Genomic DNA, 72,089 nt, shown 5'->3' on the forward strand with positions numbered 1-72,089 from the left:
GTGTTTGCATATGTGTTGTACACATGCAATGATGTGTACATGTGTGTTGTACACATGCATAGTGGTATTTGCATGTGTATCAGACTACTGCTCCAAACTTAAAAATATCATCGACGATAACAATATCAAAATCGAGATAAATCACACAATTGATTAACACAAGATTCGAGATTGTTTGTCGAACCGGTGCCGAAATCGACCCAATTATTTTTCAATTATCAATAATCTAGAATTGAAAAATGAGAAGAGTGTTTGTCATAAGAGAATAAGATGTTTTCTTATAGCTTAAATCACTAATCACAACACACAAATCAACTAACTTAAAGATGGAAACAACTAGATCTCAAAAAAATTTACAAGTTTCTAGTTGGAGTTTTTTTTTGTTAGATGGAGAAGAAAATAAATGTTTTCTCATATCTTAAATCACTAATCACAAGTTCACAACACACAAATCAACTAGCTCAAAGATGGAAACAATTAGATCTCAAAAGTATTTGACAAGTTTGTAGTTTAGGTTTTTTTTGCTAAATAGAGAAGAAGGTTATAATTGGTATTAACAAAAAATAACTTGCTGACGTCAGCCCGAAAATGTTCTTATAGCGAAATTTTTAGTGATAGATGTTGATGTTAGCCCTTTTTTGTCCTAAAACCGTAATTATTGGTCAACCATACCTAAAACCGAAATTATTGGTCAATTTATGTGTTTGGGCTTAAATTTGTGTTTTGAGTTTTAATTTGGCAAGGACAGTTTTTGTTCAATGACATTTTTGCCCTCCACTTGATGATTTTGGGTAAAAACATGTCTCCACTTTGTTTGACCATTTTTTTTTCTTTCTTTCTTTATTCATCTCCCTCCACCAATTTTTGGGAATCAGATTTAATTACAGAGAATGGACGATTCATATTTTAGCAACGAATTTACATGTAGAGAGGTGTATGCATGTTTTAATACACATGCATAATATTATTTGCATGTATATTACACACATGCATAATGGTGTGTGCATGGGTGATATACGTATGTATAGTAGTGTTTTCATGCGCGGTTATACATATGCGTAATAATGTTTGCATGTCTGTTATACAAATGCATAATGGTGTGTGCATGTTGGTATATACATGCATAGTGGTGTTTGCATGTGTATTGGACTACTACTCTCAAGTCCCAACTTAAAAATATCATCGATGACAACAATATTGAAATCGAGATAAATCACACGATTGATTAACATAAGATTCGAACATTTGAAGAGGAAATTCAATTGCTTGTTGAACTAGTGTCGAAATCGACCCAATTATTCTTCAATCAACAATAACCTAGAATTAAAAAGTGAAAAAAGTAGATTGCAAACTGAGAAAAGTGTTTGTCATGAGAGAATAAGGTGTTTTCTCACATCTTAAATCACTAATCACAACACACAAATCAACTAGCTTAAACATGGAAACAACTAGATCTCAAAAAACATTCCAAGTTTATAGTTGAAGTTTTTTTTTTTGAAGTGGAAATTTTATTGATAATAATAACCAATTTGACAAATGATTAGGACAAGAGTGCAACAAGTTGCGCTGCGAGTTCTTTCTAAATGGCAAATCCTATCCTCCTAAAGACAAACTTGTTAGAACCAACTGTCATTACATTACTGTCCTTAACTTTCTGCAACCTCTTAAGGAGTTCAACATACTGTTATGCCAAGAAACCAAAAGTGTCGAAATTGAACGGAATGAAACAATGATGGTTAGCCTTACAAGCAACCTCGAGTTTCTCAATCTTCCCTGCCACTGCTCTATTAGCTGTTTCTCCCACCTCAAAGACTCAATTCCTAAGCCCTACCAACGGAGAGGCTCTAGTTATATCAACACATGCATGTTTTCCTTCATACCAACTATAGATTAATACATCTGCAAGATGAAGTGGCAATCTTCCCTCATTCAGATCAGGGAGAAAATTAACAGGAGCCTCCTTCTTCACTTGCACCCCAGCCCTCCAAAATGTATCGCATAATATGTCTCTAACATGATCATGTCGATATTTGAAACCTGGAAAATGTCGACAATGTGCTGCATGGTCCCCGAAGACATCCAATCTATTTATTTTTAGATAGGGAAGAAGGTAGATGTTTGTCATGAGATAATACATAATTGATCGATAGAAGTGGAATGGAGATTTGGGGAATAAGAGTTTGCTCACATGAAAATTAGGTTGAGTCCAAAAATTTTCAATTTCTATTAGGTTAGGAGGATAAGGTTATTACCGGATAAAAATAGAAATTTTTGTCCTCCTGGAACCATAATTACTAACACGGGCCCCGTTGATTTGTCTCGAAACCATAAATAAAAGTAACCCGTAACTACAACCATAATTATTCTTCAATTTGTAGGATTGGGCCTAATTTTGTGGTCCTAAATATACAGAAAAGCCTTTAAAATAGTTTTTTTTTCTAACAACAAGCCCCTGAAAACAATTTACCTTTACACAAAAGTCCCTCACATCCAATTTCTATACAAAACTCCGAAAAACCTGTTTTACACAATATATTTTAGCGCAACTCCACACACTAACCGAAAAGAAATTTAAACATTGTAAAACTCAATTAAATGGCACAATAGTATTTAAGAACATTCTCATAGTTCATATCAACAATCGTTTAAACTACTCAATATCATGGGAACAATGTCCAACAAAGAAAAACAAATCAAACAAAATTCTTAAATAAATGCAACAAAAAATAAAAATAAATAGAGTTATAAAAGTGAGAGGTGTTACACTCTGGAACCTCCCATTCACTACACTAAATTGACGATAACTAACTTTTGTTTTTCACTGATAAAGAAACCTTCAATACACTATGAAACTGCCATTCAAATAATTTCTCTAACCTTTTTTTTTTTCAAAAGTTTAGAGGTTTTGGCAGACCTCAACCTGTACTAGAAAAAACTTTCAAGTACATAGTTCCTTTCCTATCTTCTTCCACTATGTTATGTAACTTAAGATCAAGGGGTGGGAGAAAGGAAAAACTAAGATCCTCTAGTGATATGTACAACTTTGAAAGGTAATCAATTGCCTGATTACCCTCTCTATCGATATGCTTAAAACTGCATTTAACAAAGTGTCTTTTGAGAGATGAAATTAAGGCCACAATGTTAGCGCAATACCAAGGACTTTGGCCTGGGTCCTTAATGATGTTGATAGCTCTGTTGGAATTTGAGTTGACCTCAAGTTTGGCAATTCCTTGTTATTTTGCTTGTTGAAGGCCTTTTGCTATTGCAAAGAGTTCTTGATATATAACCGGGGTTTAGATGAAGTGCCTGAATACGCCAGAGTAACATTTCCCAGTGCATCTCTGATGATTCCCCCAAAGCCATTTCCATTTTGTTGGACTAAGCTGTTTGTGTTAAGCATATATGAATCGTCAGCTACTGGTTCCCATTTGATCCAGTGGGCTACTAATTCTTTTAAGTTTAGATATAGTCCTAATCTAGCTGCCAATATCCTCAGAGAAGCAGATTCCTTGACATATGTTAAATTCTTTTGGAAGTATATCTGCATATAACCCATAATCTTTGAACTCAACTGCTGAAAAGCTTTAGATTATTTTTCTTCCATCTATTTCTCTCACACCAAATTTCATGAATAGTAGCTCTAATACATGCTTTATAGATATCAACACTGGTAGAGTTAGTTCTACGAAGTCTGAAAATATCGTACCATTCTTTAGTGGATCCCTTCACACTCCCTCCTATCCCAAGTCTATTCTTTATCTGTTCCCAAACTTGTTTGGTATAAAGGCAATCAAAGAATAAATGCTTGGAATGTTCAGACGAAGCATGGCATAAGATGCAATCAAATTGTTGCAAAACCTTTTTTTGTATCAGCCTATCTTGCATGGGGAGACAGTTGGAGAGTAATTGCCACAAAGTGAATGACTGTTTTGGTACAGAGAGTTTTCCCCAAACCACTCTATACCACTTTACCTTTGTTCTCACTTTTCTCAGCACTACATAAGCCGATTTCACTGTGAAGCCACCAAAAGTACTAGGGACCCATACCACTTCATCCTTCTCAAGATATCCATTGACTTCAGTCCCCAAAAAATAACTTTTGATATGGCCTTCTGGGAGAGAAGTACTCACGGACGACCAAACTCCTTGTACCAGTACATCACTGACTTTCGCTACCTCATTAAGATTGAAAAGATTTCTTGCTTCAGATATCTCCCACAGTGGTTTGCTTGAGCACCATGGATCATGCTAGAACAAAGTATTGGAGCCATCTAAATTAATATATTTGATATGATTTCTGGCTATATTCCTATGCTTTAAGATCCCTCTCCAAACCGAAGAGCAGCTAGATGGAATTTTCATAGTCCAAAAATAGTGTTTTTTTATCTGCTGACTCCATGTCTAGTTGGCCCACAATGAGTCCTTTTTCACTGCAATTCTATACACCAATCCACAATATGCATCCTTATTCCACATTCGTGCATCAGTCATGCCCAAACCACCCTGTTCCTTTGAATATCTTAGTACCTCGTGGCTTGCATGATGCATTTTGTTAGCCATGCTAGGACCAGACCAAAGGAATCTATTGAAAATCTTGGAAACCTTATCAAGGATTTTCTTAGGAAGGACAAAGGTTTTGGACCAGTACACTTGAAAGAAAGCAAGTACAGATTGAATGAGTTCAAGTACACCCGCTATTGACAGAGTTTTGTTCTTCCAGTCTGAAATTCTGGATGTTAATCTTTTCACCAAAGGGAGACAATCTCTTATTCCTAGTCTTGATGATGTCAGGGGAAGACCTAGATATGAGATAGGAGGTGAGATGAGAGAGATGCCTATTGCATTATCTAAGTCTTCTCCTGCAGCTTGAGACATACAACCAGTTAGTAGTGTGGAATTACTGAGTTAATATTCAGACCTATAACTTGAGAGAATTTCTAGGGTATCTCCTTCACAGCTAGAATAGATTCCATGTCTCCTTTGCAAATTAATAGGGCATCATCCACAAAAAACAAATGAGAGATACTTAGTTTTTTGCATTTTGTGTGGGGATGGATATGCCCAAAGTTGAGAGCTTGGTTAAGAAGTCCTGATAGAATCTCCATGACAAGGACAAGAAGATATGGTGAAATAGGGTCACCTTGTCGCAAACCTTTTTCCCTTTCAAAGAATCCTTCAGAAGTGCCATTTAAGATAATGTAGTAAGATGAAGAGCAAGAACACATTGTAAGCCATTCTATGAAGAGTAGAGGGAATCCAAATCTATGTAGGATCATTTCCATTGCCTTCCAGTTGACTGAATCAAAGGCTTTCATGATATCAATCTTGATAGCACAATTTCTAGAGCCATGTTTCCTTGAGTAACCTCTAATGAGCTGATGGGCAAGAATGATATTATCTTAAATGTTTCTGCCTAGTACAAAGGCAGACTGAGCTCAAGAGATTAAAAAGGTGATACATTCCTTCATCCTACTTGTGAGAATCTTAGTAACATATTTATAGATAGTATTACAACAAGCAATAGGTTTGAATTCATTAACCTTGTTAGGGGCAAGATTTTTAGGTATTAAGCATAAAAGGGTAGAGTTTGTACCTCTCTGTTTGGATTTACGAGAGAACATATGCTTAATTGCAAGAATGAAATCATTGCCCACCATATCCCAAGACTTCTTGAAGAAAAATGAATTAAACTCATCAGGTCCTGGGGTTTTATTATCATCCACAGAGAAAACTGCTTCCTTGATCTCCAAGTCAGTAATATCTATCCTTTATCAGATTATTGGCCATTTCTGGAGATAACACATTCAAATTTAGATGTGCTAAGAACTGAGGAGAGCATGTAGATGGAGAGGCTTCACCCAAGAGGTCAGAGTAAGAATAGATAAAAGCTTGAGCTACCTTGTCTTGCCCTTCTTGCATAACTCCTTGAGAATCAATAATAGACGAAATGTTATTTCTTGACTTCTTTTCTTTTACAAATTTGTGAAAGAAAGCAATTGCATTTGTCCCCAAATGAGAGCCAATCAGTGTGAGTTCTTTGCAAGAGATCATATTCTTCCATGAGCATAAAAGAGCATAACTCCAATCTCTTTTCCTTTCAAGATTGCATAGATGAATGTCAAGAGGTTTCATGTGAATTTGCTTCTGAATATCCTCAAGACGTGCTTTAGCTGTGTCCACCAAATTCTGAATATCAGTGGTGTTGAGTCTAGGCCATCCTTTGAGAGAAGCCTTTAAGAGTTTAAGCTTCTTAGAGAGCATGTTGGAAAGATTGCCTTGAGTAGGAGTAGACCAACATTTGCTAAGTTCTTCCTTGAATAAAGGATTCACCAACCAGTAGTTGCAAAATCTAAATGGAGGTATGTAGTTATTCTTGTTAGAGAGAGTTAACACAAACGGGGTATGATCAGATAGTCTTTGTGGTAAGACCTCAACACCAGAAGAAGGGAACATAGATACCCACATAGGGTTGATCAGGCACCTATCTATCTTGGACCACTTTCTAAAAATGTCATCTCCATTGTTAGTCCAAGTATGCAAACAACCACTAGAATTGTGATCATAAAGACTTACAGTGTTGAGGCAGTGGGCAAAGGGAGTAGTTTCCCTAGGATGTACCAATTCTGAGTTGATCCTTTCATGAGAATAAAAGACATTATTGAAGTCGCCCATCACATACCGAGGACCAGTGACTGAGCCTTTGATTTATGAAACCTTGGTTTCACTACCGGTTTCACTGGTTCAATTTGCTATTCTTTTTTTTTTCAAAAGTTTAGAGGTTTTGGCTGACCTCAACCTGTATAAGAAGAAATTCTCAAGTACATAGTTCATTTTCTATCCTTTTCCACTATGTTATGCAACGTAAAATCAAGCGGAGGATAAAAAGAAATGTCAAGATCAACTTGTGATCTGTACAACTTGGAGAGGTAATCAGCTGCCTAATTTCCCTCCCTATATACATGATTAAAACTACATTTGACAAACTGGTTTCTAAGAGCTTCAATATGGGCCACTAAATTAGAACAGTGCCATGGGCTTTTTCTTGGGCCCCGAATGATGTTTATGGCCATTGATAAGTCTGAGTTGACCTCCAGTTCGGTGATTCCTATCTCCTTCGCATACTGCATACCTTTCGCGATAGCTAGAAGCTCCTGATAGAGGATCGAAGGCTTGGCCGAACTTCCTACAGATGCCAGTGTAACATTCCCCATAGCATCTCTAATGATCCCTCCAAAGCCATTTCCTGTATCTTGGACAAAACTATATGTATTTAACATGTAAGTTCCCTCAGCTGTCGATGCCCATTTGACCTAGTTGGGCGTTGGTTCTTTGAATTTTAGCTTAAGCCCCAATCTCGCTGCCAAAATTCTCAGGGATACCAATTCTTTGACATCTGATAGATTCCTTTGGAGGTATAACTGCATATCCGACAGAATCTTGTTGCTTAGCTACTGCGCTGGGACCTTTTGATTCTCCTTCTTCCTTTAGTTCCTTTCACACCAAATTTCGTGAATTATAGCACCAACGCATGCCTTATATATATCAACACTCGAATAGTTGATTCTACATAGTCTGAATATCTTATACTATTTTTCTGTAGAGCCCTGCACATTCCTACCTATCCCAAGTTTTCTCTTGACTTGCTCCCATACTTTCTTTGAATATTGATAGTAAAAAAATAAGTGTTTAGAGTGTTCTGTTAAGACATTGCAGAGACTGCATACAGAGTGCTGCAGAACATTCTTTTGAATCAATTTGTCTTGAGTAGGAAGGCAATTTGAGAGTAACTGCCATAAAGTGAAAGAATGCTTAGGGACAGAGAGCTTCCCCCCAGACCACTCTATACCATTTCACCTTTGAGCGCACTTTCCTTAGAACAGCATACGCAGATTTCACTGTAAACTCACCTGTGGTACTAGGAGCCCATACCACCTCATCCTTCTCAAGATATCTATTTACTTCAGTCCTCAGAATGGAATTCTTGATATTTCCATTTGGGAGGGAAGTGAAAGCTGAAGACCATTCACCTTGTTCCAATACTTCACTAACTTTAGCAGCCTCATTGAGATTGATAAGATTCCTTGCTTCAGGTATCTCCCACAAAGGTTTGCTTGTGCACCATAGGTCATGCCAGAACCAAGTATTCTTGCTGTCTGTAATGATATACTTAATATGATTCTGAGCTATATCTATGTGCTGTAAAATTCCTCTCCATACCCAGGAACAGCTAGAAGGAATTTTCATAGTCCAGAAAAACTGCATTTTGATCTGCTGGCTCCAGGTCCAGTTAGCCCACAAAGAGTCATCTTTCACTGCAATTCTATATACTAACCTACAATATGCAGCCTTATTCCATGTTCGTGCATCAGTCATGCCCAAACTACCCTGCTCCTTTTAGTATCTGAGAACCTCATGACTTGCATGGTGCATCTTGTTTATCATGCTAGGCCCAGACGAAAGAAAACAATTGCAAATCTTGGAGACCTTGTCAAGAACTTTCTTAGGAAGCACAAAAGTTTTGGACCAATAAACTTGAAAGGAAGACAGCACTGACTGTATGAGTTCAAGTCTACTTACTCTGGACAAAGATATATTCTTCCAGTTAGAGATTCTCAAAGTTAATCTTTCCACTAATGGGAGATAATCTATTATGCCAAGCCTTGTAGTAGTCAAGGGAAGACCAAGATAAGAGATAGGAGGTGATATGAGAGAGATGCCCATAGTAGAAGCTAAATCCTCCCCAGCTGCATGAGACATACAACCAACTAGAAGAGTAGATTTGGCCGAGTTTATATTCAGTCCTGTTGCTAGTGAAAATTTCAGGAGTATCTCCTTCACAGCTAGCATGGAGGCCATGTCACCTTTGTAGAATAATAAGGCATTGTCCGCAAAAAATATATGAGAAATATTTAATTTTTTGCACTTAGAGTGAGGATGAATCTGCCCAGAGAGGAGTGCTTACCGTAGAAGCCCATATAGAATCTCCATAACAAGGACAAACAGATATGGCGAGATAGAGTCACCTTGTCGCAATCCTTTTCCTCCTTCAAAGAATCCTTCCGAAGTGCCATTAATAATAATGGAGTATGTAAGAGAGCCATAACACATAGTAAGTCAGTCAATGAAGAGAAGGGGAAACCCAAAACTGTGCAAAATCATTTCCATAGCATTCTTGTCGACAGAATCGAATGCTTTCCTGATATCAATCTTGATAGCACAATTTCTTGTTCCATGTTTCCTTGAGTATCCTCAAATAAGTTTATGGGCCAGAATGAGATTATTTTGGATGTTTCTGCCCGAGAGAAAAGCAAACTGAGCTCCAGAGATTAAGAAAGTGATACACTCCTTCATCCTTCTTGTAAGAATCTTAGTAACACATTTATATATAGTATTACAACAAGCAATGGGTCAGAATTCATCAACCTTTGAAGGTGCAAGAGTTTTAGGAACTAAGCATAAAAGAGTAGAGTTTGTACCTCTCTGGATAGATTTATGTGAAAACATATACTTAATAACAAGAATGAAATCCTTACCCATAATATCCCAAGACTTCTTGAAAAAGAAAGAGTTAAACCCAAGTCACAATTCACTGTTCTTTGTTTTTTGTTTCAATTGGTTCGATATTCATGACTTCAGAACAAGAAATGAACTAATTTTTGAAACACATAAAGTAATAGAAAGTAATCTACTAGTTCGTAAACAACATTTCATCAGTCAAATCAAGTAATGAAACTTGAAACGTTAATTATTTTTTATTTTTTTATTAAATTGATTTTTGATTCAATGATTTGTTTTGTTTACCAAAGTATTGATATTTTGTTTACTAAAATTTTGGAATATTGTGATGAGTTGTCTTTGTGAAATATTAGGCAGAGCTGCAGAGGCCACCTCACCGATTTAAAAGCTGCCACATAAGCAAAACAAATTTGGGGAAATTTTTAACAGTCCATCCAATTAATTGGGCAGTTTGTCTAAATTGAAACTTTTTGAAAGTATAATGTTTATTTGAATAAAAATAAAGTACGTTGTGTTAGAATTAAATAGTCTTAGAGAGAACACCACACTAACCAAAGTAGATTGAATAATGGAGAGAACGAGAGAGAGAAATCTTATTGATAGAAGTATGCATGAATAGGAGTTGGTTACCTTTATATATAACTAGGTAACCTCCTTTCCAAGATACAAGGATTACCATAATGGAAACATATGAGGTGCTCCATATGGGCTCAATGATGGGCATCTATATAGGCCCACGAATTTCATAACACTCCCCCTTGGATGTCCACCACTCTTGTGGAAATTCTGGTGGATGCATCTTTTGTAGCATTCTTCTGGATGCTCTATGACTATCCAATGATAGTTGCCTCATTAAAACCTTGCTAAGGAAAACCCAGTGAGAAAAACCAAAGCGAAGGAAAAACAGTACAACATTACTCAGAATCATTGTAACTTGCTTAATACTACCTCATTAAAACATTTACTAGGAAAACCCAGTGGGAGAAAACCTAGATAAAGGAAAAGAGTATAGTGCATATGTCCTGGGACACATTCTTCAGGATGCTCCCCCTGTTCTATTACTCCCCCTAATAAAAACAAGTATTTATATGGCTTGCTGGTGAACTCTGCGCATGCCGATCCCATATACAAGCTTTTGAAATGTATGCTTCGGTAGTGATTTAGTGAAGAGATCAGCAAGGTTGTCGCTGGAACGAACTTACTCGACCTTAATCTGCTTCTTCTTCTGAAGCTGGTGAGTGTAAAAGAATTTTGGCGCAATGTGTTTTGTCATGTCTCCTTTTATAAATCCTTCTTGAATCTAGGCTATACAAGATGCATTATTCTCATAAATAATGATGGGAACACCTGTTATAGAAGGTAATTGACAAGAACTACGAATATACCCAATTAATAACCTTCGCCATACACATTCACGACTAGCTTCATGAAGAGCTAAAATTTCAGTGGTTAGAGGAAGTTGCCACTATAGTTTGTTTAGTGGAACGCCAAAAAATGGCATCATTACCACTAAGAAATGCATAACTTGTTTGGGAGCGACACTTGTAATGATCTGACAGAAATCCTGAATCTGCATATCCCACAAACTTGGAACCTTTAGAATCCTTTAAGTAAAACAAACCTAAATCCGTGGTTCCACGTAGATATCTTAAGACATGTTTTAAGAAGTTCCAGTGTCTTTTAGTAGGCGCTGAGCTGTACCTGGCTAACAATTTTATAGAAAAAGAAATATCCGGTCTAGTGCATTATGCTAGATACATTAATGCACCAATTGCACTCAAGTATGGTACTTCAGGACCTAATACTTCTTCATTTTCTTCTTTGGGGCGATATGGGTCTTTCTCTGTGTTCAGTGACTAGACGACCATTAGGGTACTTAATGGATGTGCCTTGTCCATATGGAAATGTTTCAAAACATTCTTGGTGTAATTAGTCTGGTGGACTAATACACCACTAGAACTTCTCTCGATCTGCAAGCCGAGACAAAGTCTTGTTTCCCCAAGGTCTTTCATTTCAAATTCCTTCTTTAGATATTGAGCAGTTATCTCGAGCTCTTCCGGAGTTCCAATCAAATTTATGTCATCCACATAAACGGCTAGTATTGCAAATCCATTTAAGGATTTCTTTATAAAGACACATGGGCAAATTTCATTATTTTCCATACCCTTCCTTAGACAAATATTCACTAAGACGATTGTACCACAATCTTCCGGATTGATTCAAACCATATAATGAACGTCTTAGTTTGATTAAGTATGTACTCCTTGATTTTGCTTTAGGCAAACCAAATCCTTCAGGGATTTTCATGTAAATATCTTTGTCTATGTCCCCATACAAGTAGGCATTCACTACATCCATGAGTCTCATATCTAAGCTTTTGGAAACTGCTAAACTAATTAGATATCTAAAAGTTGTAGCATCCATAACAGGAGAGTATGTTTCTTCATAATCAATCTTAGGTTTCTGCAGAAAACCTTGTGCCACAAGACATGCCTTATATCGAGAAATTTTATTTTTGTCGTTTCGTTTTTGAACAAACACCCATTTGTAACCTACAGGGTTAACACCTTCTAGAGTTTGTACTATAGGTCCAAATACACCACATTTATTGAGAGACTCTAATTCTGCCTTGATAGCAACTTCCCATTTTGGCCAATCAGATCTTTGTCGACATTCTTTTATACTACGTGGTTCAGTTTCGTCATTGCCCTTAGATATTTCTGTAGATACTGTATATGCAAATATGTCATCGATGGTCATATCCTTTCTGCCCCACACTTCTCCCAAATACGCATGGAATATTGAGATCTCATCATTTTATGGTACCAGTTCCTCTTCAGGGGTTCCCATAGTTAATTCGTTCATAACTTTTACCGGGGTTTTAGAGGAAATGGGTGTTTCGTGCATAACCTATTCTTGAATGTTTTGCACAACTTCTTCTAGAGTATTATTGGGGCATATTTTTTCAGTGGACCTCCTTTTTTGGGGAGCCGAGTCTTTGGAGCCTATAGGCTTGCCACGCTTCTAGTGTGCAATAGATTCACTTGCAGCTATATTCAAATTTTGTCCAATGGGGACATTAATCTTAGTAGGTGTATTCATAGCTGGAACATGTGAGCTAGTCACTTTTTTTGCATCATTGAATGCATCAAGCAATTTATTTGCAATTTCTTGTAGATGCAATATTCTCCTAACCTTATATTCACACTGAAGAGTTCTGGGATCTAGATGAGATAGAGTGGGAGTATTCTACTTCAATTCTTGTTGTTCTTCTGGAATGGGTTGTCCTTCTAGGACAATGTGTTGTTCAAGAACTTTCTTATCTTCCCCTAATGATGGGAATACTATCTCATCAAAATGGCAATCTACAAAGCATGCAGTAAACACATCTCCGGTCATTGGTTATAGATACCAAATAATAGAGGGCGAATCAAAACTAACATAAATGCCCAACCTTCGTTGAAAAATCTTAGTCTTGGCTACTTGGTGGTGGGATGGGGACTTGAACCGCACATCCAAACTTGCGCAAGTGTGAGATGTTCGGTGGATTACCTATGACAAGTTGTGAAGGAGAAAGTTTGTGATAGGCTGTAGGCTTAATCCTTACTAACATTGAAGCATGCAAGATAACATGTCCCCAAGCACTACCTAATAATCTAAATTGCATAAGTAAGGGCCTTGCTATAAGTTGAAGGCGCTTAATGGGAGATTCAGCCAAACCATTATGTGTGCGCACATATGGAACGGGATGCTCAACATCTATCCCTATGGAGGAACAATAGTTATCAAAAACTTGAGAAGTAAACTCAACAACATTATCAAGCCTTATAGACTTAATAGATTGGTTAGGAAAATGAGCTCTAAGTTTAATGATTTGGGATAATAGACGAGAAAAAACCATATTTCTAGAAGAAAGTAGGCTAACATATCTCCAACGTGTGGAAGCATCAATTAGGACCATGAAATACCGAAAAGGTCCTGATAATCGTAAAATGAACAGTTCTACTTACGAATAAATGATATAATTCTAACGCAAGTAAAACTAAAACTAATTTTGTGTGTGTTATCAAAGATTTCTACTCTCGAATCTATCGAAATAGAGTGGAGTAAAAGATTCGTTCCACTCCTAGTTCTTTAGTATTCAATGTTTTCTATGATTGCGAGTCTATCCAAAGTTTAATGAGAGTTTTACGAAGGGAATTATACTTCGATGTGAATTCAAATAACAAGATACGCTAATTCAAACTACGGAATTTCTAAATTGACTATATGATAAAGAATTAGGGGGGATTGATTCCACTTTAACTCGACTTAATCAACTAACAAAGATTCGTCGTGATCCAAATTTCAATACTTTCGCATATCAAAATGGTATTTCTAATCCCTAATTATAAATGGCAATCTCTACCAATTAATAACTAGCATGCGAAGCAACCAAATCCATTATCATGGTGAACTAATTACTTTCTAGAATTGAATAGATTATCACGACGATTTCTAAGTTAACAAAGATCAAGCTTCATCAAGGCTTCTTCAACCCCCGCTAATGAAGGTTTAGCTTAGAATCATTAAACTATCATTTCCAATCAAATTCAAACAAGACATAATATAAAGATTCTAACTTTACTAATATAAAGATTCTAATTAGTAATTCAAAACTAAACTAACAACTATGAAATGATTAACAACTAAGATCAAAATTAATTCTAATGAATTTAATAATTAAACTAGATTATGATTAACTAATTATGAAATAAAGACAACTAATTTATGAATTTGAAACAACTAAAACTTAATAAGAATTTAATTAATAAACTAAATTGAGATGAAAATGAATACTTTATTATAAACTATTATTTGATTCTAAAATAACAATCAACTTGTTCTAACTAATCTATTGGAATTGAAAAACTAATTAACTCAATGAAATAAATCTAGATCTAGAACTATGCTCTAATGGCTACTTGCTACCTAACCTAATTAATGTTTAAGAGTTAGGTCTTATGTGTGGAAATGGAGGAGACCAGATCCACATTTTCGTGCATGGGCTGAGGAGCCATGTTTTAGGCCAGAAAATCGAGCCCAAAGCCCGATTTCTTCAGTCCACAGAGCCCTTTTCAGCTAGCTTTGACTTCAATAGACTTTTCGTCCACTTCTGCTCATCTGATTGGGTCAAAGCTTTGAGCATTGGAAAGCTCTTTCCGAGTTGGTCATTTTGACATAAGGTAGGCCCAATTTCGAGGCTTGAGTCCAAAGATACGGTCTTCGGAAGTTCTAGTGACTTTTGTGTGCTGTTTCTGCCCACGTTGACTTTGACTTTTCAGCTTTTGACCGGACTTTACAAAGGCTTTTTCTCCTTGAATCTTGGTCTTTAATCACAGAACTTCTTAGCAACCAACCCTTGCTCCTTTATCTCGCCAAAGTGGCACATTTCTGCACATAATTGACTTCAATGCCTGAAATACATAAAAGTACGTAATCAGCATTAACTATTATTTATTACTTGCATAATTGGTCTAAAAGTATTATTGTTAAGGGGTTAAAACTACAGTTTTGGGCAATTATCAAACCACCCCCAAATAGCATTTTGCTTGTCCTCAAGCAAATATGAGAAATTAGAATAAGTGACCAAAAATAGAGTTCTAACTACTCTCATTTTGCCGAGTGCGATTGTATTGACCATATGCAACAAGGTCTTAAACCACTAGGAATTCCCTAGTGGACGACTTATAGCCTCGTGAGAGTTTTCCAGTTAAGGTACTTACAAACTTCATCTATACTACAACGACTAAGAAATAAAACTATTGTTTCCTTATTTATGCTCCCAATTATCTATGCATCTCACTAGCAATTAATACAGAATAATCAAGTCGAAACCTAAGCTAATATATGCATAATAATCAATCATCTACGAATAAACATATATACAATGAGTAATATTATGAAATGTACTAACAGGTTCGTTTATGAAACCTTGGAATAGCGTCCTTAAGTAGGTCCTCACATAAATGTCAAGATAAAAACCCTCTGATTTTTCCGCTCAAGTTTCACTACTCCAGTGTGCAGTGTGCACACTTTACCTTACAATCTCAGTAACACACAAGGAAATCGGAGTCAATCAAACACATCTGCCACTTACTATCATACTAACCTATTCCTAATTGAGCTAGAGGTCTTTATTAGGTGTTGCAGGGATTAGGAGATGGTTTAAGAAGGAAAGAAATGGATATTCAAAAAGGACAAGTCTAAGATAATAGAGTCTTCATAATATGTAAATAGAGAAAACATTATTCTTTACTTTTGCTTCTACACTTTGTTATATATATATATATTATCTTTGGTTTTTGACTCATTTGATTCTATTTTTTGGGAGTTCTAACTCTTTAATTTTTTTTTTTTTTTTTTTTTTTTTTTTTTTAATTTAGATGGAAACTTTCTTTTCTTATCTGAAGCGACTAACAAATTCTTGATTTCAAAGGTCTTTCTCTTTTCTATTCTTCATCTATATTCTCATACTCATTCTACAATGGGTAGGTTGATTTTTATTTTTTTTATTTTTATTTTGTTTTGTTTTTGTAACAGGATAAAGGATTTGCGGTTTATGAAAGGCTAAAGAAAGGCTCAGAAGGGCGACTAGTGGAAATTAATTCATAGGTTTGAATTTCTAGCTATATCTATCCAAAGAGGGCCTAAATTCTCGCTTAGGATATGGTATAATGATCAAGCAAGTGGACGTGTGATTTCTCTATCCGGATTTTACTTCTCCCCTATGTCATTTCTCAAATATTTCACTCATATAAGGCTTTAGGCTATATTCTCACAGGATTTGTAGAATAATTACTCTAGCCTAGATTTCACAAACTTACTGCCAAACAATCATAGATACTCATGTAATATACTTATAGATAGATGCAAAGATTATTACCTACATATTAACCTAAGTTTCTAAAAATTATTCTAATGCAAAAGCTACGTGAGACTTTTAGATTATTCAGAGCATATAGAAAGAAAACCTAAGTGTATAGCATAAAATTTTTACTAGAAAACAAGTGCATACTGTACATATCTATATCCTAACAGATGCCTTAATTACACTTGTTTCTATGCCCCCCCCCCCCCCCAAACAAGAAACATGCTTTGTCCTCAAAGTATTTAAATAAATAGGGTAGAGAAATACCATGAAAACGCGTGAAATTCTGGAACATCTGCAAAACAAGATTAAAACATACTAATATAGAAAAAAAAAACTGACGCAACTCTATAGGAGTTCCACCCGTTATGGGGTTAATAAGAATTAGATTGCTAGGGACATAAGCAGACACTAACTGAAACTAAAAACTTACCTTAACTCCCGTTTAATCCTCATCCTCCTCATCTTCCTCTCCAAAGAGATGAGGTTCCTTCGCATCCTGCCATGCCATAATACTTGCCAAGCCCGCTGTCGTGTGTCATCAACTTGTGCTAACATGTCGAGTGTTACTATGTCTGATGGGGTGTAAGGAGCAACCAAATGAGGTTGCACCTGCCATCCCGGCTAAGTCATTACTCGAAATGAGCAAACCACCCAATTGGTGGGTCTCATGACTTCAACCCTTTTCCAATCCGTGAACCGGGTATAGAATTCAGGTAGGCAACTGAGCATGATGCGACACACCAAAATAGGCATAAGAAGATACTTATGCCTCATGCTTTGGGCTCTCTTAAGGCTAGCCACTAATACTCGGGGAATGTCATATCGGCGACGTTCCTCCGCTAAAGCAAGGAAAACGTCACCAGCGGTACTATTTGCAGAAGTAAGCTGCCAATCCCCTAAAATATTCATCAGGATGAATAACATGGTGGTGCTTACATTGAGGGATAGGCTACCTAGGGCTATGTTATAACGCCCTTGGTCCATTATACGAAACACCCCTCCTCCATAATACTCATGGAAATATGTATAGTCATAGAGGTATGCATTATCAGTCATATATCCCCATGTGTTAATAGGATCAGGTATTGGTATTCCCGAAACTAAAGCTACCACATACTTATTGAATTCTAGTGGCGTGTCATCAACCATGACGGAGAATTCTTGTTCTCCATCCTGGTTACAATAGAACCTAACATTATTGTAAAAATATTCACTACACCAGAATTTAAGAAAAAGGACGCACTCTTAGGACTATTTTCCCCGTCTCCAATAAAGTACGAGCAATACCGTCTTAAATCGTTTTGTGCCCGTCGTATTTGTTCATTATGTTGGCAAAAAGACTTTCCTTTCTGTCCCATATTAAGGACGAGACAAGGTGTCTGTTAACTTTTCACAGACCGTCGTAGTTGGTTTCCCCCCTCTTTCTCACAAGCCCGCCCAATATTTGCACTAAGCCTGCCCAATATTTTGTTCATGCACTAAACCCAAAAGGCCAAAACTAAAACAAAACGGCAAGAATGAAGCTTTAGGTGGGGACGGTGGGAGTGCTCGATAGTTACGGTAGTGAAGGCCTCGGTCCGGCGTGCAAGAGCTTTACCTCTCTCTCTCTCAAGATCCGCAAAAGAGCTAGAGCTGCATCTCTCAAGCTTTGGTAACAATCTCTATCTCTTTCAACAAGTTTCAATTTTGTTTAATGTCGTAATTGTTTAACCCCAATTTCTGATGGTTTCATAATTGTTTTCTTTTTTATAATTTGCTCAATTTCTTATGTTAGTAAGATTGCCTACACGGTTGCTTCATTATTTAAAATGTAGAAACCAATCTCTTTGTTCTAATATTTACCATTGTTGTCTATTATTTTATTTTCTCGGCCGGATTGAATTGTGTGTGTGTTTTGTAAGTATACTACCCAGTTCTTAACACAAATGAACTTTGTTTTTTTTTTCCCCGAAAATACAAAATGGATGAAACAAGCTTATAAGTACAATGTTTTTCTGGTTGCATAGATTCCAAAGTTTGAAACTTTGTTGAAGCCTCATTAGTAAGTGGGCTAGTTCAATGGTAATATCGCTTAGGGGTTGTATCTAGAGTTGGATCAGCCTTTATGGAAATTTACTCGATTTTAGCCAAGAAATGACAATTGACAAATGTTGTCTAGAATAATGAAAAACATTTGTGCAAAAGTATCTCCCAAGTATCAACTATCAACTGCCTAAAGGCGAGGTCTGAGAACCTACAGTACGGCCTATATATGCCAATTTAAGGAAGAAATAAACAGATAAAAGGTGAAAAGGAAAGGGAAAAGAAAAATGTGAAGTTGAGAATTCGTGTGTTATACACTTAATTATATTGTTGCTTAAAGTGGAAACTCTATTGTTAAAACAACGCGTGATATCCTTTTGTCATTCAGAACTCTTCTCTTCTCAAGGCCTTCTTAAACCAATTGAGTTTAAAGAGAACCTTGCTTAGCCTGCAATACAAGTAAAATATTATGTATTATCAGATGATTGTTTTTCATCTGAAACCAAATAGCGAAGGATGAAAAAACTTGCCATTGAATCATCGAGTTTCCATCCTTTTAATTAGTATTTATCCTTTTCTTAGATCCCTTCAACCAATGATTTTAAACAACTCTGCATAACGATATAGGTAACATAGAATATGAAGTAGCCTCAACTAGGTATCAGGCCTACGTAATTCCATAGTGACATACACTTCTCCTCCATGACATACACTCTCTGTAACTTGTTCCATCTGAAAATATTTTTCTGCTTCTCTTCTTCATCTATTTTTCTAGTCAACATACCCGTTTAGAGTCATAACAGAAAAGTTTCAAGCTAACAGTGAGTGATAAACTGTTCTTTGTGATAGGTTGCAATTGTCTTGATTGAGCATCAACATCATCAAAATCACCTTAATGATGAGATGATAATAAACCAAAGACTAAGGTCACAGATCAAACATTACAACTTATGCTACTAGACAAATGAAGCTAAGAGAGTTCCTCTTTGAATAGAAACCAACAAATTTGTTGGGGGATAAAGAAAGAAAGAGGCTTGGAGATGAGATATACGTTGGAGACGAGAGTCTGGATGGATGTTAACTATGAACAACTCTATAGCTTGGGAAGTGATTAGACTAAATCAGATCCACTCATCCACCACTTTTATTTTCAGAAATCTCCTTCTTCAAACACTTGAATTTAAACAGATCTGCTTAACTATCTTTCTTTCAAAAATAACAGAGGATACAAAGTAGTCTCATCTATGATATATTCTCAGAACTGCCATAATAATGAAAAAAAACAACTTAGCAAACCTTCCAGGTCTCTTTAAAGTAATTGAAAATCATATATAGAAATATGAAAGAGAGGGTAAACCATATAGAAATCGGAAAGAAAAGGGAAACCCTGTAGAACTAAGGAAGAACGATAGGTCGAGGAAATGTTTTGAAGATAGAAGGTGGCTTATCCATGAGTGGCATGTCATATGACTGAGAAAGAGTGTATCATTAAAGTAAACGATCAAGAACATATTATCACCCTTTTTGTTTAGAAGTTGGTAGGCTGCAGATGAAAATGAGGAACTTAATGGTACTTCGTAACTCGGAAGACAACCCAATTGTGCGCAACAAATTGGTAACTGAAAAAACTTCTAAGAAAAACTCAAATCTTGATCGAGTCCATGATCCACTTCGTTTTGTTAGACCATGACCACCACACAGTCCCAGTTATATATGCTAATATGTTGCAAAAACCAAACAACGACATATTTGGTTTCTATTTTCTTTATGTTTAAAGTTTGTTTGCTTTACAAAAAAATCCCTTGAAAATGTATGGACTCCCCAATGTATGTAGTACATTATGTTATCTGGAAATTATGGTCACATCTTTGTAAGTTATATATTAGGTTATTTGGAAATTATGATCACTTCTTTGTAAGTACGTTCTCACTCAACTAAAAAAAAAATCTTTGTAAGTTCTGCATGCCATAACCTTAACTGTATATGTTCTCATGAAGAATCATTGGCAGTAGATTGAAGACGAGCAAAACATCTTCTTTCTTTCTTTTTTACATTTTTTATCTTGAATAATTTAACTCTTGAAGCGGCAAGGTAAGAATGTTTAAATGCTAAAAAAGATGCAAAATAATTATATTTGTTAAGAATTTAGCACCTTTACCAATACCAGCTTAGATACTTAAGTGCCAAGTCAAGCAGTTAGCACCTTTAACAATACCATCGTGTTAAGTTAGCTTTGACTCTTAATAAAAAAAAAAGTTTCATTATTAGTTGTTGGAAGAAATAGAAGTTAAAAAGGAAGGATAACATACACTTAGAAATGGCAGTTGAGGACTTAGGGTCGAAGCCAATGATCAGTGTGAGCAGAGGGACAAAGATGCCACCACCACCAACTCTTACACTCCCCAAAACTGCACCTAAGAATCCTATTATGGAAAGGGGGGGTCAGATATCAGTGAGTGCTTTTAGTACCAGTGGGTAGTTATTTTGTGTAAAAGAACACAGTTGAGAAGAAAGAGTTTGAGCATCCCCCTGGTAGCCTGACCACTTCACAAGAAGGCAGGGAAGTCGCCTTCTTATCATCCGGCCTCTCCTCCCAAATTATCCTTATTTCTTACCATCCGGTTTCTCTGAGTCAGCGAGAGAAATCTCTCTCATACCACCCGAGCTCCACACCTAGACATGTTGAATCTTCAGGATCATTGGTAATTAGTTCTGTGGTTGTCGGGCTATCGGATACCGGCTTGGCCCAGGGGGGCGGCGAAGATGAGCTCGGATGACCACTCCGAGTGCTTATCAGTGTGCTCATCTCCTAGAGTGTAAGTCAAGGATGTCCATATCTTCTGAAGAGGATCCGTAGAGCTTGCTGGATCCGTTCAACATCCTTCCAGATATGTGGCCCGATCTTTTGGTTTACTAGTTAAATAGCTATGTTAGCCCAGTGGTCCATTGGTTTCAAAGATGTCCACAAGTGGGGTTGCAACAATGCCTTCAATTATGACTGACGCAAACGATGGGAATTACGATTGTCTCCTGGGTAATTCTTCTTGGATAGCCCGGTCAGTCTGGCTGACCATTGAGATGCATCCTTGATGAGGATTGTCATTCTGCTACAGTTGTTCATCCGGCTGATCGATTGCTCGGACGGATTAGGCGATAAGCGCTTGCGCGTCGGCTCGATTGTCGTCGGTGTTGCCTTCACACTAGCGATTCTTTGTTTCTCCAAGCGGATGGCTTGTGGGAAAACTTGCTTGCTTGGTCTTGAGACAAAACCAGAGTGATAAACATAATTAAGGAGTGACATGGTACTCCCTGTCACAAAGCCATCTGTCTCTAATCTCTTTCCATTGTCCTTCAGAGTAGTATTTCAACCACTCTTCTCGTTGAGGATCTGCCTCTTACTTCTTTCTAGAATTCTTCTTGCATGTCTGAGCTACTGACTAGCTCTCGTCGTAGAGCCTCCATGTTAAGGCCACGAAGATTGGACGGTCGCACAAAAGGCTTCCTAACTTTCTGCAGTCTTTAGAATTTTATGAGGCTTGCCAATCCTCTGGATAAGAGCATAGAGACGGAAGGTCTAGCTAAGGCTGGGAAAGGACCACGTATAGGAGCAGAATACGAATTAGAAAACTAGTCGACTGAGACCTTGGCTTGGGAAGAAAGCAAGGGTTATTTAATCATTGTCCTCTTGGCTATCCTGAATGGAGAAGCGAGGCTTTTCTACAGCTGCAGGGAGTGAAGTCCATTTGTAAGATAGGTTCCACTACCCAGGGTATGAGATCTTATCCGGTGAGATGCCTTGGGACAATTCGGTGGCCGTCAAAGTCGGCTGAAGGAGGGGGGCATCCCATGCGATAAGTCGGGGCTCCCTCGTGCCTTCCTTATTAAGCGTAAAGAGTCGAGTTCTTCCTTTCCTTCCATCCTTCAAGTAAGTCCCGGGTAAGTCGGGGGATCAATCAGTGCCGGATCGCACTAGAGTACATCCTCAAACATTTACTCATGCGCAAATAATACATTATAGATTGTGTCCGACAACATCATAATTTTATTCTTGAAGAGTTGACATCACCTATAAAATACCCAAGCCATGACAAAATTGTGATTTTATTCCTCCATGATGCTATTGCGATATTATGAAAAATGCAGACTTGTTGCATTTTAAAGTGTAAGTCGATATCATATAACAATTTTGTTATGTTTCTTAATGCTTGCGAAAATGAATACTTGCTACATATGAAAAAGATGTACGAATGTTACTTGTTTGTTATTGTTTTATGAGATGCTACTTACATTTCATTGCTTGCAGTCCATTTATTTTTTATTTATTTTTTCGGGGGGTGTTAAAACTAAACAACTTATGTCACATGATCAGCTCTTGAAATGTTGAAATGTTAAAGGTGGTTATCTGTTTTTCGCTAGTGTGATGCATGCATCTTAATTTGAGCTTGTTTATTTTCTAGCTTATACATATACTTTCTTTTATCATTAAGGCATATTTTTTTTTTTTGAGTTCTTATTTCATCTTATTTGTTATTTATTAGTTTTCACTTGTCTTTTTGTAATAGAAGTAGTAGGTGGTATTCAAATACTTGTGAGTTAAATGACTTCTATTCCTCCAAGCAAGGCATGGATGAAAGAAAGAAGTCCCTGCCCTAAGTATCTGGAAGGTGTCGAATCATTTATGAAATTTGCCAAAGACCATTCAGGGAATGTAGATTGGTATCTTTGTCCATGTATAAATTGTCGTAATGTTGGTGGTGGAAGAACTTATAAGGTGGTCAAGGAACATTTAATTTGTGATGGTATAATGACATCCTACACCACATGGTATTGTCATGGCGAACCCATTATTGATGTTGAGCCAAACCAGGAGCGTTGTAGTGCATCTTCTAGTGGCAAGACTCATGAAGAGCAGCCTCGAATGTTGGATTTGGTGAATGATGCTTTTAGGCGTGTTCTGCCCGAAAGCCTCGATGCGTGCATGAATGAATTGGGTTCATATGGGGATGCTCATGCTGAACGTGGAGAAGATAATAATTCTGAAAACAATTCACTTGAGGACATAAAAGCTAAAAAGTTATGGGATGATGCAACTCAACCTCTGTATCCCTCATGTGGAGTTGAGGAAAAAAAATTGTCTGTTATAGTTGGGCTGGTAGGCTTGAAGTCTACGCATAATTGGTCCAATAACAGTTTTGATGAGTTGCGTAAGACACTCAAAAGAGTTCTCCCCAGTGGTAACACCTTGGCAGAGAGCACAACTGATTGTTTGGAAATGATCAAGTCTCTGGGTATGAATTACATATCTATCCATGCATGCCCCAACGATTGTATGTTATATTGGAAAGATAATAAAGCTCTTAAACATTGTACTACATGTGGAGAAGGCAGGTACAGGGCTGAGTTTAATAATAAGTCCTCGCTTGTACCAAAAAAAGTACTGAGATACTTTCCTTTAACCCCAAGGTTGTGTAGGCTTTACAGGTTAGCCATCTTGTTTGTGGGTAATATTCATTTATGCTGTTTCCATATAAAAAAAGTTGATATATTTTTTCGTACATATACTCTTGTAGCATTCCGTGGATAGCTGAGATGATGACATGGCATTCAAAATCAGCTTCCCCACCAGGATATATGCGCCATCCATCAGATTCTTCTTGTTGGAGGGGAATTGATACCGCGTCACCTGAATTTGCTGCCGAGCTGCATAATGTTAAACTTAGGCCTTTCAACGATAGATTTAATCCGTTTGGTAACAAGAGTCTTTCTCTCACAAATGTTGGCTGTAATGATTGTTCCTTACAATCTTCCACCTTCATTTTGCATGCTAAAAGAGTTTACTATGTTATCATTGTTAATTCCCCGGAAGCCTGACCGGGAAAAACATTGATGTGTATTTGGAACCATTGGTGGATGAGTTGAAAGATCTATGGAACAATGGATCAACTGTTTTCGACTCTCACAGCAAGACTTCTTTCACAATGAAAGCTATTCTTTTGTGGACCATACAAGATTTCCCGGCATATGGGTATTTATCGGGTTGTAGAACTTCTGGAAAGTATGCTTGTCCGGTCTGCGGTGAAGATATATCCTCAATTAGGCTTAAACACGGGAGTAAACAAGCTTACATGGGTCACAGGTGCTTTCTACCGGATAACCATCCCTTTAGATCTCAAAAATCTCAGTTTAATGGGAAAGAAGAACATGGGAAGACTCCTAACCGATTAACAGGTGACAAAGTACTTGAAAAAGTTAAGAACCTTCAAAATGTGTTTGGAAAAGTAGCATCTAGGAAAAGAAAGAAGCGAGAGGACGATGATGAGACTGCATGGTCAAAGAGATCGATCCTATTTGAGTTGCCTTATTGGGAGGTACAATTTTAAAATACGTTATTGTCAATTGTAGTTTAATATCTATTGTTTAAACTATAATAAACTATAACCTTTGTGTCTTTACATAATTTGGTCGTTCGTAACAATTTAGATGTGATGCATGTGGAGAAAAATGTTGCTGAAAATCTCATAGGTACAATAATGGGCGCAAAAAATAAGACTAATAAGGACTGTCTTGCAGCTCGTTTGGACTTAAAGGAGATGAATATTAGGAAAAAGTTGTGGCCTGTACAAAATGGGACTAGAACTTTTTTACCACATGCTCCTTTCTTACTTTCAAGAGAAGAGAAAACGTTATTTTGTCAGACCTTGAAAACATTGAAGGTTCATATAGGATACAGTTCTAATTGGGCGTATAATGTAAGCATGGAGGATCTTCAGATTAGGTGTCCCAAATCACATGATTATCATATTGTTATTCAACAATTACTGCCGGTACTATTGATGTATGCCTACAAAGAGCGAAAGCCATTGGGTGCTGCCATTAGACAATTGTCAATATTTTTTAATGTGCTTTGTTCTAAGGTTATTTGTCGCAAAGAGCTTGAAACTGCTAGCCGACAGATTGTGGAAGTATTATGTGTATTTGAGAAGTACTTTCCTCCATTTTTTCTTTCAATGACACACCTCGTAGTGCATTTGGCGGAGGAAGCACGTATTTGTGGTCCTGTAAGATTTCGTTGGATGTATCCTTTTGAAAGGTAAGCGAAATGATATATAATTATTCAATTCAAGTGTTAATTTTTCAAGTGATAATTGTCATTTAAAACCTTAACTTAATGTCTTGTTTTAGGATGATGAGAACATTCAAAACCTATGTTAGGAATAAAAGGTTTCCGGAAGGGTATATCGCCGAGCGATACCTTATTGAAGAATCAATTTTGTATTGCAATGAATACATGCCAGAAGGTGGGAGTGGAAACCACAAACGAGCAAGGAAAAATTTCTTGGATGAGCGCTTGTTCTAGTGAATAACTTAGTGGTAAAAAGGGCAAGGTGTACAAACTTTCAAATATCCAGTACGAACAAGTGAGAAGATGGGTATTGGAGTGCTCTAAAGATGTTGTTAGTTGGAGAGAGTAAGTACAACATCCAGTTCATGATTTTAGACTCTTATACTCAATAATAAAATAACATTTAATGCTTTTACCAGGAAGTACCATTCCTACGAACAAAACCACCCAAGTAAGAAAAGAGGATGAAAGGGGAAATCAGTTGGGAAAGTGACGGATTTTATTCCTTGGCTTCGAGAACAGGTTCAAATTAGTAATTATTTAGTTTTATATTGGTTGGTGTCTTTTTATTTGTACAAAAATATTAACATATGCATTTTGACCGAGTTAGTTGGAAAATGAAGAGATGTCCCCTTTGAAAAAGCTTGCTAAAGTTCCGTTATTTAAAGCTATGTCGTATAACCGATATACAATAAATGGATATCAATTTTGCACAGCCAAATGTGACAGTACCAAGACAACACAAAACAGTGGGGTTGCCATGAATGCCACGACGAGTTTTCGAGCCAGTGCAAGAGATAAGAACTTGATTGATGGAGATGCGACTTATTATGGCATCGTCCAACAGATTCTTGAGCTGGACTATACTGAGTTCAAACAAGTTGTTTTTTTATGTGATTGGGTTCGAATAGGAGATAAAGTAAATGGGTGTTCAGTTGATGCAGAAACCAGGTTAACATTTGTGAATTGTAGAAGGTTCATGAGCAGTTCAAAGGAAGGTGATGAGCCTTTTATTCTTGCTTCTCAAGCACGCCAAGTCTTTTATTGCAAAGATCCCAAAAGAGACGATTGTCGTGTTGTTTTAGATGCTCCTAAGAAGTTGACCCGAGATGTGGACGCATATGAAGATCCTTTGGTCTTCGAGGCAAGGCTAAAAGCAGATGCTTTTAGATCGACATTAGTAGATGAGGTTGTAGAAGAAGATATTTGTGAAGGATCATGGGTTGAAAGTTAGCTGAGTTTTAAAGGTGCATGGACATAGTTAAATGTTATACGCCTTGTTGCTTTTCATATTCATTTTTCATTTTCTAAACCTTATTTTAGCATCCCTGAATGTCTTACAAATATTATTTTTTTTCTTAATTTGAACAGTGCTTTTGGAATGAATCTAGATTCACAACTTGAAGGGATGGAACGTTTGATTCGATTGGGCAATCACATCTTCATGTTTTAATTTAGTGAAACAATTTTTTGTAACTACTAATGTGTATGCATAGAATGTGTCTTGCATTTGGCGTACTTTCTTTTGTTGTGTGCATTTTGTAATTGTTAGCTACTGAAATGTAATTGATGATGGAATATTTGAAAAGTGAGTTATGAATGAAATGAGTTTTTTTGTTATGAAAATGAGGTGTTCTATTTTGTTTTGTGCAATATAGTTTTTAGCACAATGGCATCTAGACAAGCTGAGGGTGGGAGTGGATCTCAACAAGCTGAGGTGGGAGTGGATCTCGACAAACTAGTGGAGAGCATGGATCCGGGCAGTCTACAGGTGGTAATGTATCTAGACAATCGGAAACTGCGAATGCTGGTATATTGTTACTTGGGTTATTTTAAGTATATATATATAAGAGATGCATTTAAGTATTCCTAACTTATACTTGTGTTATTTTAGAACTTAGATAGAAGATTTTTGTACTATTTGATGAAGATGGAAGACCAGTTGGAGACAAAGCTGCTGAATATAGTAGTCATCTCGGAGAATATAGTCGGGCACATGCTTCAATAGCCCATCACAGATGGAAGAATGTGTCAGATGATGATAAGACACTCATATGGAAGCGAATCTTTGTAAATTTGATTACAACTATCTTATAGTTCAATATTATTGTTTAACTACGCTAACTAATAATCTAATGTAAATATAGGAAGAATATGATTTGTCTGGAACAACGAAAGAAAAAGTCATGGCCAAGGCAAATGAATATTGGAGGAAGTACAAGAGCAGCTCCCTTAGGAAGGTTTATGATAAGTATAGAACAGATGAAGAAAGGAAAAGGCATTGCCCAGGTGCTGTTAGAAAAGAAGATTGGGAAAAATTTGTTGACAATGAGTCCACTGAAGCAGCAAAATCTCGTCGAGTTAATGGAAAACTTTCTAGACAGGCTGCGATAGCACGACAAAGATCCGGAAGAAAAGGTTCAGCTAGAATTGCTCACGAATTGGTAATCATTATCATATTTAATTTTTACTTTTTGGTGCATTTAGGGTAGTTAAGTTTCTCGAGGTACTTGTTGTACGTGCACTTTTACTCTTTGGTTCAGGCCTCAATTTCATATCTTCTATGTGTGCACATGCATGTAATATAGTTATCTTGATGGCTGTAAATTAGTTACTTACTGTTCACACACCCATTACTATAGTTAAAAAGAAATAACTTGACCCAATGCATTTCTTAGAACTTCACCATGTCCAGCACCATTTGCATATCTATTCCAATGGCATTGCATAAAGATCGACCTAATTTTAGCATGGTCTAGCATTTTTGTACATGTAAGTAAGTCTTTATGTGTTTGAATATCTTTATATGTATATGTATAAATTTTTTTTTCCAGAAACTAAAGAACTCTAATGTCCCTGTCACGAGAACGGATGTGTATGTAGTTTTACATACCAATAGCGACGACACTTGCCCCACACAAGAGCACAGTGACCAAGTGGTGAGACATTTTATAATAGATAACTTATTTGTCAATCATTTTGATGTTTTAGGTTATGAACAAATTCTTATTTGTTATATAGGAAAGTATAAAGGAAATTGTTGCTAGTAACCCTGCAAGAACTACGTTGGATTTGGATCATGATCCTGTTGCACAAGTATTGGGACGTGATACCAAAGGTCGCTTTCGTGGCTTGGGAGCTGGAGTTAGTAGAAGAGGACTTGACGCTTCAGCTCTAGCAAAAAATCAGCTTAAAATGCAAAAGGAGATGACTTCAACTCTTATTGGGGAGGTCCAGGATTTGAAGTTGCTGTGTGGAGAATTGCAAAAGGACGTAGCAATGATGAAATCTGGTCAAGGGTCAAATGTACCATTCTCCCCTTGTTCCGGTTCTTCTCAGGTAAGGTCGAATGCACCTTCCATATAAATTTTTTAGTTCAGATTTTACTCCAAAACATCTTACTTAATTGATGACATTTATATCTACTATTTGTAGTTGAATCGGATGGGACCAGCACCCCAAGGATTTCCACCTGATTTACGCTCAGCAAGTTGTAAGTTATACTCAATGCGCCGTGAGCATGTGGCTAATGGAAGGGCAATTATAGGAGAAGAAGTTGGTGGAGAAGTTATCGAAACTTATGATGTTATCTTGGATAGTGTGCTTGTACCTCATGCTCAAAGTACAAACCGCGCAACTCTTGGAGAGGAGGAGATAGGATCAATTGTCGATTGGCCGAAAGCTCTAACTGTCTTTGATCATTAGCCATTAGGGGTATGAATATCTAAATGTGTGATATCTTACTACATCAGCATCTACTACTAAAAAGGGTTTAGCTAATAGAAAATGCTCTTATTTTGCAGGATGTGGACTTTTTGCGTGTTGCTTCTCTTTTTGTACATCGGTGTTACTAAAGGTCATGGAAGATGCTCGTAGAAGTCTCATGTTTTTTGTATATCAGTGCTTAAGGCAGGATGTGAATGCTTAGATTAACCTCTAGTATTTTGTGTATACCGATGATTTTTTTGTATTAAGTTGATCGTATCCCCTTGTTTTGTATATTGGTTCATAGAACACGAATTTGAAGTTACTAGCCTACTGGTTGAAAGTTTGAATCTAGATCTCGTGTATGTTTAACGACGTGTGTGTTTGTATGTACCTTTGTACCATTTTCCATGTTTATTTTTTTTCTTTGGTTACTCGTTTATGGATTGCGATGAACAAGCTTTGACATCTCGCCCTGTCTACCGTCAATGGAGGGAATGGAACTAATGATCTTGAAGCTCTCAAACATGTATTGTATTTTCTTTATGTTTTATAGATTTTTGTTTATTGGGTTTTGGCTGTTGACTTATGGGATTCATTATGTTTATTTTCAGATTGCATTCGAATGATTATGATCATTCAGGTGAGTTATCATTTCAAGTTGTCATAACTAGTTCCCTGGGTATCAATTGTTTGAATAAATACTTAATTTGAGAAATTCAATTTTAGGGTGAGGCAACTGAATGCATGCCTGAGCTTCATTTAAGTTACTTAATTACTTGATTACAATTACAATTTCCTTTTTCTCTTATTTGATTGTTTAAGTATAGTTTTGGTTTAAATTTACACTAGTTTGTGCATATCATGCACATGGCATGGTGATTTTATAACTTGACGTGAGCTTGTCTTGCAATGGAACTGGGTATTCCTTTTTTCATGCCTGGTAGCTCTTTTTGTCGATCCATTGTATTTTTACCTGCCTACTATTGGGGGCTCAAACACGAGCTCGTGTTTGAAAACAGACTCAAATCTGTGAATTGTTGTTACTTGTTTTCGTACCATTGCCGATCTGTTCTACCTCTTGCACATGGTTATAAAATTCCATACAACATATGTAGCGCCAAGCTCATGAGTTTTCAGAAGGGGTGAACTTGTCATGGATCCTAAGAAGATTTCTAGGAGGTATTTGAGATCAGATTTCCTTATAGATTTGGCAGCAACACTCCCTCTGCCTCAGGTACTATCATGTATTTGCTTCAAGTGAACTCCATTTGTTTTATTTTTTTTGGGTCATTTCCTTTTACAATACCAAAATTTTCTTGTTACACACACATAGCATATATAAATGGCCGAAAAACTAGAGGGCGTGGCGTGGTAAAAGTGTATTAGACAAAAAGGGATATTATTATGTCTTGACTTCTTTTCCTAGGCACGCCAGCGTGGAGGTCTTGAGGGAGTGCACGGCCTCAGAATCTGTTTAGTAATCCAGCTAGGCCAACCAGGCTGGTTAGGCAGGCTTGCAAAAACAAATTAATCCCTATACCATAATGCCCTAAAAGAGCTCAAATACCAAAAAACCCATAAAAGGGATTGTGTTAGATTGATAGAGAAGCTCTTGGGTAACGGTGGAGAAGCAACCATAGCAGATAACGCGTCCTAGAGTTTAGACTTCAGAAGTTTCCAAAATGTTGACCTAAGAAAACTTCATGAAGTATATTTTCTATTGGATGAGGGAAAGGAAGAGGAGGGGCGTGTGGGTCATTAGTTTGATGGGTAGAGAGGCTTGAAGAGATATGAAGAAGAACAGTCAGAGACCTAGTTGACTAGTTCATATTTTCGTTGGTGTTTGAATTATGGGAAATGTTTGGTTGAAGAACTTTTATGCTTTTTTAAGAAGTATTGTTTCTATTTTTTGGTGGGTGAACTTTAAAATCAACTATGTAGGTGCTAGAAGGCCTCCTGCCTTCTTTTGAGAACACTGTTTTCATAATGTCTACACGGGGTGCTTATTTTGATGAATTAGAAGTACTGAAGGAAGATTCCTCAAATTATGATACTTGTGTTCTTTTGGGATACAATTGATAAGAGCCCAAAACTGTAGTTTTAACCCTGTAACAGTCATACTTTTAGACCAATTATGTGAGTAATAAGTAAGAGTTAATACTGATTACGTGTTTTTATGCATTTCAGGCTTCAAAGTCCATTATGTGCAGAAATGTGCCACTTTAGTGAGATAAAGGAGCAAAAGTCGGTTGCTAAGGAGTTCTGTGATTAAAGGCCAAGATTCAAGAAGACAAAGCCTTTCTAAAGCCCGGTCAAAAGCTGAAAAGTCGACGCGGGCAAAAACAACACTCAAAGTCAGCAGAACTTCCGAAGGCCGTATCTTTGGACTCAGACCACGGAATTGGGCCTACCATATGTCAAAACGACCGGCTCGGAAAGAGGTTTCCAATGATCTAAGACTTGACCTAATCAGAGGAGCAAAAGTGGACGAAAAGTCTGTTGAAGCCAACTGCAGCTGAAGAGGCCTTTTTAGACTGAAAAAATTGGGTTTTGGGCCTGATTCTCTGGCCCAAAACATGGCTCCAAGCCCATGCACGATTTTTGGATCTGAAGTATAAAAACAAGAGCTTGACTCTTTGTTAATGGTAGATAGTTAGACCTAGATTAGTTAGCCTCCATTAATTAGTTTTAGAAATTCAATTAGTTAATTAATTAGTTTTTCATATCTTGTTTTAGATCTAGTTTCATGTTTAATTAATTAGTTTAGAACAAAGTAGATTATTAATTTAGTATTTGAATCATTGTTTTATTATTCATTAAATTAATAAAATCGTGTTCTTGATAATCTAGTTTCATTTCCATTAATTGTTTAGTTTCAATTCTTAGATTCAATTACTTGTCATTATTAGTTTCAATTAATTCTTGCATGATTAGTTCCAATTGAGTTTAAATAAGTAAAGTTCAAATCTTTATATCATGTCTTGTTTGAATTCCATTAGGAATGATAGCGTGATGATTCTCGGCTAAACCTCCATTTGAGGGGGGTTGAGAAGCCTTGATGAAAGCTTGATTCGATTATCGTAGAAATCGTCGTAATTTCCTTTCCACTCTAGAAATGATTAGTTCACCATGAGAATGGGTGTAATCGTTCACATGCTAGTTATGAATTGGTAGAAATGCCATGTGTAATTAGGGATTAGGAGTAACCCAGTTGATCTCTAAGCGATTCAATTCGATTCTGACGATTAATCGATAGTAGGATTAAGTCGAAGTTAAGGTGGAATCAATCCCCTCTACCTCCTTATCATAGAATCGACGTAGCATTCCCATAGTTGTTCTAATAATTCGACTAGTTGCATCTTGTGGGTAGTTGCATCGTAGTCTAGTTGCCATTTCGTAAATCTCTCATTAGACTTTAGTTAAGATTACTTATACGTAGAGAACACAGCATGCAGAAGGACTAGGAGTGGAATGAATCATCTACTCCACTATATCTCATAGGATTGAGAGTAGAAATCTTTGATAAATATAGGCACGTATTAAGTTTTAGTTTACTTACGTTTTGAGTTTCATCGTTCATTTCGTAGGTAAACTATCATTTTTATGTTTTATCACATGGCGCCGCTGCCATCTTAGTTTCACTTTCGCATTGTTTTCGTAGTATAAGTACTCTTCTTAAAGTCCCATTTCACCCACCCACCCTTGTTCAATTCTAACTGTGGTTGTCTTTTTCAGCATTAAACTTCCTCGAAAAAAAAAATAAAAAAAAAAATTGCACGGAGCGCAACCCGCGCCCAAATCGAGCGCCACCGCTCATATTCTTACTATCGAAGTTGAAGCGACCAGCGCTTTAAACCGAGCGACCAGCTAAAACACTGTAACTTCGAAATTTAAGTTGGTAGCGACCAGCTTCAAAATGAGCATGCCAGCGACGACATGAATTTTGCCGGATTTCCATAGGTTTGATTCGAACTTCGATTTTTCAAGTTTTTCAATGTTCTAACTTGTTATATACACTGAACACGCGTAAACAAGACACTATTTATAAGCAAAGCAAGGACGCAATCAGGTATTCCTTTCTTCCACACCTCGCATCTCCTGTTAGAGGTTTATACTAGTATATCAGAATTGTTTGGAGTGTTGACGTGTTTACCTAAGTTTGGTCTTAGCCTTGTATGAGATTAAGGTCTGGTCGAACAAAAACACCGAATGTAATTACACAACAACGTCAACAAACAAGTCTATCTAGTATACCACCCACTACACCTCTAGCTACTATTTCACACACACCACCTGATATAATGCCTGAAGAAGGAGAGACTCCTCTCTCTGACTTCAACAAAGCCTTGAGCGATAGCCCCAAATCTTGCATCGTTCTAGCAAACCCAGTTGGGGATTTCCGAATCCCCCCAAATATTTTTAATTTGTTACCCGTTTTTCATGGTTTAGACCATGAAAAACCTTATCAGCACATGCGTAGGATTGAACAAGTCATAACAACATTCCACCATCCTACGGTTGGTGCGGAACAAATTAAACTGAGGGTATTCCCTTTCACCTTAGCCGATAAGGCGGCGTCTTGGTTAACTGCCCAAACGCCTAATTCTGTGGACTCGTGGGTTAAACTTGTTCAGCTATTTATGGAACATTTTTACCCAACCCTAAAGACGGATGAGATGCTTTCCAAGATTCATTTCTTTCGACAAAATCCTTATGAATCATTTTCAGATGCTTGGAATTGTTTCACCGATCTCCTTATAGAGTGTCCACATCAGAACCTAGCGAAAGACACGTTAGTTCGTGCCTTTTTCAAAGGACTTCTACACCACCATAAAGAAGTCCTTGACATAATGAATGGGGGTAGTTTCTTAAGCAAAGGAGCCTTGGAGGCTTATAGATTTTTAGAGGATCAAACTAAGCGAAATAACAACTTGGGGGGGGGGGGGTAGTGACGATATCCACTGCTCCACTAGTTCTTCTAATACAGTTAAGGCCGCCGATAGGTTTGAAATTAAATATGATCCAGAGCTTAAAACTCTAATCGAATCACTCACTAAAAAGGTAGAGGCCATTTCTGTTCAACAAAAGCCTATCCCCGTCATGAATGTAAATTCAAATCCATGTAGTTTCTGTTGGAGCCCTGAGCATCCCGACTTCCACTGTCCTATAGCCTATGAACAGGCTTGTTCCATTAATAGTGAACCTAACGCCCCTTGGAGACAAAATCCCAACTTCGGTTGGAGAAATAACCAACACGTCACCCCTCCAAGGTACAATAATCAATATGTTAGGCCAACGCACAGTTTTATCCAAGCTCCACCACGACAAGGGCGAGTCGTCGGGTAATTTTAATAATTATAGCAACCAAGTGCAACCTCGACAAGGTCAAGCACAAGGTCAAAGTAGTTATAATAATTATAATGCTAATAGAGGTATCGTTCCTAAATAATAACTATCAAAATCCCCATAAATAATTCACGAGATAGTTCGGTCACACCACTTTCGTGACTACTACACCCACACAACCGATCGTCTTGACACCTTCATACAAGTGAGCCAAAAACTTTTTCAAACCATGGCTCAATCTAACCAACAGCGGCTTCTATAATCTGTTAATAATTTAAGCCAACAAATTGGCCCAAGATAAAGCCCAACCCAAAGGTGTGTTTCCGATCATCACAATACCTAATCCTAAAATAACAAACACAGCCTTTGAGGTAACCGATAATACTAGTAATGAATATGAAAATGTAGGTGAGCTAAATGCCATCACCACTCTCCGTTCTGGCAGAGTGGTTGATAACAAAGTAACTATGCCTATAGTTACCCCACCAAGAGTAACCCTACACCGCTATTTTACTAGATAATTGAAATAGAAACTGAAGAGCCTACCCTGTAGAGGTACCAGTTATAACACAACCTAAGAAACAGAAAGCCAAGGTTAAACATCCAGGTGATACTATTGCTAAATATAGAGAGAAACCACCGTTTCCACAAAAATTAGCCATGTTAACTAGGGATACAAATTATGAGGAGATTAGGGACGTTTTCAAGAATCTAACTATAAACCTTCCCTTCCTAGAAGCTATTAAAAAGCTACCACACCATGCTAAGTTTCTTAAGGAGTTGTGTACTACTAGGCGTAAGACCAATATACCAAAAGACGCGCCTTTTAACGTAACAATTCCCAACTCTATCTGAACATAATGGGATTGTTAAGTACAAGGACCCTGGTCGTCCTACTGTACAATGCACCTTAGGAGATTCCTATACGACGACCGCGTTATTAGACCTAGGGGCTAGTGTTAACTTACTTCTGTTTTATTTGTATAGACAAATAGGTCTAGACGAGATGCAACCCACTAAAATGACGTTGCAATTAGCTGATCGGTCTATTAAGTATCCTAAGGGTGTGGTCGAAAATGTCTTTGGTAAAATTCAGAATTTCTACTATCCGCTGATTTTGTCATCCTCGATACGAGAAGTCGCTAACGACTCTGTCCATCATCTTAGGGCGTCCTTTCTTCGCAAGTGTGCCAATCGCTCATTAATTGCCGCGATGGTTCGATGTCCATGTCTTTTGGCCATCTTGCTGTTGAAGTAAATATTTTTAAAACAAAGACACATTTACCCGATTCGTCTATGGATGGAGAGGTTACATTAAATCGAGAGCTTCGCTCGAGATTATTTCAACAACACATTCCCTGATGATAAACATAAAATGAGTAGTTTACCTACGAAATGAACTATGAATTCAAAACGTAAGTAAACTAAAACTGAACTTTTACGAGTCTATTATCAAAGATTCTACTCTCGATGCGAATTGCACTAAGTGGAGTAGGAAGTTCGTTCCACTCCTAGTTCTCTAGCACGGATTGTTCTCTAAGTCTAAGAAATCAGTCTTAAGTCAATGAGAGTTTTACGAGGGGTGATTATACTACGATGCAATATGAAAAGCAATATGTTGAATGTCACTACGAACTATATGGAAATACTAATGTTCTTGAATCTAGATAAAGAATTAGAGGGGAATTGAATCCACCTCGAATCTAACTTAACAACCTAGTATAGATTGTCGATTCTCGATTCTTACGCCACGGCAAGAAGAATTTCGAAGTCTAATCCCTAGGGTTCATGGCATTTCTACCGGATACTAACTAGCATGTGAGGTCGCCCACCCATTCTCATGGCCGAAACACTCGACCTTCTAGAGTGGAATAGATTCTACAACCAATTCTATACTAACCACTAAGTTTTCATCAAGGCTTCATCAACCCCTCTAATGGAGGTTTTAGCCTTGATTCATCAAACTAACATTTCCCATTGAATCTAAACTAAACATAATGTTAGAATTTGAGGTTTACTTACTTAAACAATAATGAATCTAATTTAATGACTGGAATGAATTAAGGACAAGAATTTAAATTAGATCTAGAATGGAAATGACAAAATTCAAATGGACAACTAACTATTTTATTTATCTAATCAATCAAGAACAATGATTCAAAGATTTAATCTAAAACAAGAATTGAAATAGAACTAAAACTTAATTTAATTAATAAAACTAGATCTAGAATTCTATATATTAATTTAGGTCTAACTAGCTACCATTAACAAAGAGCTAAGCTTTTGTTTTTATACATCCAGATCTAAAAATCGTGCATGGGCTTGGAGCCATGTTTTGGGCCAGAGAATCAGGCCCAAAACCCAATTCTTTCGGTCCAAAAAGGCCTCTTCAGCTGCAGTTCGCTTCAACAGACTTTTTCGTCCACTTCTGCTTCTCTGATTGCGTCAAGGCTCGGAGCATTGGAAAGCTCTTTCCGAGCCGGTCGTTTTGACATAAGGTAGGCCCAATTCCGAGGTCTGAGTCCAAAGATATGGCATTCGGAAGTTCTGCTGACTGTTGCTCCTTTATCTCGCTAAAGTGGCACAGTTCTGCACATAATGGACTTTGAAGCCTGAAATGCATAAAAACACGTAATCAGTATTAACTCTTACTTATTATTCACATAATTGGTCTAACAAGATGATTATTAAGGGGTTAAAACTACAGTTTTGGGCTCTTATCAAACCACCCCAAACAAAGATTTTGCTTTGTCCTCAAGCAAAGATGAGAAATTAGAATAAGTGACCAAAGATGGAGTTCTAACTACTCTCTCGTTTATTTGAGTGCGATTGCATTGACCATATGCAACAAGGCCTTAAACCACTAGGAATTCCCTAGTGGACGAAGTTATAGCCCTCGTGAGAGTTTTCCAGTGAAGGTACTCACAAACTTCATCTATACTACAACGACTAAGAAATAAAACTATTGTTTTCTCATTCATGTCTCAACTATCTATACATCTCACTAGCAAATACATAAGAATAACCCAAATGAACCCTAAGCTAATATATGCATAATAATCAATCATCTAAAATAAACATATAACAATGAGTAATACTATGAAATGTAATAGCAGTCCGTTTAAAGAAACTTCGGATTAAGCGTCCTTAAGTAGGTCCTCACATAAATGTCAAGACAAAACCACTCTGATTTTTCCACTCAAGTTTTCATTGCTCCGGTGTCAAGCAAGGGCACACTTTACCTTACAATCTCAATGACAACAAGGAAGCTCGAGTCGATCAAACACATCCGCCACTTACTATCACACTAACCTATTCCTAATTGAGCTAGAGGTCTTTATTAGGTGTCATGGGATTAGGAGATGGTTTAAGAAGGAAGGAAGTGGATATTCAAAAGGACAAGTCCGAGATAATAGAGTCTTCATATTATGTAACTAGAGAAACCTTGTTATTTACTTTTGCTTCTACACTTTGTTTCCATCCTTAGCCATATTTTTCTTTTTCTTTTCTTTGGCTTTTGACTCCCTTTATTCTATTTTTGGAGTTTTGATTTATTTCTATTTTTTTTTTTCTTTTTCTTTGGATGGAAAATTCTTTTCTTTATTTCCGGAAGCAACTAACTAATTTTTGTTTACACAGGTTTTTCTCTTCTTCTCTCTTCATCATTCTATTCTCAGACTTATTCTAAATTGGGTAGGTTGATTTATTATTATTATATATATATATTTTTTTATTTTGTTTTGTTTTTGTAACAGGGTAAAGGAATTGTGGTTTATGGAAGGGCTAATGAAAGGCTCAGAGGGGCGACTAGCGGAAAATAATTCATAGGTTTGAATTTCGCTATATCGATCCAAAGAGGGCCTAAATTCTCGCTTTTTAGGATATGGTTTAGTGATCAAGCAAGTGGACGGTGATTTCTCTATCCGGATTTTACTTCTCCCTTGTGTCATTTCTCAAATGTTTCACTCATATAAGGCTTTAGGCTATATTCTCACAGATTTGTAGAATAAGTACTCTAGCCTAGATTTCAAAAACTTATCGCCAAACAATCATAGATACTCATGTAATATATTTATAGATAGATGCAAAGATTATTACCTACATATTAACTTAAGTTTCTAACTATTATTCTCGATGCAAAAGCTACGGAGACTTCTAGATTGTTAAGAGCATGGAGAAAGAAAACAATACCAATATTCCTAAGTGTATAGCATACTTTTTTTTATTTATATTTTTGAATTTTGAAATTTTAACTAGAAAACAAGTGCATATTATACATATCTATATCCTAACAGATGTCTTAATTACACGTGTTTCTATGCCCCCAACAAGAAGCATGCTTTGTCATCAAAAGCATTTAAATAAAGAGGGGGTAGGAAAAATACCATTGAAGCGCGTGAAATGAACATCCGCAAAACAAAGTTAAAACATACAAATATAGTAATAAAATACCGACGCAACTCTATAAGAGTTCCACCCATTATGGGGTTAATGTAATAAAATTGCTTGGGACATAAGCGGACACTAACTTAACTAAAAACTTACCTGCACCCCAAAGATTTACTCGCCATCCTCCTCTTCTATATGAGGTTCTTTTCGCATCCCGCCATGCCATAACAACTTGCCACGCCTTCCATCGTGGTATCATCAACTAGTGCTAACCTTTCTAGTGTTATTTGGTCTGATGGGGTGTAAGGGGGCAACCAAATGTGGTTGCACATCGCCATCCCGCCAAGTCATGGCTCTAATGATCTTACCATTATCGATTGGTGGGTCTCATGATTTCGACACTTTCCCTAACTGTGGTAATCGCGGTACGAATCACGGGTAGGCAAGCCGCGTAAGGCGGCAAACCAAGACAGTCATAAGAAGGTACTTATGCCTCAAGGAATGGCCTCGCCTCAGAGTAGCAACTAAAACTCGGGGAATGTCATACCGACGACGCCCCTCGGCTAAAAGCAAGGAAAACGTCCACCCGATATATTATTGGCGTATAAACCGCCGTTCTAGAATGTTCATCATGATGAACAACATGGTCAGGCCTACATTCAGCGATAGGCTACTCGTATGCGATGTTATATTGGTCTTGGTCCATGATATGAAACACCCTCCCCATAATACTCATGGAAATAGGCATATTCATATAGGTATGAGTTATCCGTCATATATCCCCACGTGTGCATAGGGTCGGTAATGGCAATCCCGAAACCAAAGCTATCAAGTGCTTACTCATTCCATAGTCGCACCATCAAAAGCAAGGGAAATTTTTGTTCTCCTTCTTGGGTACAAAAGAAAGTAATATTATTATAGAAGAATTCAGTTAGCTTTAGGTGAAAAAGAGTCGCCATCACTTACCGTAAGATGCCGCCATCCTAATCGCGACGATCCGGCCGTGGAACGATGCTCCATAGGTATCGGTTCCCATCAAGTCTTCAAATGACTGTTCAGAATCACTATAGGAGGTGTCATCTTAAAACTACTCTGTAGAACAAAAGAAAAACCTGAAGAAACCTCGAAAAATTTGAATTTCCTGTGCTTACGGGAGGAGGGCACGGGCGCTGCCAGATAGAAGCGCGAGTCGCCGTAGGTTTTGAATTACAAGGTGTTTGAGCGCTGGTCGCGCTTGCAAGCGCTGGCGCTCAGAGGATTTTTCGATTTGCAGTGTTTGAGCTCGGGTCGCGCTCTGCTTGGGCATGGGCGCTCTTAAGATTTTTAGATTGATAGTGTTGTAGAAGTCGCGCTCTCTGCTTGAAGGCCCAGAGGTGCGTAAATCGAAGTTTACAAGAAAAACAAGAGGAAAAAGGTTGGAGTGAAAGGTGAGAGATGATTGTGGGTTGTGAGTGTAGAATGATGGAAGTTTTAAATAGGTTCTAGGTTTCCAAAATGAATCGGCAAGTTGCCAAATTGTTTTAAGGCAATTTCCGAAATAGAAAACTCCGCCAAACCCGAACCGAAAACTAACCATAGTTTTGATTTCCTAACAACCCCGTATCTAAACTCTCCTACATATCATGCTACCACTATTTTCAACTTTTACTCCAAGACAACCTTACGAAAAGATGATCAAAATAAATTATATTAAAATAATATGAAATCCAAGCAATCTAAAACAAACAACTTAATATTTAAATCTAACTACTTTAAATAAAATTCCACTAACAAAACAATAAAAATAATGAAATAACAGACACAACCGATGGTGAACACCTAGGGCGTGGAAGAAGATGGTCCCCGAGATGGAGATCGGTTCTATGGCTTAAGAATGGCTTGAGCCATCTGGCTCAAGCGCGACGACGCTCATGCCTCTCGACTCACCGAGACAGACTCATCCACGAAAGTGGCATACGTCGTAGCATCTCTATCCTGAACAAGCCGTGGCTTCCATCTCAGCCTTGAGTATCGCATAATCGGGCTTGGTGATTCTCGTGGATAATCTCCAAGTTAGACAAGATATCTTCCCCGACCCTTTCGAAAGCATTTCAACTCTCGCCCGAAAGTTCGCTTTGCTTATTTCGAATTACAATTTGTCTATGTCGGATATCTTCACAGATAACGATAACTGCATCGCAACCCAGGTTTGCGATTATCATTCGCTCTAAATTAGAAGTATGACTATCGAAATTATCCTCAACCAACCATGTCATATCTTCGCCTTCATTATTCGACTAACCAGTATTCTCTCGCAGACAACGGCCAAGTCTCTTGATGCATTCCTTATAAATACTTGCATTAGAATGCAATTTGATCTTAATAGGAGCAGATTTAGCGACAGCTCTAAATGAGAGCATAATCTTAGTGATCAATACGGAAGAGGCGCGTGCTCTTTTCCCTCCTCTAATCACATTCAAAATTAAATCAAGGATGCAGAAATTACACTCATTCGCTTGCAAAATCCGAGAACGCGTCGCGTATTAATCGGTCCGATGTCGCGACTTTGTCTTTCCCGAGGACGTTTTACCAATCCACCGAGCTCTACCCGGATTGGTTCTCGTGGTCGTCGCTTAACGAATGAGATATCGTATTGTATTCACCCTCTATGACCGTATCTTTCATCAAAACAGAACTGCAGTATACCGGGTTCCCGAATGGTCGATCTAGGTTGGTTACAGCGTGATTCCTAATAGCTCAGCCAACAACTATCTCGAAACTTCCCTCCGCGTTCCTGCTATCCTAATGAAAATCCTATTTCCCTCCGATTCTCGTTTCTTATAAAACTGTTATACCAAATCATAGTCATAGAAATCCTCTCATTCGAATATACCACAGTCCGCTCCAATGTCTCTTAAACATCTCATATCATCATAAAATGGCTAAACCGTCGGAGCAAACGCGTTTTCCGGCAGAATTCTACGTCGTAGCGCCATTTTAGTTTGGACTGATTTGGGGTTTGTAGATGGTGGTGGATGCGAGTTTGATGAAAACTAACTAAACACAACGGTGGTGGTTATGGTAGGTACGACGGCAGGTTTGAAAAACTTGGATTGGTGTGCGTTTTCTTGGTGGAAACGGTTGGAGGTTGTGTTGGTGTTTCACAATGGGGTTGGGTGGTCTTTCTATTTTGATGTATTCTATTTTTAATTTTATTTTATTTTATTTTTATTTGGGTTGCTAGGGTTTGAATTTAAAAGTGTGTCAAGCGGTTGGAGAAGATGAAGTCGCGATTTGTTTTTGGAAAGGGCTGGGCGCTACCGGTGAGGTGAGCGAAGTTCGCCCAAGCCCAATTTGATTTTTCGACTTCCGTCGATTTTTAGCGCAACTTCAAACTAAAATTCCCGCTTCGTTATCAGTCCGATTTTTGCGAATGAGATATGGAAATGATCAGGAAAGAATTTCCAATCCAATGATCCATAAAACACTCGATTCTAACCATGGGTGACGTATGAGAGGGTGGAAGGACGCCTCGAAGTGCGTGTGTGACATAAGTTATGCGAACGAATAAACACTAAATTAGATGACGTCAAACCCAATGAACTATACTAATGGACCTAAGCAACGCAAAAGGAAGTTTCGAGCAATCCGGATGCAAGGATCGACTGCCCACCCCCAAACAAATTTTTAAACACAAAATTTATTTACAACGTGGGTCGTTTAAAGTCAGATTTCCAAGACTTGTTGGATTGCTATGTCTATGATTTTTAAGAATTTTAATTTTATTTTTATTTGTTAAGAAACACGAAAAACAATAAATACATAATTCACTCCATAGAGGAACATGACTCAAAAATCGAGAAAACATGCGAAAGTGGAAAACGTGAATTATGTGAACTGTGGACTTAGGATCCGGTGCTTACAGCCACACACTCCATAGGGAGGGCCCGGTTACCTGAATGGTGCACTTACCATTAAATGGAAGTGAAAGGAAGTACACCAATGACAAGGGTCATTCCTCATATATAGGGTCCTGTAAAAGGACTTCCTCTATATCAGGGGACAGAAGTTCGTGAAAATGTTTTAACCGTTGACCGTTAACTTGAAAGGTACTGTTGTCCTTGGGATTTACCAAGGTAATTGCCCCATAAGGGGGTGACTTCAAGAACTTAAAAGGACCGCACCAACGGGTTTTAGTTTCCCCGGAAAATATGTAGACGGGAGTTGTAAAGCAAAACCTTTTGTCCGACCACAAACTCTTTGGCGCAAAGATATGCTTATCATGAACACGCTTCATGTTAGCTTTATAATCCTTCACGATCGTAAGAATCGCCACGGATTTCTTCAAGCTCATTTAATTGTAACTTCGCTTGACACCGCCTCATCAATATTGTAGTTAAGGCTTTTATAGCCCACGAGCACGGTGCTCTAATTCAACGGGCAAATGACATGGTTTCCCAAATACAAGTCTAAAGGGGAGACATACCTATAGGAGTTTTGAAAGCAGTTCTATATGCCCATAAGGCATCCGATAGACGACCGATCTTTCCTATCGTGGTTTACATCGTTGTTTCTAAAATCTTTTGATTTCCTATTAGAAACTTCTACTTGTCCGCTAGTTTGTGGATGATAAGGAGTTGCTACTTTGTGTGTAACTCCATACTTTTTCACTAGGGATGCAACAACTCTGTTTGCAAAATGTGTTCCCCATCACTAATGATGGCTTTAGGAATGCCAAACCTACGTAAAATGTATTTTTAATAAAAATACCACGGTCTTATGGTCATTGCTACGCAAGCTAGGGCCTCTATCCATTTAGACACGAGTCCACGGCAACTAGAATATAAATATAACCGTGGGAAACAGGAAAGGGCCCATGAAATCAATACCCCACACATCAAAAATTTCTACTATCAAGATTGGATTTAATGGCATCATATTACGCCGGATTCGCCCCAAGTTGTTGGCAACGAATACACGCCTTGCAATGCACTTGGGCATCCTTAAAAGGGTAGGCCAATAAAATCCATTATTGAAGAACTTTAGCGGCTGTTTTCATTCCGCTAAAGTGGCCACCACACTCTTTTTCATGGCGAAACGATAGAACTTCATTATATTCCCACCGGGAATGCAACGGCGAATAATCTGATCCGCACAATACTTAAAAAGGTAGGGCTCATCCCAAAGAGTATAATCTTGACTCGCCAAGAACTTCTTACGCTCATTTCTTGTCCAATTATAAGGCATAACATCAGCCGCTAAATAGTTTACGATGTCCGCATACCATGGTGATGAAAAAATAGCATACGATGCTCATCGAGAAAAGAATCCGGTGTGGACTCGGAATCACTACTATCGCCATTTGTAAGTCTAGATAAGTGGTCGGCAACTACGCTTTCGACCCTCTTTTGTCCTTTTATTTCTAATGTGAACTCTTGCGGAGAAGAATCCATCGGATTAATCTCTCGCTAGCATCCTTCTTTGCAAGAAGGTACCTAAGGCTGCATGGTCCGTAAACTAAAGTTTTAGAACCAACCAAATAAGGACGAAACTTATCTAAAGCATAAATGACAGCTAAGAATTCTTTTTCAGTAGTTGAATAATTCCGTTGAGCATCGTTTAATGTTTTACTAGCATAATAAATAACAGTGGACTTATTATCTAGTTTCTGTCCCAAGACAGCACCAACTGCATAGTCACTAGCATCACACATGAGTTCGAAAGGTTTAGACCAATCAGGAGGCTGTATAATAGGTGCAGTGGTTAGGGCGGCTTTTAAGGTTTCAAAAGCCTGTTTACAGTTAAAATTAAAATCAAAGATTGCATCCTTCAAAAGCAGGTTAGTTAAAGGCCTAGCTATTTTCGAAAAATCTTTAATGAAACGCCTATAAAACCCCTCGCATGGCCTAGAAAAGCTCTAATCTCACCTGACAAACCGCGGGTTTAGGTAGGGTCGCTATCTTATCTAGTTTGGCTTTATCTACTTCGATGCCATCACTAGATACAATATGACCTAGCACTATGCCCTTTTTGACCATGAAATGACACTTTTCCCAATTTAAAACGAGGCTCTTTTCTTCACACCGTGTCAAGACCTTAGACAAAGTTAGACAAACATTCTGTAAAGGAGTCTCCATAGATAGAAAAATCATCCATGAACACTTCCATAAAGCCTACCATGTCACTAAATATATGAAGCATACATCACTGGAAGGTACCGGGGGCATTACAAAGGCCAAAAGGCATTCGCTTTATAGGCATATGTTCCGGAAGGACATGTGAAGGTTGTCTTTTCTTGGTCATCAATATCAATAATAATCTGAAAATAGCCGAGTAGCCATCCGTAAAACAATAAAAGCATGACCAGCTAGACGCTCTAGCATCCGATCTATAAATGGTAAGGGAAAGTGATCCTTTCGTGTCATAGCATTTAAACGTCCCGTAATTAATACGATTCTCCATTTCATAGGACCTTGAGTGACAACATAGTCACCCTTCCCGCTACGCACCATGGTAACTCCCGATTTCTTAGGAACTACATGAATGGGACTTACCCATTCACTATCGGAGATTGGGTATATAATACCCGCGCGATCGAAAGTAATCGCAAAGACTTCTTCCCTAACCACCTCTTTCATGGCAGGGTTCAAGCGACGCTGAGGTTCGCGAAAGTCTTCGCGTTATCCTCCAAATGGATAATGATGAGTGCAAACATTAGGGTCAATTCCCTTAATGTCGGCTAGGGACCAACCAATCGCAGACCGATGTTCCCTAATCACCCTTATTAAACATGTCTCTTCATCCTTAGTTAACAGAGAAGATATAATTATCGGGTGACTACCATCCGGATCAAGTTGAATATATTTTAACTCCGGGGGAAGAGGTTTAAGCACTGGTGCGGACGGAATGTCCATTGATGTTTCATAAGTGTCCTTATCTTGCGTAATGAAGACTTGCTTAGGTAGCAAGTCTTCATAATCAGTATATGGAGCAACCGACGGGTCTACAATTGGTGTGGACTCTAGGATGGTGTTGACTTCCTCTAAGTAGGAGTCATTTACAAAATCAGAAGGTCCAAAAGAAAGGAATTTGTACATATTGTTTTCAGGAAACGTGTTGTTAAAATAATCTTGAGCTAAACTCTCGATCATGCTAACCTCCCCATCTACAGACGAATCTGGTAACTGTTTCATCATTTTAAAAACATTTACCTCGACGCATGTGATGGCCAAAAGATAAGGACATCTTTCCATAGCGACAATTTATAAGCGCATTGGCAGCCGCTTGCCAAGAAGGGCGCCCTAAAATGATTGGTACGAGTCATTAGCGACTTTCACGATCGAGGATAACAAAATCAGCGGGATAGTAGAAATCCTCGAACCTTAACAAGCACGTTTTCCACTACACCTTTAGGATATTTAATTGACCTGTCCGCTAATTGCAACGTTATTTTTGTAGGTTGCATTTCCTGTAGACCTATTTGTTTATACAAGTAATACGGGAGTAAGTTAACACTCGCCCCGTGTCTAATAAAGGCGTCGTGTGGGAATCTCCTAAGGTGCATTTTACAAGAGGGATTCGGTCCTTGTACTTAACAATTCCATTGTTTTCGGATAACGTTGAACCTGCTCAGTTAAAAAGCGCCTTTAGGTATATTGGTCTTACGCCTAGTAGTGCACAACTCTTTAAGAAACTTAGCGTGGTTAGGTAGCTTTTAATAGCTTCGAGAAAAGGAAGGTTTATCGTTAGATTCTTGAAAACGTTCCTAATTTCCTCAAAGTTTGTATCCCTGGTTAGCATGGCTAATTTTTGAGGGAACGGTGGTTTCGCTCTATATTTAGTGTATGGCTCGACTTGAAGTGTAACCTTGGCTTTCTGTTTCTTAGGTTGTGGTTTAACTGGGACCTCTACAAAGGGTAGGTTCTTCAGTTTCTATTTCGGTATCTAGTTCGATATCCGGTGTAGGGAGTACTGATGGGGTAACTATAGGCATAGTTACTTTGTTATCAACCACTCTTCCAGAGCGGAGAGTGGTGATGGCATTTAGGTCACCTACGATTGTAGTTTCCGTACTAGAATTACCGTTTACCTCAAAGGTCGTGGTTTGTGTTTTTTTTGGGTTTGGTATTGCTTGTCCCGAAAACGCTTTTGGTTTTTTTCGTCTTGGGCTAACTGTTGTATGCCCCGATTTATGGATTGTAAAATCTGTTGGTTTGATTGAGTCATTGTCTAGAAAAGTTGTTGGGTAACTTGTATAAAGGCATCGATACGATCCGTTGTGTAGTGTAGTAGTCACGGGTGGTGTGATCGAACTATCTCTCGTTGATTATTTATGGGTGGGTCGTGATAGTTATTATTATTAACCTAACGATACCTCTATTGGTATTATAATTATTATAATTATTCTCGACCTTGTGCTTGACCTTGTCGTGGTTCAAGCTTTGGTTGTTATAATTATTATAATTCCTCGACCTTGTCCTTGTCTAGGTGGAGCTTGGTTAAAATTGTTTGTTTGCCTAACGTTTTGATTATTGTACCCTGGAGGTATTACTTGTTGATTATTTCTCCAACTGAAGTTGGGGTGTTGTCTCCAAGGGGCGTTAGGAATAGGATAGTTATTAATAGAGTAAACATTATCTTGTTCTGGTGGTTGTTGTTCATAAGCTAGAGGACAATAATCGTCAGGGTGCTCTGGACTCAAACAAAATGACTACTTCTACTATGAAAACAATGCTAAAGTGTAACTAAGATGGCAGCGGCGCCATTTGATAAACATAAAATGAGTAGTTTACCTACGAAATGAACTATGAATTCAAAACGTAAGTAAACTAAAACTGAACTTTTACGAGTCTATTATCAAAGATTCTACTCTCGATGCGAATTGCACTAAGTGGAGTAGGAAGTTCGTTCCACTCCTAGTTCTCTAGCACGGATTGTTCTCTAAGTCTAAGAAATCAGTCTTAAGTCAATGAGAGTTTTACGAGGGGTGATTATACTACGATGCAATATGAAAAGCAATATGTTGAATGTCACTACGAACTATATGGAAATACTAATGTTCTTGAATCTAGATAAAGAATTAGAGGGGATTGAATCCACCTTGAATCCAACTTAACAACCTAGTATAGATTGTCGTGATCTCGATTCTTACGTTTTTCTGGCAAGAATTTCGAGTCTAATCCCTAGGGTTCATGGCATTTCTACCGGATACTAACTAGCATGTGAGGTCGCCCACCCATTCTCATGGCTTAAACACGACCTTCTAGAGTGGAATAGATTCTACAACCAATTCTATACTAACCACTAAGTTTTCATCAAGGCTTCATCAACCCCTCTAATGGAGGTTTTAGCCTTGATTCATCAAACTAACATTTCCCATTGAATCTAAACTAAACATAATGTTAGAATTTGAGGTTTACTTACTTAAACAATAATGAATCTAATTTAATGACTGGAATGAATTAAGGACAAGAATTTAAATTAGATCTAGAATGGAAATGACAAAATTCAAATGGACAACTAACTATTTTATTTATCTAATCAATCAAGAACAATGATTCAAAGATTTAATCTAAAACAAGAATTGAAATAGAACTAAAACTTAATTTAATTAATAAAACTAGATCTAGAATTCTATATATTAATTTAGGTCTAACTAGCTACCATTAACAAAGAGCTAAGCTTTTGTTTTTATACATCCAGATCCCAAAATCGTGCATGGGCTTGGAGCCATGTTTTGGGCCGAGAATCGGGCCCAAAACCCAATTCTTTCGGGGTCCAAAAGGCCTCTTCAGCTGCAGTTCGCTTCAACAGACTTTTCGTCCACTTCTGCTCCTCTGATTGGGTCAAGTCTTGGACCATTGGAAAGCTCTTTCGAGCCAGTCGTTTTGACATAAAGTAGGCCCAATTCAGGGTCTGAGTCCAAAGATATGGCATTCGGAAGTTCTCACGACCGTTGCTCCTTTATCTCGCTAAAGTGGCACGGTTAAGCACATAATGGACTTTGAAGCCTGAAATGCATAAAAACACGTAATCAGTATTAACTCTTACTTATTATTCACATAATTGGTCTAACAGTATGATTATTAAGGGGTTAAAACTACAGTTTTTTGCTTTTATCACCTGATAATCATATTCCCAAATTTCTTTCCTTTGGAAGTTCAGACTCCAACATTTTCATTCCTACACTAGTCGATACACATATTATGGATGAGGACGAGATAGATGACTTTCTCAAAGATATAGAGGACTACCATAGTAATGTGGATATGACCAATCTAGATGAGGAATTCGATGAGTTTCTTAGAGCAGGTGATGATTCACCCTATCAAGAACTACTTTGCACAACATCCACCTCGACTCCCCTCCTTCCACCCTTTCAAAGGAATCTTGAGTTTGCACTCGATCCTTTTGTTTTTCCTGTACTTCATAATTTTTTAAATCCACCTAGTAAACAAATACTTCAGAAGGACAAACCATTTGACACCTTCATTTTTAGACTTGAGACAGTCCCTACCTACACCATGAATGAGTTTTGTGCTAAACCCACATCCTCATTGTTTACATGCTTTCCTTCTACAACTTATCCATATCCATCATATCTTCCACAACCATTCACTTTTCCACACTTATTCACTAGGACACCCTCTCGTTCAAAGATGAAAAAGAAGGTGCATGCTAGGTTACGTTATAGGTCTATCCGACTTCGCTTTCAGTTCACTAGGTTATGTCATAGGAAATCTTGGTGCTTGATTGTGTTTGGGTATGTTGTTTGTGATATTTATTTATGGAATGATCCACAACTATTTCGGTTGTTAATATTTGATAAACTGCATGTTCATACATATGTTTAGATAAAGTCTCGAGTATCTGACTATAAATGACTCAATTTTTGTGTTTGGTGCATTCCTTTCATTTACAGATATTGGTGAGTGCACCATTAAGGTAACCGGACCCTCCCTATGGAGTGTGTGGCTATAAGTACCGGATCCTAAGTCCACGTTTAACATAATTCACGTTTTCCACTCTTGCATGTTTTCTCAGATTTTTTAGTCATGTTTCTCTATGGGGTGAATTATGTCTTTATTGCTTATTGTTTTTCCTTATAAAAGTAAAAAAATATATATATATTAAATAATAAACATAGTAATCTAGGAAGTCTCGGGAATCTGACTTTAAAAGACCTACTGTTAAAAAACAAATTTTCTAAACTCTGTTGTAAAAATTTGTTTCGGGGTGGGGTGTTCGTGTTTCCGTCCTAGAATGTTTTATGTCCCATTAGAGTTGCTTAGGCCATTTAATTTTATTACGATTCGGGTTGACATAATCTATGAATTTAGAGTTCAGTCGTTCGCATAACGTACGTTATGCACGCACTTCGAGGCGTTTTCCACTATCTTATATGTCATCCACGGTCGGAATAGAGTGTTTTATGGATCATTGGATTGGAAATTCTCTCCGGATCATTTCCATATCTCATTCACAAAAATCGGACCGGTAATGAAGCAACAATATTAGTTTGAAGTTGCGCGAAAAATCGAAAAATTTGAATTGGGCTTGGGCCCAACCCGCGCGCACCGGCAGCGCACCTGCGCCCCTTACCTTCGCACCAACAGTCGCGTTCTTCACTTCTAAAAACCGCCATTAACGACCAACAAAACTTCAAAACCTAAAAAAAAAAAAAAAAAAATAAAAAACCTAATTAAACCCATGCCCACAGTTCAAATCAACTTCAAATCTTCTCTAAAATCTTTCCACCAACACCTCCACCAATTTAAATCATCAAAAACCACCGGAAAATAAAAAAAATGAACTGCCGCGCCACCACACCACCACCACCATCGTTTTTTTTCAGTGAGGTTGTTCCTCATTGCTTCCTACACCTTCTACAAACCCCAAATCAGTTTAAACTCCAATGGCTCAACAACGTCGAATTTTGCCGGAGAAAGCATTTACTGGTGACCACTTCACGCCGTTTTACGGTGACGAAATGATTAGTAGAGATTGGAATAGCTTGTGGTACTCGACCAAAGCCTTTTACCACGAAGACTTAGTCCGACGGTTTTACAACACGAGGGAGTTGGAGGGGAGTAGAATTTTTGTTACGGTGGCAAAGAGGAGGAAGGAAGTAACTTCTGGGTTGTTGGCTGAGATTCTAGGCATTCCGCCTAGAATCCATCTGGATGCCACGTTACAGGAGTCCCAATATAATGGGGTCGAGCCGTTGATGAACGTAACAATTACCGAAGGGAACTACAATGCGAGCTCGCATTGTGTTCGGCAGGCATCCCTCATAACCAACCAGCTGGCTGTAGCTCAGTGGATTAGTCAGAATGTCCTAGGGAAGGAGAAGGTCAGCGACATCGGTCTGAACTGCCTCCACATACTATGGATACTCCAGGAGCAGAAGTATGAGTTCTGTATCTTGGAGTTTTTCCTTAACATGATTAGGGGAGTAGGGAAGTCTATTGCACCTCTCCCTGTTTTGATAACCAAGATCATGCTGAAGTTGAGAGCAACTCCCACGTCTGATAGGATTTACCTCACCCTACACCGAAATCCTCGTATTTATAAGGATTGTGTCCAACGAGTTTGGAGGTTGCCTGAGGATAGGGAAGAGGATGAGGAGGATGGTGGAAATGAGAATATGAGTTGTTTCCGTTTTCGGGTTTGGAAATTTTAGTATTTTCGGAAACTGCCATAAAAACTTTTTGGCAACTTCCCGATCCGTTTTAGCAACTTACAACCTATATAAACTTCATTCATTCTACACTCACAACCCACACTACACCTAACTTCCATCACTCACCTTTCACTCCCACGTTTCGTCTCATTTTTCAATCATCAAGACCTCGAGCGCGAGCGCGCTTCGCCCGGAGGAGCGCACTTTCAGCGCTCTACTCATTTGTCGAATTTTGCACGCAGCGCACCGCACCAGCTTCAAGGTGGCGCGACTTCGGCCAAACACCGGAACTCAAAATCATCGAGCGCACTGGCGCTTCAAGTGGAAGCGCACTCGGCCGACCTCCGTAAACACAAAAATTTCCAGTTTTCTGCGGGTTGTTCCCGAATCATTTGCAGCTGTTCCAAAGCATCGTTTTGAGATGACATCTCCTACAATAATACCAGAACAGTCTTTCGAAGATTTGTTCCAAAGCACTACTTATGGTGCTTGGTTTCGCGAGGCGATCACATACGTAGGCTGGGAACCGCTTATGGTAAGACCTGCTGAACTTTATTCTCCAACACTAGCATCTTATTTTTACGATAACTGCATTTTCTTTGAGAGATCAGATGGAGAACAAGTGTTCTCCATCAACATTGATGATGAACTAATGGAAATTACCAGGTTCTTGCTAGCATTTGTTCTTGAACTTGCTATGCCCACTGAAATACAAGACCCATGGTGTTATTGGGTAGATAATATGCATGTCTACACTTATGAGTTTTTGCATGAGTCGTATAGGGCAAGCATTTTCCGTATCAAGGACTAAGGGGACTATAACGTCGCTTTTGGTAGCCTATCCATGAACATAGGAACTGTTATGTTTTGGATCATGCTAAACATTTTAGGGGAATGGCGTTTTTCTTCTGTGAATGATGCCACTTGCAGCGTCTTCCTTGCTTTAGCCACGGGACGTATGTGCCATGACCTTCCCAGAACCTTGATTTCTAGTTTAGCTCGAGCCCATAGCATGAGGCATAAGTACCTTCTTATGCCTGTTCTAATTTCCCGTATTATGCTATGTTTCTTTCCTATTTTTTGTACACGTTTCACGGATTAGATTACGGTCGACACTGTGCGACCCACCAATAGTATTATTCAATCTTTTCGTGCAATGACTTGGCAAGGGTGGAGGATACAACCTCATCAGGTTGCACCCTACACCCCGTCAGACCAAGTGGCGCTTAATAGGTTAGCAATAATAGATGATAAATGGCGGGAAGCCTGGCAAATTATCATGGCATGGCAGGACGCGAAGGAACCTCACTTCTTTATAGAAGAAGAGGATGAGGAGGATGATGATTAAAGCGGGAGATAAGGTAAGTTGTAATTCTAGTTAGTGTCTGCTTATGTCCCAAGCAATTTGATTCTTGTTAACCACATAATGGGTGGAACTCTTATAGAGTTGCGTCAGTTTTTATATTAGTATGTTTTAACCTTGTTTTGCAGATGTTCCAGAATTTCACGCATTTCCATGGTATTTTTCTACCCTCTTTATTTAAATGCTTTGAGGACAAAGCATGCTTCTTGTTTTGGGGGGGCATAAAAACACGTGTAATTAAGGCATCTGCTAGGATATAAATATATATAATATGCATTTGTTTTCTAGTTAAAATTTTAAAAATTCAAAAATATAAATAAATAAGTTCATGCTATACACTTAGGAATAGTGGTATTGTTTTCCTTCTCTATGCTCTTAATAATCTAGAAGTCTCATGTAGCTTTTGCATTAGAATAATTTTTAGAAACTTTGGTTAATATGTAGGTAATAATCTTTGCATCTAGCTATAAATATATTACATGAATATCTATGATTGTTAGCAGTAAGTTTCTGAACTCTAGGCTAGAGTACTTATTCTACAAATCCTGTGAGAATATAGCCTAAAGCCTTATATGAGCGAAACATTTGAGAAATGACACAAGGGAGAAGTAAAATCCGGATAGAGATATCACACGTCCACTTGCTTGATCACTAAACCATATCCTAAGCGAGAATTTAGGCCCTCTTTGGATGGATATAGCCAGAAATTCAAACGTATGAATTATTTTCCGCTAGTCGCCCCTCTTAGCCTTTCTTTAGCCTTTCATAAACCACAAATCCTTTACCCTATTACAAAACAAAATAAAATAAAAAATTCAACCTACCCAATTTAGATAAGTCTGAGAATAGAATGAGGAAGAAAGAAAAAGAGAAAAACCTGTGTAAACAAAAGTTAGTTAATTGCTTCAGAAAATAAAGAAAAGAAGTTTCCATCCAAAGAAAAGAAAAATAAAAATAGAAATAAAATAAAAACTCCAAAAAAAAAATAGAATAAAAGGAGTCAAAAGCCAAAGAAAAAGAAAAAAAATATATGGCTAAGGATGGAAACAAAGTGTGGAAGCAAAAGTAAATAACAAAGTTTTCTCTAGTAATATTATGACTCTATTATCTCAGACTTGTCCTTTTTGAATATCCATTTCCTTCCTTCTTAAACCATCTCCTAATCCCCGCAACACCTAATAAAGACCTCTAGCTCAATTAGGAATAGGTTAGTGTGATAGTAAGTGGCAGATGTGTTTGATCGACTCCGGCTTCCTTGTTGTCATTGAGATTGTAAGGTAAAGTGTGCCCACTGCACACTGGAGTAGCGAAACTTGAGTGGAAAAATCAGAGTGTTGTATCTTGACTATTATTGTGAGAACCTACTTAAGGACGCTATTCCGAGTTTCAGAAACGAACATGCTAGACATTTCATAGTATTACACATTTTATATATGTTTATTGTAGATGATTGATTATTACGCATATATTAGCTTAGGTTTCGACTTGATTACTCTATATGCATTGCTAGTGAGAGGTATAGTTAATTTAGAGCATGAATAAGGAAACAATAGTTTTATTTCTTAGTCGTTGTAGTATAGATGAAGTTTGTGAGCACCTTCACTGGAAAACTCTCACGAGGCTATAACTCGTCTACTAGGGAATTCCTAGTGGTTTAAGGCCTTGTTGCATATGGTCAATGCAATCGCACTCAGCGAAACGAGAGTAGATAGAACTCCATTTTTGGTCACTTATTCTAATTTCTCATCTTTGCTTGAGGACAAGCAAAATGCTGTTTGGGGGTAGTTTGATAAGAGCCCAAAACTGTAGTTTTAACCCTATAACAGTCATACTTTTAGACCAATTATGTGAGTAATAATTAAGAGTTAATATTGATTACATGTTTTTGTGCATTTCAGGCTTCAAAGTCCATTATGTGCAGAAATGTGCCACTTTAGCGAGATAAAGGAGCAAAGGTCGGTTGCTAAGGAGTTCTGTGATTAAAAGCCAAGATTCAAGAAGACAAAGCCTTTCTAAAGCCCGGTCAAAAGCTGAAAAGTCGACGCGGGCAGAAACAGCACTCAAAGTCAGCAGAACTTCCGAAGACCATATCTTTGGACTCAGACCTCGGAATTAGGCCTACCTTATGTCAAAACGACCGGTTCGGAAAGAGCTTTCCAATGGTCTAAGCCTTAACCCAATCAGAGGAGCAAAAGTGGACAAAAAGTCTGTTGAAGCCAACTGCAGCTGAAGAGGCCTTTTTGGACTGAAAGAATTGGGTTTTAGAATCAGGCCCAAAACATGGCTCCAAGCCCATGCACGATTTTTGGATTTGAAAGTATAAAAACAAGAGCTTGACTATTTGTTAATGGTAGATAGTTAGACCTAGATTAGTTAGCCTCCATTAATTAGTTTTAGAAATTCAATTAGTTAATTAATTAGTTTTTCATATCTTGTTTTAGATTTAGTTTCATGTTTAATTAATTAGTTTAGAACAAAGTAGATTATTAATTTAGTATTTGAATCATTATTTTATTATTCATTAGATTAATAAAATCGTGTTCTTGATAATCTAGTTTCATTTCCATTAACTGTTTAGTTTCAATTCTTAGATTCAATTACTTGTCATTATTAGTTTCAATTAATTCTTGCATGATTAGTTCCAATTGAGTTTAAATAAGTAAAGTTCAAATCTTTATATCATGTCTTGTTTGAATTCCATTGGGAATGATAGCGTGATGATTCTCGGCTAAACCTCCATTTGAGGGGGGTTGAGAAGCCTTGATGAAAGCTTGATTCCGATTATCGTAGAGTCGTCGTAATTTTCTTTCCACTCTAGAAATGATTAGTTCACCATGAGAATGGGTGTAATCGTTCACATGCTAGTTATGAATTGGTAGAAATGCCATGTGTAATTAAGGATTAGGAGTAACCAGTTGATTCTCTCAAGCGCTCAATTCAGATTATGACGATTCGTCGTTAGTAGGATTAAGTCGAGTTAAGGTGGAATCAATCCCCCTCTAACTCCTTATCATAGAATCGACGTAGCATTCCCATAGTTGTTCTAATAGTCGACTAGTTGCATCTTGTGGGTAGTTGCATCGTAGTCTAGTTGCCATTTCGTAAATCTCTCATTAGACTTTAGTTAAGATTACTTATACGTAGAGAACACAGCATGCGGAAGGACTAGGAGTGGAACGAATCATCTACTCCACTATATCTCATAGGATTGAGAGTAGAAATCTTTGATAAATATAGGCACGTATTAAGTTTCAGTTTACTTACGTTTTGAGTTTCATCGTTCATTTCGTAGGTAAACTATCATTTTTATGTTTTATCAAGAATCCTAAAACATAGTTGTTTGTTGGAATTGAACTTTGTCTGCTATGCTTATCTTTACAGGTTAAAAACATTTCTTCTATCAAACATTGTTTCCCTTAATATTGGCTGGCCTTTTCTTCATTATCTTTCAAGTGATTAAGTAGTTGGTTACTGTTTAAATATGATTCAGATTGGTTTGTTGACCGGAGTAGCTTTAGCTTTGTTATATCTTTTTCTTCGGGTTTGAGACCTTTTCTCCTTTTTACCTCGACTCTGCTGTCTTGGAGATCACAAGATCGGGGTTCCGTAAGGACCAGTGATTATTTATTGTCTTTACTATGTGAGAAGTCCGAGGATACATGCAAGGCATGGTAGCTTTGAGATAGCCTAAAAATGGCATTTTGCATGACAATTATGCAAGGCGTTTCAACCACTCGCGTGATTCCCACTCGATCTATAATATGCTTACAATGTAATTGGAGTGGAAGAGCTACGAGAAGTTGCAAATGCATTCTGTTATTTATATCATAGCAACGCAGCGTTGCTACTTGGTGGTAGACTTGTAGCAATGTTGTTTATATCATAGCAACGAACCATTCGACTTTAATGAAAATTGGAAATCTTTTGATGGAACAGATGGTTGTAGTCAATATGACAGATTGATTTGACCACATCTAGGTGCCCCTCCTCCCCCTGAAAATGTAGTATTTTACTGTGAGACTGCATAAACTTATATATTTTTGAGAATTATTAAATCAAATGAAGAAAATACTAACACCGACACATATTTATGAGCAGTTTGTTGCTGGCTCTCAACCAGTGAACGCCCTTGCTTTTGTTCTTGATGGACTCTACTATGACTGTGAGTCTATTTTAATGTACATCTGCAACTGGATGTTGACTATTATATTATCACAGGTCAGCCTAACCTTCAATGTTTCTATGGATTTGCAATCAGCTTTTATGTGGAACACAAAGCAGGTATATATTGTGGTTTTAATATAGGAAGATATATTTCTTTTATTCACTCCTTTCGTCTTGCACTTCAGAGTTTAGCTAAATTTATCTGTTTATTAACTTTTGAATGCTTAAGAATTATAAAGTAAGCTTTTTAAGCAGATGCTGGGGGAACATAGAAAGAAGAGAATAAGAAAATGAACGTATAAAGTATATATCTCAATACTACCAAGAAGTATTGCTGCCAAATAATGTTTTACGCTTGTGCAATTAAACTTGCCTCAACATGTATATTTATTTATTTATATTTCTTTAGTGGTACATTTTAACTATGGAAACATGAGTACCAGTAAGTTCACTTGTGTGATTCACTTTGTCCAGTGTGTGATCCGCTCCATTCTTGAAAACTTTTGATCATGTAAGAGCCACACCAATTTAAGCTTAAAAAGGTTTATCAGAAGAGGTTCTGAATCATTTCTGTTTCTTGAACTCGAGCTTCTATTGTTTGGGTTGAGAAAGGGACTAGGGTATAGGTGCATGTATCTCTGTATTATGCTATGAGTTGTAAGACAGTCAATGAATGAAGAAGTTCATTCTATATGTTCTGGTCAGCTTGAAGATAAAATTTCATTGAGATAGTGTTTGCCTGATGTCCAATAACAAGGTATTAACTCACTCTTTTTCTGCTCCAGGTTTGATTAGCTGTTTTTTAAATGCTAAGTAATGTCATGGCTTCCTTAATGCTTAAGCATGTGGTTCAGGTGCAACATTCCTCAAGCAGCAAATTGTATCAGTCGGATGGCATAGAGGGCCAATACACCAGTAATCTATCTGTCAACAGATGCAGTAGAAAGTGAAACTGATCTCCTCCAGTCTCTAACTATGCTTAATGGAAGAACCATTCCAATCGGGTTAAACGCCAACCCGAAATTCGGCTGAAAAATGGGATGCTTTGCTATACTGATTACATGGTCTTGAGGGAGATTCCTGTAGAGTAAGAAACCGGTACTTCTTGCGTAAAACGAACAACAAGAAAATAAATTTTTCAGTCATGGATTGAACCTTCCTAACTCTTTTCCTCGATTATGGTATTATTTTCTGGTCTCCAATCATGAATTGTTTTTTATCCCATGTAGGTTGAAGGTATGCTAGATAAAACCAACAGTGCTATGTCAACTGTGTTCATTGGAGCATCATGCTCGACATTCACAGAGGACATACTCCGACTCCGAAAAGATTGGCGTACAAGTTCAGTTTGTGATGAGTACCTTTGCCAAGGCGAAAGCAACCCAACTTTATAGCGCATTAATCGAATGAAGATGCTTGACAGGTCAAGGATTGTAATTTGGAATGGCTGGCCATATGCTCCAACCCACATATTTCATCAAGACTAGTATGGTTGAGTTCCGCTAATTTACTTCATGTTGTTGTAATTTGTAACTTAGTGGAAGTGTATAGTATCTCTCAGTATATGTTCTTCCCTGGTGTGCTACTTATAATTGAGCCAAAAAGAAGCTTGTCGATGCTTATTGTGTTTTACCTGCTTATAATTTTGAATTGTGCCATCTGGACGTTGATGTTTAACTTTTGCACCATTTAAAATTGTTAGATTGGATGAAGACTTGAGCTTTCTATATTAGCTTTCCCATTGTCCTTCTCGCTAAGTGGCTTTTTTTGCCTCTGAAAATGCAGCAGGGACAAATTGGAAAGGCATCTTGTAGATGCACATATGTTTGACATGGCATGGATGGTTACACACAATGGTGGTGCCGCCATAAAATATGATACTAAATTTGTATGTAGAGGTATGTTAGCATGAATTCCTAAAAAAATGTGATCTATTTTTTTTTTTTACTTTGGATCCCTTTTTGTCATGTTGATTTGTTTGTTTTCCTTGCATGAAATACCCTGTGTTCATAAGTCACCATTTTGTGTGCCTGTGTTGATTAATTCTTAGGTTTTGTCTATTCCTCCTGGGAAATGATATGTATCCTTATTAGGGAAATCCCCCTCGGAAAATATATAGATTCATTACACATTTGTAGTTTGATATGCTTTTCAGTAATCTAGGAAACTGAATGTATATTGAAAATATTCACTTAATAATTTCATCTCTTTGAACTTGTTAGGTTGATTGCATATTCTTTCTTTGCGAAGGTTAGAGCAAAGAGATTGAGATGGTATTGTTGTCACTACTCGTTATTATGCTATCAGTGTAACTCTAATTTGCAGTGATAGAAGTTTCAGTATTCTCCTACATTTGTTATGTTTGTCTAAATGAGCTGATCAATTCCTTGATTGTTTTGTTTATTGAATATTTGTTTGATGATTGCAAGGTTCACAAAATTGAAACTTTATTGTTGTTATCATTACTCGCTTGAACGGGTAAGTTTCTACGAACATGAGAATTATATCATCTTGAATCTGTACATTTTTTTTTCTCGAGTCTATATAATAGTGTTAAACTCTCTTTCACGGCAATTCTTACACAATAGTTTCAATGATAAATAGCCTACTAGATACTTAAACCTTGATGTTTTCAGTATTGCCCTTTGTGCTAGTTATTTGATTTTAGTGTTTAATATATGAATGCTATTATTAGGTATCTGGACATAAGTAGTCTTGTACAATAACTTCCAGGTTCATTCAGATAAACCGAAGTCTACACTTGCTTTGAGTGGAGCTGACCGATAATGCTCCCCGCCGTGTTGTACGTTTGCCTATGCTTTGGCTAGCTACTGCTTCCATCTCTAGAAAATAAATTCTCGAGATTTTTTACCCTCATGAAAGGTTGTGTGACTCAATGAAAGACCAAATTGCATAAAGGTGATGAAGATAGGAATTTCAAAGCACAAATTGTTTTTTTTCCCATTATGTTTTTATTATGCCTTGATGTGTACTTTAAAAGCCTAGTTATTTATTGGCAATCAACAGCTTGAAAAAATTGTAAATTTTGGAAAACCAATGTATAATATATCAAATTTTCAAATGTGTTGTTTTAGTATGTTTTAGTATGTTTGTATAATTGATTTTATGATATGAGAACCATGTAGTATTAGTAGCGGTGTCGGGAAAAAATACGTTCTACCAAAAAAATTAATTTGAACAAACACGACGGCGAATATTGTCGTTACTTGACTTCCCTAAGACAATACACCACGAAAATGCGTGTCCTAAATTTAAGACAAAAATTTACGACGGTTCAGTACGTTCTAGATTTGAAAATAGGCAGTTACAGCAAAAAGGCAATTTGCGACGGTTTTGAATGTCCTATAATTAACGACGGCTTTAATTGTCGTAATACCATCGCATTTCTAATTCGCTTTACCACGTATTTTCCCGTCGTTAATATTAATGACAAGGCTATTCGCGATGAACTCTAGGACACTATTTTCCGTCGTAAATCTCGATTTAGGACGGCAATATCCGTCGTTTATGGCCTTTTCTGGTGTAGTGATTCAGTAAGCTTAGGTGAATATGAGTCGTCTTCACTTACCAGTAGATGCCTCCATCCTAACTTTAAGACCCTTTCGCGGAACCAATGTCCATAAGTCTCGCTTCCCAACAAGTGTTCGAAAGACTGCTCCGGTATAACTATATGTGATGTCATCACAAAACTACTCTCTAGAACAGTTGGAACGATCTTGGAATAACCCACAAAAAATCTGAATTTTTCGTGCCCACGGGGGTCAGGGCGCGGGGTGCGCTCAACTTATGCCTGGGTAGGGCACGGGATGCGCCTTGGTGAATTTCGAGTTCCAGGCACTTAGGCGCAAGGCGCGCTCACTTGTAGTCTTAGTAGGGCGCGGGTCGCGCTCAGGATGAAAATTGGAATTCCAGTGTTTTGGGCGCGAGTCGCGCTCAGGTTTGGGCTTGGTAGGGTGCGGGTCGCACTCTGAAGTAATTTTGACTGATAGTGCCTAGGGCGCAGGTGGCACTCCACTGGGGCGCAGATGCGCTCAGAGGTGCTGAAATACGGAGTGAGAAGGAAAAAGAAGGAAAACGTGGGAGTGAAAGGTGAGGGGATGTAGTGTGGGTTGTGAGTGAAGAATGAAGGAAGTTTATATAGGTTGTGAGCTTCCAAAACGAATCGGCAAGTTGCCAAAAAGTTTTAAGGCATTTGCCGAAAACAAAATATTTTCGAAACCGAAAATGGAAACAACCCATATTCTCTATTCCAAAACAAACCCAATATCTTTTAGGTTGAATTTAGGATAGTAACTGCCTAACTCATTGAGATTTCATCCTACCACCACATCTAATCCTAGGCATGCCAATATCGGCAATATTCGCAACCATCACTCCAAAACAACTTCTAAAATGGAGGATCATATAACAAATCATGCTATAGTAAATAATACCACCCCCAAACAATTCGGGAAGGTGGGATTAACAATAAAAACAACGCATAATTTGAAAAGAACCACATTATATTAAAGCTGAAATTCAAACAACATTTAACTACCAAATTCAAATTTAACTACGGGATTCAAAATTAACATCCAAACTAAATAAAAAGAAATACAAAATGACATCAACTCAAAATATTCCTAACAACGCGCTGCTGGTAGTGGATGGCACATGAGAAGGAGATGACTCCTGAGTTCCGGATAGCCCCGAGCCATCCGTCCTGCGGCGACGACGCCAGGCCTGTGCCTCCAGGCCTCCTCGGAGAAGAACCACCCTAGGGTGGGAAGCGCTCAAGCATATCTTCTCGAACTTGGCGTGCATCCATCTCTGCCTTCATCTGTTCCCCAACGCCATCCTCGCTACCGGCTCGAAGTCTCAAAGTTATGATGCATGGTAGCCTGCTGTGTCCGGAGATCTTCACAAATAGTATTGAGAGAACGCATGCCACGATGAAGCACCGACATGCGTTCTGCATCAGATGTACACCTCTCCAAGGCATCGACATCAAGACATGTCGTGTCCTCCTCATCCTCCGACTCATCCTCTTCAACTACCCACTCTTCAGGCAACCTCCACGTCTTTTGGATACACTCCGTATAAATAGTAGGATTTCTGTGCTCTCTCAGCCAAATCCTATCAGACGTCGGAGTCGCTCTCAAGGTCATCATGATTTTCGTTATCAAAACAAGGAGAGGTGCAATACTCTTCCCGACTCCTATAATCATAGTAATCAAAAACTCGAGGATATAGAATTCATACTTCTGCTCCTAGAGTATCCATAGAACGTGAAGGCAGTTCAGACTGATGTCACTAACCTTCTCCTTCTCGATGACATTCCTACCAATCCACTGAGCTACAGCCAGCTGGTTGGTTCGCAGAGACGACTGGCGAACACAATGTGAGCTCTCATTGTAGTTTCCTTCCAAAACAGTCGCGTTCATCAAAGGTTCGATCCCAGTAAATTGGGATTCCTATAATGTGGCATCGAGATGGCGTCTAGGCGGAATGCCTAAAATCTCAGCCAACAACCCTGTAGATACTTCTCTCCTCCTCCAGGCCACCTTAACAAAAATTTTATTCCCATCCAACTCCCTCAACCTATAAAATTGTCGGACCAAATCTTCATGGTAAAAATCGTCTGTCGAGTACCACAACCTACTCCAATCTCTCCTAACCATCTCGTCATCGTAAAATAGCGTGAAACGGTCGGCCGTAAATGCTTGTTCCGGCAAAATTCTCCTTCTTTGAGCCATTGGAAGTTTTGAACTGATTTGAGAGTTTGTAGAAGGTGTAGGAAGCAATGTGAAACAACCTTACTTAAAAAATGATGGTGGTGGCGCGGTGGCTGCGCGACAGTTCAAATTATTTTGAATTTTTCTAATTTTCGGTGGGTGAAATTGTTGGGGATCATGGTGGGAGAGGTTTGGAGCATATTTGGGGTGGGAATGAATTTGGGCATGGGTTAAGTTAGGTTTTCTTTTTTTTTTTTTTTTTTTTTTTTTTTTTTTTTTTTTTTTATTTTTTATTTTTTTATTTTGCTTCTAGGGTTTAAAGCTTGTTAATGGCGGTGATGAAAACAACTCGCGACTGTTGGTTTGAAGATGGAGACGCACGTGTGTGGCACGTGCGCACAAGATTGAGCCCAAGCCCAATTTGATTTTTCGAATTTTGTCGATTTTCCCGCGCAACTTCAAACTAAAATTGCCGCTTCGTTACCGGTCCGATTTTTGCAAATGAGATATGGAAATGATCAGGAGAGAATTTCCAATCCAATGATCCATAAAACACTCTATTCCGACCGTGGGTGACATATAAGAAGATGGAATTGTAAGGTAGTACAGCAACCAACAAAATAAGCCGTTTATAGTAAGATACTCGAGACTTTAACAAATAACTGGATATATATATATATATATATATATATATATACCCTGCAGTTTTCCATATATCAACAACCTAAAGAGTTGTGGGTCTTTCCATAAATAAATAACATGGAATGCACCCCCAAACAGAATCAAGCACCAAGATTTTCTATGACGCAACTTATTGAAATGAAGCGAAGTTTGATAGATCTAAAACGTAACCAAGCATGCACCTTCTTTTTCATCTTTGAATGAGAGGGTGTCCAAGTGAATGATCGTGAGAAAATGGATGTTTGTAGAAGATATGTTGGATATGGATAAGTTTTAGAAATAAAAAATGGAAAAAATGAGAATGTGGGTTTAGCATAAAACTCATTCATGGTGCAGGTGGGAACTGTCTCAATTCTAAAAATGAAGGTGTCAAGTGCCTTTCTCTTGAGAATTATTTCTGTATTAAGAGGATTTAGAAAATCATTTAGCACAGAAGAAACAAGAGGGTCAAACGCAAACTCCAGGTTCCTTTGAAAAGGTGCAAGGTGGGGAAAATTGATGATGGAAGATGAATGAGTGTCAGCTAGGGCTCTTAGGTCTAGATCAGTAGAAGCCTTGAGATATGCCAAATATTCCTCAATAGGTGGGTCAAAAGAATCACTGGGATAGAGGGTGAAAAATTCATCTTCCGTCATACCGTCAAGAGATAAATGGATGTTGGCAGGGTGGGACTCGCGAGGTGGCAGGGAAAAGTTGCAAAAGAGATGAAGAAAATCTTCCTCAATTTCATCTACGTCCTTGTCGAAGTTGGAACTTCCAAAGGAAAGGAATTTGTGCATCTGGTCATCCGGAAATGTGGTTTTGAAATAATCATGAGCTAAGCTCTCGATCATGCTAACCTCTCCATCGATATTCATATCAAGAAACTATTTGATCATTTGAAAAACATTGACCTCAATAGAAAGATGGCCAAAGGACAAGGACATCGAACCATCGCGGCAGTTTATAAGCGCGTTGGCAGTTGCCAAGAAAGGGTACCCTAAAATGATTGGAATAGAGTCGTTAGCGACTTCTGTATCGAGAATAACAAAATCCGCATGATAGTAGAAATCCTGAACCTTAACCAGCACGTTTTCCACTATACCCTTATGATACTTGATAGACCTATCAGCTAATTGTAACATCATTGTTGTAGGTTGCATTTCCTGTAGACCATTTATATAAATAATAAGGGAGTAAGTTAACACTCGCCCCCAGGTCTAATAAAGCAGTGGTCGTGTGAGTATCCCCTAAAGTGCATTGTACAGTAGGACGACTAGAGTCCTTATACTTAACAATTCCATTGTGGTCTGTTAAAGTTGGAAATTGTTCAGTTAAAAAGGCGCCTTTAGGAATCTTTGTCTTACGCCTAGTAGTGCACAACTCTTTGAGAAACTTATCATGGTGAGGTAACTTTTTAATTGCTTCAAGAAAAGGTAAGTTTATCGTTAGATTTTTAAAAACGTCTCTAATCTTGTCAAAATTTGTATCCTTGTTTAACATAGCTAATCTCTGAGGAAATGGTGGTTTCTCTCTATATTTAGCATATGGATCAACAGGATGTTTAACTTTCACTTTCTGTTTCTTAGGTTATGGTTTAACTGGTATCTCTACCGGTGTAGGGACTACTGGTGGGGTAACTATAGGCATAGTTACTTTGTTATCAACCACTCTTACTTAACGGAGAGTGGTGATAGCATTTTGCTCACCTACGTTTGCATTTTCCGTACTAGTATTATAGTTCAACTCAAAGGCTGTGTTTGTTATTTTAGGATTAGGTATTGCTTGTCCTGGAAACACACCTTTGGGTTGTACTTTTTCTTGTGCTAACTGCTGTAAGAAAAGTTGGATGGCTTGTAAAATCTGTTGTTGGGTTTGCATAAAGGCTTCAAAATGATTCGGTTGTGGAGGAGTGTTAGCTATAGGTTGTGTGACAGGAACTATGTCACGTTGATTATTAATGGGTGGATTTTGATAGTTATTATTTACCGGAATGATACCTCTATTAGCATTATAATTATTATTGTTATAATTATTATAATTACCCTGACCTTGTCCTTGCCTCGGTGGAGCTTGATTGTTATAATTATTATAATTACCCTGACCTTGTCCTTGACCTTGTCGTGGTGGGGCTTAGTTATAAGTGTTTGCTGGCCTAACATTGATTATTATACCCTAGAGGGGTTACTTGTTTATTATTTCTCCAACTGAAGTTGGGATGTTGTCTCCAAGGGGCGTTAGGAATAGGATAAATATTAATCGAGCAAACATTATGTTGTTGTGATGTCTGTTGTTCGTAAGTGAGAGGACAATAGGAGTCGAGATACTCTCGACTCAAATAGAAATTACATAGATTAGAGTTAACGTTCATAACGGGGATAGGCTTTTGTTGAACAGAAATAACCTCTACCTTTTTAGTGAGAGATTCGATCAAATTTTTTAGTTTAGGATTGGGTTTCATCTCAAACATACCGGCGCTTTAACTGTTGTAGAAGAACTAGCGGAATGAGAGATATTGTCACTACCCCCCCCCCCCCCCAGTTATTATTACGCTTAGTTTGATCTTCTAAAATTTTATAAGCCTCTGAGACTCCCTTACTTAGGAAACTACCCCTATTCATTATGTCAAGGACTTCTTTATGGTGATGTAACAGTCCTTTGAAAAAGGCACGAACTAATGTGTCTTTCGCGAGGTTATGGTGTGGACACTCTATAAGAAGATCTGTGAAACGATTCCAAGCCTCTGAAAATGATTCATGAGGATTCAGTCGAAAGAAATGAATCTTGGAAAGCATTTCATCGGTCTTCAGTGGTGGGTAAAATTGTTCCATAAATAGTTGAACAAGTTTAGCCCACGAGTCCACAGAATTAGGCGCTTGGGCAGTTAACCAAGACGTCGCCTTATCGGCTAAGGTGAAAGGAAACACTTTTAATTTGTTCAGCACCAACTGTAGGATGGTGGAATGTAGTAAGGACTTGGTCAATCCTACGCATGTGCTGATAAGGTTTTTCATGGTCTAACCTATGAAAAATGGGTAACAAATTAAATATATTTGGGGGGATTCGGAAATCCCCCACTGGGTCTGATAGAACGATGCAAGATTTAGGGCTATCGTTCAAGGCTTTGTAAAAGTCAGAGAGAGGAGACTCTCTTTCTTCATCCATTATTTCAGGTGTGGTGTGTGGTATGCTAGCTAGAGGTGTAGTGAGTGGTTTTCTAGAAAGGCGTGTTTGTTGACGTTGTCGGTTGATTACGTTAGGCATTTTTCTTCCGCCTGACCTTAATCTCATGCAAGGCTAAAACCAATCTTAATGAAACACGACAACACTTCAAACAATCCTGATATACTAGTATAAACCTCTAACTGGAGATGCGAGGTGTGGAAGAAAGGAGTACATGAATGCCTCTTTGCTTCGCTTATAAATAGCGTCTTGTATACGCGTGCTCAGTGTATATAACAAGTTAGAACACTGAAAACCTTGAAGAAATGGAAGTTTGAAACAAACCTGTGGAAATTGGGCGTTTCAGAGGGTCGCTGCTCGAATAAAGGCCTAGGTAGAGGCGCAGTTCATTTCGGGACAAACCGGAGTTCCGTGCGCCACGCGGCTCGAACTTTGCCTTAGTAGGGCGCAGGTCGCGCTCAGGCAAAAACTCAAGTTCCAAGCGCTTCAGCGCGGGGGGCGGTTGATTTTTGCCTTGGCAAAGCGCAGGTCGCGCTTAGGTAAAAACTGGAGTTCGAGGCGTTTTGGCATGGGTGGCGCTCAAATTTAGCCTGCCTAGGGCGCGGGTCGCGCTCCGTGTAATTCTGCAAGGAAAATTTTAGTGCTGAAACAGACAACCACAATTAGAATCAAACAAGGGTGGGTGGGTTATGGGATTTTGGAAGACTAACAATTCTAAAGAAAACAATACTAAAGGGAACTAAGATGGCAGCGGTGCCATTTGTATAGCACTGAAATCGTAAAATGAATAGTTTTACTCACGCATAAATGGTGGAACTCAAACGCAAGTATATGATCAAAGCTTGGTTACATGAGGCTCAGATGAGGAAAAATAAGACAAACTAGGTGTCTCACTACACTCGGTCAAAGCTTGGTTCTCAACTACAAGAATGGTGTACTCATGGGATTGTGTATTAGGCAAACACTCTTCACCGTGAGGGTTGAAAAAATTATAGAGGGTCTCTGAGGCAATTGGCTCAAGGGCAAAATCGAGGTTCCTTTGAAATGGTGGGTGAATGGATGGCCTAGTTGTGGTAGATGGTTGGATTATAGGAGGTGGTAACTTAGGTGGATGGTGGTTGGTTGGTGGATCCTCACACGCTCTTAAGAAATCATAGAAGTCTTCATCTAGCTTAGTTGAATCCATAAAGTTGTGGTTCGTGGCTTTATATTTAAGAAATTCATCTATTTCTTCCATTGTTATTTCCTTAGCTGCCAAACTAAATTGAGATTCACATTGTGATAAAGAAGTTACTTCCTTTAATTCCTACACATGACCTTGTTCATGCCTTGTATTAGAATTATTAATATCTATTTCCTCACCCTCTTCCTCTAAAACACTATAAGTATCCTCAATGACATCATTCGAATGTGTCAAGGAATCATCCAGCCGAGTGCGGTTAGCAAACATAAAGGCATGGACATGCTCAATCGGAGGGTCCATATTATGAGAATGCCAATAGTTATCAAATTCTTCCTCCGTCACATCTTTATAAATATCTTCTAATGTGTCATCATTATATTCATCTTTAGATGGATCTTTTAGATGGATCAGTGGGAGGTTCCTCGGAGGCATATCTCAAATTTGAGTGGTCATCCAAAACAAGTCCTAAAGAGTCGTCTTCAAGAATTTCCTCATCCAGGTGGGGTGTGGAGTCAACATAATGGTTAATGGGAGGTTCATGAAATTCAGGGTAGGTCTTAACTAGGTCTAATGGTGTGGTTATGGGAATAGGTTGTTCTAGTTGTGTGTTGATCTCTAGCAAGGTTGAAAGTTCTTTGTTAGGCGAGGAGATCATGGAAATCATCTGGGCTATGTTCTGAAGCATAGTTAGGTTCTGAAGCATAGTTTGGGAAATTTGGTCTGGGAAGGGTGGCAAACTAGATGGGTGGGTGATTTCTGGCATGGTGGAAATGTCTTGTTGGTATGGTGTTTGATAGTCATAGTTATTGGCGTTTGAGTGACTATGGTTGATCTCGTATTGTGATGGGATAGGTAGAGGTTGAATAAATATGGGACATGAATAGGCAGTGTGGTCTGGATCTGAACAAATTGTGCACGGAAAAGTGTTTGGTTCGTTATATACACTCATTACGGAACTAGAATTATACGACACTGGTTGACTCCCTGTATAGTTTAGATGACTAGAAAACTCTTGATTGCATGGGTCACTATAAAAATTTAAAAATTGAGGTTCATAATTATTATTATATCCTATAGTAGGCTCAAACTTTTGATATGATGGGCAATGAGAAGCCCAATGGTAAGGACTACCACAGCATGAACATGGTGAAGGGTTTGCATAATAATCATATGATTGTTGGTCTACATATTGATATGCCATATTGGTTTTACAAATATATTATAGGACAATTAATATGCAACCAAAACTTTAACTATAAATTTCTAGATAGGCATGTACATTGATGCTTACGATAAACAAGCCTGATTATGCTAGAATTGAAACTCCTCTGACAGAAGAGGCGAGGAGTGGAAGAAGGAGTACATGAATGCCTCCTTGCTACGCGTATGAATAGCGTCTTGTATACGCAATCTCAGTGTATTGAAGAAGTTAGAAACACCTTATAACTTGAAGAAATGGAAGTTTGGACTGACCTGTGAAAATCGGGATGCTCCAGAAGAGGGCGCGGGGTGCGCTCAGAATTTGTCTGTGAAGGGCGCAGGTCGCGCTCCCCAAAAAATTTGAAATTTTTACAGTAGGTTACTAAGACATCCAGTAAAATTTCAGAACAATCGGAGATATGAAAGTCCTTCTACTGCCCTGCAAAGTTTGCAAAACAGTTTTTGGACACAATACAAACAACCAAATGGTTAACCAATCAAAACTGAGCCAAAAATCGCCAAAATTTTACTCGAGACTTCTGACAGATTATACTTGTTTTTGTAAAAAATTTACAGAAATTGAAGTTCTACAAATTCTCCTTATCGGCTATTGTCCCAGAAAGTAAGTGTTGCAAAACTGCAAAAACACACTGGAAACACTCCACTTGTTAGGAGGTCAAAACAAATAAAAAACTCGTAAAATTTTTACTAAAAACTCCTGACTTAGGATAGATACTCCTGTAAAAAGTTTAGAATTTTTGGAACTGCCTAAGTAACCTTACTTATCTGTTTTTTAAGAACTTACGGTTTGAAAACTGAAATGTAGCACTGTAAAGATCATATTTGTTCACAAGGTAAAACAATTAGGAAAATTCTGAAAATATTCCAGTAAATCAATGACACTGTAGATATTATTCCTGAAAAGTTTTAGAATTTTCAAAAATTTAGAAATACCTTTACTGCAGTATTCGTCACTGTGATTCCGCAATCTTAAGGGAGCGCAGGCGCGCTTTGTGCAAGGCAAAAGGGAGGGCGGATTAAAACAGTGAATTTCAAGCATGAACCATAACAAAAATATGAGAAACAAGAAAGAAAAATTAAAATGGTGGGTGGGTAGAGAATGGGGGATTACCCCTTGGATTCAAGAAATTGAATTCTTGTCCTGAAAGAGTTTAAGATGGCAACGGCGCCATTTGATAACCCGTAACGCGGGTGACCCGGGTTCGATCCCCGGCAGCGGCGCCATTTGATAAACGTAAAATGAATAGTTCTACTTATGAATAAATGATATAATTCTAATGCAAGTAAAACTAAAACTAATTTCGTGTGTGTTATCAAAGATTTTTACTATCGAATCTATCGAAATAGAGTGGAGTAAAAGATTTGTTCCACTCCTAGTTCTTTAGTATTCAATGTTTTCTATGACTGCGAGTCTATCCAAAGTTTAATGAGAGTTTTACGAAGGGAATTATACTACGATGTGAATTCAAATAACAAGATACGCTAATTCAAACTACGAAATTTCTAAATTAACTATATGATAAGGAATTAGGGGGGATTGATTCCACCTTAACTCAACTTAATCAACAAACAAAGATTTGTCGTGATCCAAATTTCAATGTTTTCGCATATCAAAATGGTATTTCTAATCCCTAATTATACATGGCAATCTCTACCAATTAATAACTAGCATGTGAAGTAACCAAACTTATTCTCATGGTGAACTAATTACTTTCTAAAATTGAATAGATTATCACGACAATTTCTAAGTTAACAAAGATCAAACTTTATCAAGGGTTCTTCAACCCCCCGCTAATGGAGGTTTAGCCTAGAGTCATTAAACTATCATTTCCAATCGAATTCAAACAAGACATAATATAAATATACTAACTTAATTTACTAATATAAAGATTCTAATTACTAATTCAAAACTAAACTAATAACTATGAAATAATTAACAACTAAGATCGAAATTAATTCTAATGAATTTAATAATTAAACTAGATTATGATTAACTAATTATGAAATAAAGATAACTAATTTATCAATTTGAAACAACTAAAACTTAATAAGAATTTAATTAATAAACTAAATTGAGATGAAAATGAATACTTTATTATAAACTAATATTTGATTCTAAAATAACAATCAACTTGTTCTAACTAATCTATTGGAATTGAAAAACTAATTAACTCAATGAAATAAATCTAGATCTAGAATTATGCTCTAATGGCTACTTACTACCTAACCTAATTGATGCTTAAGAGTTAAGTCTTGTGTGTGTAAATAGAGGAGACCAGATCCACATTTTCGTGCATGGGCTGAGTAGCCATGTTTTGGGCCGGAAAATCGAGCCCAAAGCCCAATTTTTTCAGTCCACAGAGCCTTTTTCAGCTAGCTTTGACTTCAACAGACTTTTTGTCCACTTTTGCTCCTCTGATTGGGTCAAAACTTAGACCATTGGAAAGCTCTTTTTTATTCGGTCGTTTTGACATAAGGTAGGCCCAATTCCAAGGCCTGAGTCCAAAGATACGGTCTTCTGAAGTTCTGCTGACTTTTGTATGTTGTTTCTGCCTGCATTGACTTTGAGTTTTCAGCCTTTGACTGGGATTTACAAAGGCTTTTTCTCCTTGAATCTTGGCCTTTAATCACAGAACTTCTTAGCAACCAACCCTTGCTCCTTTATCTCGCCAAAGTGGCACATTTCTGCACATAATTGACTTCAATGCCTGAAATACATAAAAGCACGTAGTCAGCATTAACTCTTATTTATTACTCGCATAATTGGTCTAAAAGTATTATTGTTAAGGGGTTAAAACTATAGTTTTGGGCTTTTATCAGGTCTACTGGGAGGATTTATAGGGCAACAAATGTCACCTTGTATCCTTTGAAGGAAAGTTGGTGATTCTAAAGTTATCTTAGT

The 72,089-nt window shown here is 37.9% G+C and overlaps 3 protein-coding genes and 1 long non-coding RNA gene across 4 annotated transcripts; 3 read left to right on the forward strand and 1 right to left on the reverse strand.

The window, feature by feature from the left end:
* Positions 1–5,751: 5,751 nt before the first annotated feature.
* LOC147503395 (uncharacterized) lies at positions 5,752–6,672 on the reverse strand. The gene has a single exon (XM_086604819.1). The coding sequence runs from the start codon at positions 6,670–6,672 to the stop codon at positions 5,752–5,754; it is 921 nt and encodes a 306-aa protein (XP_086460945.1).
* A 16,376-nt stretch (positions 6,673–23,048) lies between these two features.
* LOC147503396 (uncharacterized) lies at positions 23,049–24,831 on the forward strand. The gene is made up of 3 exons (XM_086604821.1): positions 23,049–23,932; positions 24,022–24,195; positions 24,318–24,831. Exons 1-3 carry the CDS (start codon positions 23,049–23,051, stop codon positions 24,829–24,831), a joined length of 1,572 nt encoding a protein of 523 aa, XP_086460947.1.
* Positions 24,832–27,720: 2,889 nt separating this feature from the next.
* LOC147503397 (uncharacterized) lies at positions 27,721–29,466 on the forward strand. Its single transcript, XM_086603960.1, has 5 exons — positions 27,721–28,018; positions 28,409–28,513; positions 28,596–28,913; positions 29,010–29,288; positions 29,378–29,466. The coding sequence occupies exons 1-4, from the start codon at positions 27,761–27,763 to the stop codon at positions 29,277–29,279; spliced, it is 951 nt and encodes a 316-aa protein (XP_086460086.1). The 5' UTR covers positions 27,721–27,760; the 3' UTR covers positions 29,280–29,288; positions 29,378–29,466.
* A 408-nt stretch (positions 29,467–29,874) lies between these two features.
* On the forward strand, positions 29,875–57,200 carry LOC147503398 (uncharacterized). The gene is made up of 3 exons (XR_015220183.1): positions 29,875–29,922; positions 30,009–30,516; positions 57,140–57,200. It is a non-coding gene; the product is annotated as an uncharacterized LOC147503398 (long non-coding RNA).
* The last annotated feature ends 14,889 nt before the right edge of the window (positions 57,201–72,089 follow it).

The sequence above is a fragment of the Coptis chinensis genome, chromosome 4 (genome assembly GCF_015680905.1).
Source record: "Coptis chinensis isolate HL-2020 chromosome 4, ASM1568090v1, whole genome shotgun sequence".
NCBI classification, from domain to species: Eukaryota; Viridiplantae; Streptophyta; class Magnoliopsida; order Ranunculales; family Ranunculaceae; genus Coptis; species Coptis chinensis.

Excerpts from the sequence above, each read along its gene's own strand:
- LOC147503395 (XM_086604819.1), bottom strand. The coding sequence starts at position 6,672 with ATGGGCGACTTCAATAATGTCTTTTATTCTCATGAAAGGATCAACTCA.
- LOC147503396 (XM_086604821.1), top strand. The coding sequence starts at position 23,049 with ATGACTTCTATTCCTCCAAGCAAGGCATGGATGAAAGAAAGAAGTCCC. Across the intron at positions 23,933-24,021 it reads AGGTTGTGTAGGCTTTACAG|CATTCCGTGGATAGCTGAGA; the intron begins GTTAGCCATCTT and ends ATACTCTTGTAG. Across the intron at positions 24,196-24,317 it reads TTCAACGATAGATTTAATCC|CCTGACCGGGAAAAACATTG; the intron begins GTTTGGTAACAA and ends ATTCCCCGGAAG.
- LOC147503397 (XM_086603960.1), top strand. The coding sequence starts at position 27,761 with ATGGCCAAGGCAAATGAATATTGGAGGAAGTACAAGAGCAGCTCCCTT. Across the intron at positions 28,019-28,408 it reads CTAGAATTGCTCACGAATTG|AAACTAAAGAACTCTAATGT; the intron begins GTAATCATTATC and ends TTTTTTTTCCAG. Across the intron at positions 28,914-29,009 it reads CTTGTTCCGGTTCTTCTCAG|TTGAATCGGATGGGACCAGC; the intron begins GTAAGGTCGAAT and ends TACTATTTGTAG.